Genomic DNA, 72,089 nt, shown 5'->3' with positions numbered 1-72,089 from the left:
CCCTTTAATGTAGAAGCTGCTATAGACTGCTTTTTGGGTCAAAAATTATATTAGTGAGTAACAAAGGAGCACGTCAATTATTTGTTCATTGAATAAGTTGAAGGGAGGAGTAGCAGAAGCCTCTGTTTTCTGCAGAGGACATAGGTAGTGCTAACTAAATATAGCTGAGAGATCTATTATCTTAGTCTTGCCTTTATGAATAAAGCGCCTTTTCTGAGTCTTCCTCCAGTGGCTAAACCCTTAGCAAACTATGTATTTTTGCTGTATTATTTGAATTATTCTGACTGAAACTGAAACAAACAAAAAATTCAGAACACCGTGTGATAGATAACATGATGAGAAAAGAATACAATCCTTTGTTGAATGAGCTCACATTCAAGTCTGCAGCTTTAATAGAGATTATAACTGTCTATGGCGAGAATAGATGACTGAGATACCCGAAATGAGCTACGTACATAAAATGACAGAAGGGATGTGTTTTAATTGCAAGGGCCCCTGTCCATTTCCTTATTTAATCCTCAGGATGCTGATGGCATTTTCGTTGCTCTTAATCTGGTTCAAATATTGTCTACCAAATGACATTTTGCTTGCACCTTCTTTTTCAGTTCAAATGTGCTGTGTATCCTTAGATAAATTTGCAACTGATGTGTACGAGATTTAACTCTGTATTCTGGAATCCTTTTGTTGACCTTTGTGACTCAGATTTAAGGGCTACAAATGTTTTTCCTTTAAACAATGGAAGTCTCTTAATACCTCCACTTGAATGGCAGAGGATAGTATGGGGACAATACTCTAGGGAACCAGACCTTTGGTAGAAGAGACATATCAAAGCTTTTATCTTTATATTATGAATAACTTTCCCTCTCACAGAAAAACTCATTTTTCAAACTAAGTGGGGTTTGGAGTCTATTTATTTTTCATGAAATTGGATGAATTCTAGAATAGCAGGATCTGCTCTACTATTATCGTTGGTGTTGCGGAATCATGGTGTCTCCCACTAACTCAGATTCATAGAATCATGGAAATATAGAAACATAGAATGTCTTTCTTGTACTGAGGGGCCCAAAACTGAACACAGTATTCAAGGTGCGGCCTCACGAGTGCCGAGTACAGGGGACACCATCACTTCCCTACTCCTGCTGGTCACACCATGCCTGTAACGTTGCATGCGGTTGTTGTGACCAAAGTGTAAGACTCGCACTTGGCCTTGTTAAGCCTCATATAGTTGATGTCGGCCCATCGATCCAGCCTGTTCAGATCCCTCTGCAGAGCCGTCCTACCCTCAAGCAGATAAACACTCCCACCCAATTTAGTGGTGTTTGCAAACTTATGGAGGATGCACTCGATCCCCTTGTCCAGATCAATCATAAAGATATTGAACAGGACCGGCCCCAACACTGAGCCCTGGGGAACACCACTTATGACCAGTTGCCAACTGGATTTAGCTCCATTCATCACAACTCTCTGGGCTCAGCCATCCAGCTGGCTTTTCATCCAGAGAAGAGTACACCTGTCTAAACCATGAGATTATTAGAATGCAAACTTTGTGGCTTTTTGTTGATACATTTTATCTGATTTTTATGTGTGGTTACCTTATCGCGCACAGTGTTAGCTGTCCCACAGAACACATAACCCCATGTCTATTCTCCCTGTCCTCTGCTACCTCTTGCACTGCATATTATAAGCTGGTTTTGATCACATGCTCAAACAATATTAATATGTCCGTAACACCACTTTTCACAAAGGGAGGTGTATTGGGTTCACATGGCAAGGTTTTGGTAGCAGGGGTCTACAGGGTTGGCTTCTGTGAGAAGCTGCTAGAAGGTTCCCCCTTGGCTGATTCCCCTGCAGCCCATGGTGAAGACCATGGTGAGGCAGGCTGTCCCCCTGCAGCCCGTGGAGCTCCATGGTGGAGCAGATATCCACCTGTAGCCATGAGTTTTCTACTTTTACTTTTCTCATTTTCTCCCTGCTCCCACAAGCAGGGAGTGAGCAAGCAGCTGTGTGGTGGTTAGTTGCTGGCTGGCGTTAAACCATGACACTAGCATTTGGATCTTATAAGCCCATAGTGTGTTGCACAGTCCAACATGTGTGGGCGAACAATGCGCAGTCATTAGTAAAGACGGCTGCTCTACAGCATTTGCTTTCGCATCGGGTCTCTGCATGGTGAATAGAGTCTGGTAATTGAAGGTGAATCTTCCATTTCTACTGCATAAAAATATTGCTGCAGAAGTTATGATAAAAGGGAAGCACGAGGCAAATACAGCCTTACTTGATACCACTGACAATGAAATGTTGTGGTAGTCCGCCATGATCAGGAACCCTCAACTCTAGGCCATGAAGCTAGTGAGCAGCATTCTTAAAACCATCTGGACATTAGGATTTTTGCAAAGACTTCCAAAGATATTCATAACTTACAGCCTCAAAGGCTTTCATCTGACACAGACCATATGGAAGTCTTTATTTCGCTGCAAACTTCACCTGACTTTACCGAGCTGTAAAAAGGGATTGCAACATTCATATCTCAATCACACTGAAAGCTCAGTTGCTCTTCAGAAACAGTTTTCCAGCAAGCTCCCTAACTGAGCAGCTGCCTATTGGTCTCGCAAGGATTTTTGCAGAGGTTGAGCGCAGTGAAGTACAGTGGGTTATCAAGGGATGGATGGTCACTTCTCTGGTTTGTGAAGTGGGGGATATTGTTTGCATCACTGAACTTCCTGAGACCTGACCCTTACCTGCCCCAGTAACGTGACCATCTGCTGACCACTGTCCATGTATAGGAGTACCCATGGTGTCTTTTGTCTCACCCGGTGACTTCTCTTTTGTAGGTTTGAGAGTGAAAATTTGCTAGGGTTGCTAGTTGCTGCTTTGGGGCTTCTTATAACACTTCATCAAAGATGACAGACCATTTAATAAACTGCTACAATGTTCACAGCGAGATTTTCTTTTCATTAGTCCACCGTATTTGACTCTTACCTCCGAGAAGTGGCTTAACACTCCTACCTTAAAAACTACAAACAGTTTTTAAGCCTTTGTGAAAGAACTGATTTTTTTCCTGATCCACAGCTTGCTTCTGCTCTGCTGCTTTTTTGCCTACCCTTCATCTTTGAAGAGAGAAAGCTTTGCTTGTGCTTACATTCGTCTGTTTGGCAAGAAAGTTGCCTTCCTGATAATTTCATGCTATTCATAATATATATCTATAGATGTTCATAAGCTAATAGAATATCCATTTTCATCAAAACAGCCTAGATGTTTCCACTCAGCGAGGCCATCCACCTTTGCTATGCCATTGCACATTATGTCCTGTGACCCTGGGTCTTTTCCATTAGATTTTCTTTTTTGTTTTTTAGAACAAAACCACACTGGATTTGGGTTGCCTTTTGGCATATGCAATATTGAATTGTTCAATATTTAATGTCTGAGTGGCTTTGAATCATTTGACATTTGAATGCTCACTACTGATGCCTAGACCAACCACCTATATCTTGCATGGTGATGTAATTTTGACATCATGGACATCACATTGTGGCGTAATGATGCATTTAACAACACTGTAGATCTTGGACTGTGCCTGCACCTGTCTTGTGCTTGCAAGCTTGCCTGCCAGCTGGCCCTCAGCACAATGTTAGAAACAAGATAGCAAGTTTCCATGCCAAAATGAGCATACTCTGGGACCTTTCACAAAGTTTCAGTTCTCTGCAGATGAAACCTTCATAATATGATGAGTTTATAGTTTTGTGCAATGCAGTTGATGTTATGCAATGATGTTGAAGTTGAAGCTATGCAATGATGCTGAGAGCCAATATTCTTTGACCTCAACATGCATTGTAACTCAGCATGCATAGGCACTAGCAATGGTCATGCAAGAGAGCTCTTCCTAATACCATCAGTTAGTTGGAAACAGTTTAAGGGTCCCTGACTCCTGCGGTGAAGGACACATTCACCTCTAGCTAGCAACAATCACGTTCTCAGCTGACTATGCATTAGACAATTCCTGCTTCTTCCAGTTGCATTTTTCCAGACAGGAAAACTTGCTTCTGAGTAAATTGATTGTGTTTTCCCTCTCCAACATGAAGGTACTTTAATCATTTGAGGAATGCAAAATGCCACTTTTGAGAGGTTTTCATGCTGAAGCACTGTTGTTAGCCTCTGGAGCTACATATGAGGTATATCAGATTCAGAGGCAAAAGTTCAAACAAATACTAGAAAGAGAAGGCAGAGAGGGAACTCTAGTTTCCCAGCAGGAAGACCTTGTAAATTGGGCTGTAATTGATTTTCTCCATGACCACTGAGACTAGGACAGTAAAATAAAGAATTTAATTTATGCATATGGCAATTTAAATTAAATAATTTCCTAATATCTACCTCCTCAGTGTTATTTTTGGGACAATTGTGGTGTACTTGATTGTGTTTGAGAGCAGCAGGAATTTCTTGTACCTTCTTGTACATTGAATCTTCAGCAATTCATGGGAAGATTAGGAACTGACCATCGCAAGTACCACTGAGACAGTTTATTCAGATTAGATCTTTCTTGAAGTTGCTGTGTAGCACAGGGATGGTGCCTTACTAATAGTAAAAGTCAATATGAGTGCACAAGGGCCAAATACAAGAGAACCATTCTGGTACTAACACATGGAGAAACTGCTGCAGAGTAGGCAGGCAGAAGGTGTCCTCGGGCACTGTGCCCAGCAGTCCTCCCTCAGCATGGCTTGGACCCCTGAAGTGCCTTGTGACTGAACAAAGGTACAGTGGTACAAAAGCACATGGATTCAGTGGAATGTATTTTTCATGCTGAAATTGCTCAGGCAGCCAGCTGTGAGTGCCTCTGGCAGCCTGGATCAATGCTGAAGTAGAGAGTGTAGGTGTTTATATTCTGCTTATGCGGCTGGGATGGAAATTGTTTACCCCAAATGGCTTGGGGCTTTTTCTGCAACACCCAATTTATTAATCTTTTTTCAAAGCATTAGTTGTATTCTCAGTATTGAACAAGCCAAAGATAGAAAGAGCTTCTATTTCAAAGAGCTTACAGGCTCAGAAAAGTCAAGATAAAACTGGCAAGACAGAACAGAAGACTGAATAACTGTTCTTTGTAATTTCTTAAGAATTTATTTTTATCAAATTCAATCCTGTTATCTACTGTTTGAATGGGCAGTTCACTCAATATATGTTAGGTGGTGAATGTTATGAAAGAGTCTCTGAAAGGCTACTGACAGTAAGGGCAATGCAGTATTTTATAGCATAATGTTACTGTATAAAACCACAGATATTATTTACTGGGGAAAGAAAGAGAGATGCTTCAGCTTTTTTGTTTTTCTCATTGAGACATGCTTTTAGCACCTGTAGCCTGGAATTATGTATTTTATTCAAATAAAGCTTTGGGAAATAAAAAACAAAAATATATTTTTGCTTTCAAATTGGCACCAAATATTATTAAGACCATAAAATAGATGTGAAAGGAAACATTGTTGCTGCTTCTTATCTAAATCTACAAGCACGTTAGCATTGTTTGCCTTTACTCTCAGAAGTACACCTGCTGATTTATTCTGCTTGGAAACCACCACTTAAGTTAGTCAGTGCTTTTAAACCAAATTATGTCCATTTAGTATAAGATCACTAATCTGTTAAGACTACAGTCTTTGTGCCCTCCTGCAGCAATGACAATTAATAAATCAACTTCTATCTCAGCCTAATTTTCAATAAGTACAACATGAGAGATATTAATGTCTAATTAGTCAAAGTTTATGCTAACTGAGGAAAAGATCAAGTCTTTATTGTAGTTATGAATCACATATTGAAGATGAAAATTAAGGTTATCTGGTCTTAGTTTGGAAGATCTAGGAAATGAGATCACTTTTTAGCTGGAACACACTTATTTAAGTGCTGCCAAATTTCCCAGTACAATCTGAAAGGAACAGGTTCCATCCCAGAGGAGACAAGATTATCTTGTTTTAGTAAAAAAAATGCTAAACAGCACAGACACAAATACAGAAATGTGGTCAATAATCTCCTTAATGTACAAAATATTCAAATGGTTTCTAATCGGGTCAAGTTTATCTTTGATAAGAAGTTAACATTCTTCCAAACTTGGATTGATTTTCTTTTAATTAGTCAGTTGTTATATCCTTCATAGAGATTATCAGAGATGGGTCCTGCTTGTCTTTATTCTTAATACCTTTCTAACACTGAAGAGGTTTTTTTTGAGGACTGCAGAGGAGAATCAAGACCTTACTCTTGTTTAACTGCAACCTAATCAAGGATAAATGATTGTTCTTGTTTTCCTTTGTTGGCCACTTTCTGTGATCTGTATCTTTCAAAAAGACTAAATCAAATATAGAGAAACCCACTTGCTTAATTTCAGCCTAAAATACCTGTTTGTCAGTGTACATTGCGCTAAGTCCATGAGCAGTGCCTCTTAAAGTACAAGTACAAAGTACAATAGAGCTCGCATTATATTAGGAAAGAAATTAACCAATGAATATAAAAATTTGCTTGGGATTCATGCATATTCACCAGTAAATGTATGCATTCTCATTAAATATGCATGTTTAGGTCATTCACTTGATTACTCATAGGTCCAGAATCAGAGAAACTGTCCTAACGTAAGACTACAGCCACATCATAAAAGTTCAGCTGCCTATGTCTCATTGCTTATGCTATTTTTTGCTGTTGCTGTCCAACTCTCACTTTTACCATGAGTCTGTTAAATACTCTGTGGCAAGGACAGAGAACTTCTCTGCTGCAGAAAGGCTTAAGTGCCCTGAGCCTGTAGTTTTTCCCAGTTAATCTCATCTCCCTTGAAGCTGTAGACTATCCCAGTTGCAGTGATGCTGCTACAAATCACTTGCACAAGAATCCAAAGACCAGCCATTCCCCTGACATCAGAGATGAGCTCCTTCCTACCAGGCACACCTAGAGTGTGCCTCTTGCGTAAGGAGAATGAGAGTGGATAACTTTACCCATGTAGTACCTCTTGGCCTTCCACAAAACAGCTTTGATGTCACCTCTTCCATGCAATAGCCTAGATTAGTTTCATTTATTTCTCAAGTTTTATCAATTCATGAGATCTGGAAGAGATGGAAGGACTTAAAAATAAATTAAGTGAATAACTACCAGTAGATTATACAGATCCTGATTGCTGAGAAATTTAAACCTTGATACTTGAGTAACCCTCACAGGAATAATATTGATTATGTCAGATGGGACCCCTGTGCAATTCCCAGGCTGCGTTACATCAAGTTTTATATCATGTTCCTCCCACCACAGCGTTTGTTTCTATATTTCTCTACTTGTAATTGTGCTTTCACATACAGCTTTCCAATATTTGGGACTCCTGATCCCAGCTATTAGAATAGTAATCCTTAGTGTTGGAGCCGCTAAGCATTAATATTTCCACAGAGAAATTAAAAGCTTATTTCTGCTAATGCCTGAATGCAAGCAGACAGGATTTCTGTGGATCCAAGCATCCTCTAGTCAAAGCCTTCAGTCTTCAGGATATATAGCATAAGCCTATAATTGCAATCTGTAGGATAATCAATAAGACAGACAACATTTCTTCCAGACTGTTGAATGCTTGGTTTTCCAGAGGCTCGTATCAATCCTGTTAGTTTAGCTATTAGCAATAGGATAGGATAACTTGTGCAGTGTAAATATTCAGGATGGCAATTGATTGGAGTGATTTATACTGTAAACCTTAACTGGAGTTGCATATAGATATGTAAGCCCCAAGTTTGAATTGTGCTACTGGGATTTACTAGGAAATATTATACATTTGGAGATTGCTAATGACCTACAGTCTTCTGTGGTGTCAGGCTGTTAAAATTAAGAAGTAAAAATAAAAAAAAATTAATTTAATATCTGCTTGGCGCTTCCTGGCTTAATATTCCCTTTGGAAGCCAAAGAGCAATAGGCAAGCTCAGCAAAAGACAAAACTCTATTTGCTGCAAAGACTGTGCTGCCTAAGGCTGTGCTGTCTTTTTAAGCCCTTTAGATAAAGACTTTCTCCCTGTTCCTCTTCAAGAATTACCAAAGGAAAGTAAATTATTACAAGTTGGTTGAGGAGCATAATGGGATCTGGCAAACATGCGTTGGGTGGAGGAGAATAAGGTTTTGCTCTTTAATGTATTAGTGCTATTATTTTGCTCTTCATTGTATTAGTGTTATTAGCGTATTAAATCAGCTCTTTAATGTATTAGTGACAGAGATCCCTGGTAGACATATAATTGACGAAAAGATGAGGAGTTCTATGGAAGGAAACATGGGACATTACAGATAATGCAGTCAGGACAGGGAAGTTAAATTAAGCTGTCAGGATTTGCAGCATTAACATTCATTTATGTCTTTTTAAAAATTAAATTCTGAATATATCTGAGCAAGCTGTCTGGGCCTAAACCTTTACTTGCAAAGCAATGGAATTTTAGTATTGACAGACATGAGAACTTTTTTTACGTCTATTTTTAAAACTTTACCTCCTGACTGCCCTGCTACCTTCTGTTAATATGTCTAGTATTTGACACTGTTACAAATAGTACCTAGCCATGGTTCTCTGAGAGCTTTGTACAAAACACTGAATGCTTGATGAGATGACACCACGGTACCTCTCTGAAGTATGATTTCTATCCTGCTTTTACAGATGAGGAGACTGAGAGCTGAAGGAACTTGCCCTGGCTTGTAAAAGATCCAGGATTTAAATCCCAGCTTTATTATGTAGTATAATGTACATGACAATCATGAGCCATTAAACATCAGACAAATGAGTTATTCCTGATATGTGAGATCTAGACATGAAAATTGTTCTATGGAGACTTATTACAGGATCTGCAGAAGGTAACTGTGCTGCACAAATTACAAGCAAAATAATTTCCTTTCATTAAAAATTTGTGAGGATTTTATGCATGAAGCCTGTTTATAGTGAAGTGGATTTATCTCCGCTGCATCTTTGTTCTCAGCACCAAACTATAAAGCAGATCTGTGGCAAAAATACTAGCAATGCAATTGTCAGTTCCTATTATATATCAGAGCAAAATTTTCAGCCTTTTGAAAAGGAGTCACTTAGGATATGTTCCAGACTGTGGAACATTATGTAAGAATATTGGAGCTTTGACTCTCACATTGCTGTCTCATACATCTCCTTAACAAAGGGATGCTCTCAATGCAATGTAGGTCAGCATTAAGAGTGCCAAATTACTCAGGTGCTTCCACCTGGTCCCTATGGCATGTTTGACTTTGGCAGGCATACCTTCAACCTCGTCGTCTTCACCATCGAGTGGTAACATCTGACAAAGATGCCAGAGATTAGCATCAGAGGATACAGCGGTAATTGTCAGTTTAACACAGGTTATGAAATAGGAAAGCAGTAGGCTTAGGTAAACGTCTGTCAGAAGTCCACAGACAATCTCCGTATGCCCCTAATTAGAGGCTATTGTTCTGAAAAGATGGATCGTTATCAAAAATAGATTTGACATTGGCTGTAAAAGGATTCCAAACCGTTGACCGATTTAGTCAGTCATTTAGATAAGTGCTATACATGATGGCTTTTATTCTTGTCTCATTATATAGCAGAATTGCCCCAAATTTCAGGAATACTTCTGATGACAATTTCAGTATCACATATCTGGAATAAGGTTAATTGTACTCAGTGTTAGTGCTGTAAGGTACAACAATGTAACTGAGATAAGGTCCATTTAACCAACAAATACATTTTGTTATATCCTTTTTCCCCTTAAAGGGAAAAATTATGCGAGTCAGAGACTACATGGTTTTGTCCACTTGGCAAAGCTCCATCTTATCTCTGCATTGGCTGATGTCTGGCTCAATACAAAGCAGAATAATTTACTAAGCACCATCAGAGTACTCACTTATCAGTGCTGCATTAGCATCAAAGAAAAATCTCTTGCCACTGGAGCCTGCAGTCAGAGGTTTCAAATAAAACTGCTGAAATTCTTGTCTGTCTTATACTCAAACAAGAAAAATAGTTTCCGTATTTCTCTTCCTCTGTAATCTGGGACTAGGCCCAGTACTATTTTATATCTGAATTAGGGAAGAAATATAGAAAACTGACAGTTGCTTCCTCTTCACACCCCTGTTATAAAATTTACTTCTTTCTCTGTTTACTTTTTGTATGAATGAGTAGCTCACAGCATTAAGCATAATCCTTCCACTAACAGAATCCTTTCATCAGCTTAGGTCAAGACTTCAAACCAACCATTCACAAGTTATAAACAACACAGTACAATCCATTAGAAGGTGGTAATCCACAATACTTTTGCAATTGTGATGAGTCTAAGACAGCTAGATAAAATATTGTACACTTCTCATTAGTAAAAATGTTTAGATGCCAAACCTCCACTTTGCTTCAAAATATTTTTTTTTCCAAACTTTTTATCATTCTTGTTGTTCTCTCTCTTTCAGTCTACCTCTTTGGATATGTTACTTAAAACTGGATACACTAATTATCACTGCTGATTCTCTTCCAGTTCTTATGTAGACACTTCCCAAAGACTAACACATTAACCTGTATTCACTTTGTGACCCCGTGTCGCCTCCCCTAGTTCTTTTTCTACCAGAAAGCTGCCTAAGAGTTTTTTTTCTCCATTTTGTATGCATCGTCTTGATTCCTTTTTCTCAAATGCTTGTCACAGTTGGCTTTTGTTTATTTCAGGCCATTTCTTCAAACTTATCAAGCTTACAATGAAACAGAACCTATTTCTCCCAAATGCTTTCTGCCAGCCCTGTTTGAGAAGATGTGCAAGAGTATAAACATGCTTTTTCTTCCTTAAGATCCTTAACAGAAATATTAAACTGAAGTGGATGCAATTATCCACCAAATGTGACAAAAAAGTGACTTGGCCTTGGTTTTTTCTGAACTTCAGGTTTGGGGAACAAGAGGCTGGAGAGCAGGTCCACAGAGAGGGACCTGGGGGTTCTGGTCGATGGCAAGCTGAACATGACCCAACAGCGTGCCCTGGCAGCCAAAAGGGCCAACCGAGTCCTGGGGTGCCTCAAGCCCTGCATTGCAGCCGGCCGAGGGAGGGGATTGTCCTGCTCTGCCCTGCCCTGGTGTGGCCTCACCTCGAGTGCTGGGGGCAGTTCTGGGCGCCACAGGACAGTAAGGATATAAAGCTGCTAGAGAGTGTCCAGAGGAGGGCCATGAAGTTGGTGAAGGGTTTAGAGGGGAAACTGTATGAGAGGCGGCTAAAGTCAATTGGTTTATTCAGCATGGAGGAGGCTGAGGGCAGTCGCAGCTTCCTCACAAGGGGAGGAGGGGCAGGTGCTGATCTCTCTTTTCTCTGGTCACCAAAGATAGGACCCGAGGGAATGGCAGGAAGATGTGCCAGGGGAGGGTTAGGTTGGATATTAGGAAAAGGTTCTTCCCCCAGAGGGTGGTGGAGCCCTGGAACAGGCTCCCCAGGGAGGCAGTTGTGGCACTAAGCCTGATGCTATTCATTCTTAGATCAATCTGTCTCCAACACCACTAGACAGACCCTGGGAGATTTTAACCACTTTTTGCAAGGTCCCCTAAAATATATCTGCTCAAAAACTGGATAGAAAACTTTATCACTGATAAATTTCATTTAGCAAAAATTGAAAAGGATGGTTTTAGCAACTGAAAATCTTCACAAGAGTGTATCCATTTTGATGAAACGCTGTATAAAAGATAGAAGAAAGAATTCTTTTCAGCTCATTTCATTCCATTGGCAAAATATATATTTTCTGTTTTGTTGTTTTTTTAACTTCCATTTTCTGTGGTTTTACTTTATTGAAACAAAATCTTTTGCTCATTATGAATCACTCTCAGTTTTAATTTTAATCTTTTTGCAATTTTTTTCTCAAATTCAGAATGAAAACCATTTCAAGTGTTAGAATTTCCCATGGGAGACAAATTTCTGTTTCAAACCCTTCTACTGCAACCACTGATTAGTTCCATACCCCATTTTTTATGCCCAGGGCACTCCAGGCACTGTGGTTTCATCTCCATAGATAAAACCTTACCAGTATGAACATTTTAGATTCTCGGCAGAGGAGATATAGTTCCAGTGACAAAAAGCCATTCCTCTTGTGTCACTTCTTTGACTGGAAATGGAGAAATAATGCAATTTGCAGATATAGTATTGCCTTACGCAGATGTTAGAGTAATACCATCATTGATATTTCCCTGGGCTAGACAACATGGTCCAAAGAAATTCCAAATGTTGTGGAGGCCATATACATATTTGTGTTTTGGCTCTGTGATGACAGGATAAATAGACATGACCTCTTAGAAGCAACTACTGCATCATCACTGTGGGTTCATGTTTAGGAACCAAAAAATTTTTTCCTCATTCTTTGTTAAAGACAATTCTCTGCTCAGCCCAAAGACATCTAATTAAAGAGGAATAAGGGTAGCCATTACAAAATAACTTCTTATTTTGTCTTACTTATTGTGCTATAACTACAGTGCTGATGGTTAAGGTGGGGATTCATCTCCCCCTTTGCCCACACATTTACATGTCTGCAGTGCAGATGGCCAAGTTAACTGTACAAACTGTATTTTTAAGCCGTGGAGAAAAAAAACAGGTATTTTAACTAATTTGCCGTAGGCACCCTGGAATTGCCCATCTCTTTCCTGGCTATATAGCAACTGCCAGAACTCCAGCCCAGTTGTAAAAACATCACTTTGGAGAGATGAATCCCACCCTGAATGTCAGAAAGTAAAAATGAGCCGTAAATGATGAAAGCACCAAGTCTGATGCATAATTGTGTAGCATTTCTCACCTTGCTTGACACATAAACCATAGCCAGATCCCATATCTCAGCACAACTTTTTCCTCAGGTCACTCCAGCTGAGATCCAGCAATGATACATGGCTGTCCCATTGCTGCATGTGTGGAGTGTGACCTCCTGCTGTGTATCGGGGGTGTATTACGGTGTGCAGAACTGTGCTACCAGCTTAGTGGGAGTCCTCACTTTCTGTATGGGCATGGAGAAGACTAAGATGCTGTATGGAAGGAAGTGATAGGCCCCAGGGAGATGAGTAACAGGCAGTTCAGGAAGGCATAGAGGTCAAAGTTGCAATTCTGGAATAAAAAGAAAGCTGCACGACAGTGGATGTATTTTACTGACAATTAGGATGTCTGTGCAGAGTGGAGAATGCACTGAGAGCAGAAAACTGTTTTGAAAACCCTGTGCCAAAGCACCTTTGATATCTGAAAGAAAAAAACACATTAAAACTAAAAAAGTATCTCAAATTTATCTTAACATGGGTTGTTTTTACTTTGAAATAAGAATTGCCATGAAGATTGCTATGAATACTTGACTGAGCCAATGCCTGAGGCCTCAGCCTCTGCTAGAGAGGCTTTCCTTGAATTTATGCTAGTATCGTTATTTAGTCTGTCATGCTTTTACAGTAGGGAACAATAAAATCATCTTTATTGTTTTAAAATTTGAGTTGTCTTTGAAATAGCTGGGGATTTTGTCATCCAAATGCAGGCACTTCTGTTTCTCCAAGGTTTTTATGGGAATAGTAATCAGAGATAAAGCTATTAAACTGCCAGCCTGGGATCATTTTATGGCGTATCTGTAAGTATGATTATGAATGTTACAAATAATTCCTTCTGAATTATTTGTCAGATTTGTGGTGCTGTGTAATGTATAGAGGGAAGGTTACTGCATGCAGCTGTCTCTTATCATAAGTTAATTTAGCACTGCACTTAAAAAAAACATTGGCCTGAAAACATTGGAAGCTGCGTCCTTAATTCACAGCCTTTCTCTGCATGATTGTTTATGCTGCAGTTTTGATGGAAAGTGTTCTATAATGATTGCTTCAAAGGTGAAGGTAAGATGTGAATTTACAGGCGGCTGCACTTCCTTTGGCTCGGCAAACTGAATACTGAAATGTGGTAGACTGGTGGGCAACAGCTGGATTCTCTGGAGAGAGATAGAAAGGGTTACAGGAGGATAACTATTATGTGGGTATTAGGTTAAATTAGAAAGTTTTTAGTCCTAGTCTTGGAAATCTTTTATGGGTCTATATTAGGGCAGCCAACAGACTGAGCCAGTAGTTGTGAATATATCACATTACTGACTTGAGAGTGAAAATCATGATGATTACTGATGACAGGAATTATAAGGTTTGGATGACAAAGTCTGTGTTCTTTCATTTATTTAAGTTGACGTCAGAGGCAAAACACCCAGTGGGTGGCACAATTGTTTATTTTTGCTCTCAGTTTCCCAAGACAATTCCACCTCTTCCAGACACCCTACCACAGCTCTTGTTTTTCCTGCCCATCCCTCCGTCATCTGGCTGCAGCACAACATTGCTGAAATACCCCTCTGGGAAGCATCTAGGACTTTGGTACTTCAAACAGAGCTGGAAAAGCTTTGGCGCAGAGTTTGGCCAACCTCAGGGACCAGCTGGAAAGCCTCAGTAGACACTAGAAACCAATGGAAGCAAAAGGAGGAGGGGAGAAGGAGGCCCTGCAACGGCAGGAGCTGGACAAGTGAGAAGTGACAGCGCCAAGTGGACAGATGAGTCCCTGTCAGAGCTCTCCTCGGCCAGAAGAGGAGGTGGGGATAGGTAATGTGCCAGGACCTTCCTCCTGGGCAGCCTGCTTCCCACTCCTGCACTCCCTGCTGTCTCCATCTGACTCCCCACCGCAGGGTTAGATGAGTGTCTGCTTTGGGTACCTATGAGCAAAAATGGTGGTAGATGAATTATCCTACTAGGTTGCCTTTGGTTTACTTATGCTAATGTATAGTTGCACCTGAAAGTTTCCTTCATAGTACCATATTTTCCCATATTTAGAGACACTGGGCCGCCCAGCTATTTGAAGCAATTGAACCGTCTCCTAATTCCTTGGGAACAGCCTCACCACTTGTTGAAAAGAGATTTTGCTGTAGGTTTCCTTCTAACAGCGTCCTGCTGGAATTGCTTCACATTTAAAAAAAAAGAATGGAGGCTCCTGAGGTCTCTTTCTTGGGAGGCAGGAGATAGAGGTTTGAGCCTTTTGAGTCTTAGAGGCAGGAAATAAATTTAAGCTGCACACATCCTGAGAGCTGCTGAAAATCATCTGGGCTGATGGCTCTGACTCTTCCTCCAACAGTTTAATGATTCTCTTTACTCTTTTTCTTATAAAGCCTAAAAAAAAAACACAACCAAAACCCACAAAAAAAGCAAAAAAAAAACAGAAAAAAAAATTAAAAAAAGATTTCTTTGGGGTTCATGGAACTGTTTTTCACTGTCAAAAGAAAATAGTCTCAGTCTCTGGCAGGACAAAATGAAATTGCGTTTGACCTCTACTGGAAAATAATAAAGGTATGCTTCATAATTTTGCATTCTCTTTACTGATGTTATTTCTGATGGCATTTCAGATGTATTTCAAATGTCTTTTAACTTTGTACTTTAAGGATATAAAATTCTACTTTCCCCTCTACAGACATTTCCTCCTACTCCTTGCTTAATCTTAAGCACTACTCTTATTTTTCTATCCACACCCACACCCAAGAATAAATTCCCTATCTGAAAGTGATTTTTAAAAATTTTCTTTTTTTCCACTCAGCTGAAACTTTCAATTAAGGAAGGCAGCATACCTTGTATCTTCAGTACTAAACAAGTTCCATTGTCTTGAATGACTTCTTTGGTGAAAAATGTGATGAAACTGGTTTACTTCTCTCCTTCACACATTTTCACAGTATTTTCACAGTTGCTTATTCCATAAATGTTAAGTAACATAAGTTCAGCTTACCTGCTCCATATGCTTAGACTTCTGCCTCTAAAATGCAGCAGAGAATATATCCATAGTCTCTAGTGTGCGTCTGTGATCCTGCAAATACTTGTTTGCACTTATTTTACTTCACGCTTCTCCAATGGTCCAATTAATTCTGGCAGAGCCTTTGCAGGATCGGGACCCGTGAAACTGATTCCTTGGAGTGTTATTTTGAGGGTGATCTTCTGACATCCAGTAATAACTTTGCCACTAAGAATAGGACTCATTTGAACTAGGTGCTGTACAAACTCAAGGTGACCCCTGCCTGATTCCCAGCATTTACATCTAATCAGAGATTAAATATAGCAAATGTGGAAAACAGAGAAAAGGAGGAGGGATGAAAGACTGAAAGTCTTGCAGAGACCTAGTATTACACAGTAGCCTGAATCATCAAGATATTTCTTAAAGACAGGTTTTTAAAGGGCCATTAATTATGAACCCATTTTATATTTAATCTCTTTTATTTTTCATGTGTTTATTTTATTTATCCTTCTCACTTCCATACCAATAATCTCTAACTCTCCAGCACTTTACAGTCTTTACAGAAAGAAGAGTGTCCAGAAGACTCACTTTATGTACCGAAGATTTGATGAGTTCCTCTTATACTCCAGTACATAAATGACAAACAGTCTCATTGAAAACTTTTCTGAATAGAACTAGATAGAAAATATTAGCAAAAGCCAGTCTACATTAATTCAAAGGCAGGCAGCAACCAGAAAAATACCACAGACCTGAAGTTCTTCCTTCTATAAATTCTGACAGCTTCCAAAAGGCAAGTGAAAAAATGACAAAAACCAAAATGTAAATGTTTAATAATGGACATGTTGTATGTGCAGTACAACACCCTACTGTCTTTTTTAAAAGACCTGCTGTCTTTTAAAAATTTTCACTTACACTAATACATATATTCCTATATTCCTATGTGACTACATCCTAATAAGTTTGCAAATTTTTTTCAGAGCTATGAAAATTTGTGCAGAACCTAAATAGAGACTATTTATAACTAATATATCTATTATATATCTAATAAATAACTATATATTATATATAATACATATAACTATATATAGATGCTCTGTATAATATATAGATACCTCTATAAATACTATCGAGTTCTAGTAGAACAGAGCTTAAACTGGTTTACTGCAAGTTTCAAAAGTGAAAGGAAGCCACATAGCTAAAACAGAAAAAAATTACTTGTTGGCTCTTGTTTTGAATAGAAAATTGACTAAAAAAGAAAAAATATACAGGACTTCTAACATGTAAGAAGCTCCCTGCAAGGAGTTTTGGCTCAGTGCTTGACACCTCCTTTGCTAAACTTTCACCATTATGACTGTTCAAGTGTGTCATTTATTTAAAGCGAATAGAATCAAACAAAATTCTATCCACCAGAAAAGAAATCTAAACGAGACAAAACAGAGTAGATCCCACTTATTTTTACAGTAATGAATTGGTTCAATTAACTCAGAAATTACCTTACAAATGTGTAGTAACAGCTGTTTTGTGTTGTAGCTATACTAGTCTGAGAACATAAGAGGAAAAAATGTGTAGGGAGATTTAACAGGTTTTATTAAGCAGGCTGATGCAGAAATAAAAAGCCTTCTGGCACATGGTACTTTCAAAATATCTAACAAAGAAGCAACAAACTCAAAGTTAACCACAAGTTAGAAACAAATGTTCATATTTTAACTTAATTATACTAATCAATCAGAAGACAAGAGGAAAAAAAGAGTAATTAGCACTTTTGAAGTTGGCAGGTATGGAGGTGACAGGCTCAGTCGTGGTGGAACAGCCAAAAGGAGAAGTTGTTTGCATAGGAGGAAGAGAGAGATCAAACAGGACAGACTGAGAGCAATACCATAGTGGTTTATAAAACTGGTGTGTCTTCTGATTTTTTTTTTTAATTTATTTTTCAGTAGTGAATTTAGTTCTCAACTCTCAAAGGCATTTTATGGATCTCTGAAGATGTCTGACTTAGGTCAGAGGCAGTTTTTTGTTAAACTTAGCAGATATGACCATCCTCTATCAAGGTGCAGTTGCAATTCAGTGCCACCAGTGTGGTTTCCCTGCATGCACTGGGTGAAATATAACACTCACTGAAATATTCGCATGTTGTATTCAGAGTTCCCGAGCACTTTCTTCTCGGGGACAATTATCATGATGGTTATAAAGGTAGGATGGCAGGTATTGCAACTTTTGTTCTGGAGCAGTTTGGCTGCAAACAACATTTGTCAGCTTGTGGACAGGCTTCTGCAGTGAGTTTGAGATGTGTTGAAAGCTCAGGTGAAAGGTGGGAGGGGAGAAGTGGGAAAATGTATTTCAAAATACAATCTTCTTCCATATATTATGATATTAATAAATTTTGTAGCCATAGTAGTTTCTCCATTTCATTAACACGGTAGTTTGTCATTGTTTTATGTTGATTGTGGAATTTGGTAAATTGATTTTGAAAACGTATTGCACAATGGTGTCGACATAGTTATTACATTTGTGACAGAAGCCAAGGCTTTCGGTTCAGATGCCGAGGATGTCACCTCTAAGTCTTAACTCCAGACTTATGGTGTGTCAGATATAGTCTAAAAATGCCTCAACAGGGGTTATAAAGGCTGGCATCCTGGAACTGAGGGAGAGTATTCATTGCCTCTGAAACAGTGTCCTTGTCTTACAGAAAGGATATATAGAGGAAATTGAATTACTGTATGGATGGGCTCGACAACAAGCTTCAGTGGAAATGTGACTGTTTGTTTTGTTCTTGCAGCTGCTGGAGGAAAGGTGTCTTGCCATGACATGGTGGGATGCTGGTATATGGGCACGTAACATGGTGGCAAAGCCGTAGTCTGCTGTGTTTGAAAACTCTTGCCCTTTGGGTGACAGCTAGGAAGGATGATGATTTTTACAAATCCTGGTAATCCTCTAGGAGGATTACCTTGGACTGGATAATTCCAGGTTTACTAAAATTCCTTTCTTTTTTTTTTTTTTCCTTCATAGATTTCTTGGGAATGGTACACTAATGTAAAACTTCTTAAAAGCCCTGATTATTTTTTTTTTGTTATACAGTTGAAACCATGAAGTGTAAATTATTTGACATTTAAAGAATTCTAGCATTCAAGTCAAATAGACCATGGTGTCCGCATTTATGTAGTTAAAGGATCATTTCCTTCAACATTAATTTGATCACAAGGTACATCCTATTTCCTGTGGTATGAAAATAATTACAGAAACATTATTAATACACTATAAGTATCTATCCTCTCTCTTAGCTCCAGCTTCTGCCTCCAATATTGTTTCAATACAAAGTGTTTCAGAGCTGTCCTTCAATCATACTCTTCATTTCTCTGTGGAAGTATCAACCCATAGTTACTAAGAAATTTCTCTCCTGCCCCAATACCCCTAGGCACGGTGATCCCCAGCCTTCTACCTGCCCTTCCAACATGTATTTGATTCCATGCAAGTTTTCAAAAATAACAGTTGACATGAAAGCTTAAGTTTCATTGAAAATATCTCTTCAATAATTTGTATTGTGTGTTTACAGTGGACAGCCTACCAGTTTCAGGAACATTAGAATAAACAGTATATATGCAGTGTGGGGCAATAGGAATTCTCCTTTCCTCTTAGAAAAATAACTTATTTTCTTTTGTTCATATAAGCAGATGAAAGCCAAATAATAAAGCAGTGTTTAAAGGTGTCTCCAAACCTCATCACAGGTGTTTTGAAGTGAGCTGCCAGCCAGATTTACATTAAATAAGTTACATTAGGGCTAGGAAAGAAGTATTTTATTTCATTGTAATAACTACCAATCCTGCAGCTGGTGCTTCAGCTTGTGAAGTTGCTCCCTTTACTCTGTGCTCAGTTAATTTCCAAGATAGGGGTTATACAGTCTCTTCTGTCTACATGGCAAAGTCGTCATAGACCGATTTTTGAGTTACCGTGAGCAGATTGCAAGGAACCAGCCAGCTACTCTCTGCTGGTGTCAAGGTGTCACATTCGCATCTGGAGCGTTACACTGGCTCATAGACTGCCCAAAAATGAAGGAGGATTTCAGTCTTCTGGTGTTGTAATCGCAAACACTCAATTTTTGCTAATGAGTTTCCACTCTGATCCCAACATAATAAAAGGTTTTTTACTAGTCTGTACTTAAGAAAACATAGATGATTTCCACTTTCATTGAGTGAACCTGGTCATGAGTAGTTCTTTATAAAACAATAGGATATAAGAGACCTTCTTATCAGATTCCACTTAGCTTTTGCAAAACTAGTTCTAGTGAAATGGACATAGATACAAAATATCTTGTTCTTTGTATGTCTAGAACTGCCATTAACACACAGGATTGAAATCAACCTGGAATAAATATATATATATAGGAAAGACTTAACAAAACCTTACTAAATCATTAAAATAAGTTTAAAGGTGACATCTATTTAACTTGTCCTTTTCTAACTAGTGACAACAGTCAGAGTAATATTTTATTCAGCTGAAAAAAATGATAGGCTAAAGTTGGAATGAGTAAGATTGGCTGATGGATCTTTTTTGCCCTCCAAGACCACATTACTTGTGTTAATTATTAAGGAATGAGATACCTCTGAACACTCTACTAGGAATATAAGTAACTGATCAAAAGAATGGACAGGTGCATAAAAAAGAGAGTATTGATCCTAATTCAGTGCCTTTTCCTTAGAATACCTAGTACTATGCCTTACACCAAGTGGAAAAACAAAGTCTCAGCTAGGTAAGTGCCAAAGCCCTCCATGTTTTGAGAAGTTTCTTTGCAATTTTCACAGTTACAAGCTGTGTTGTGCTTTGAAGCAAGAGGGTTGATATCCCTTCAGGACCCAATGTGAATGTCCGAGATGAAGTTTCTTGCTCTCTGGACTGGAACTGGAACCTATTACAAAATGCAAAAGTAAGTTATTCATAAACTGTTCAGTTCATATATTTTTAAACCATCTCTTGATCAAACTGTAATAGCAACTTTACTGCATATGTGAGAAATTTGCATTGCAAATGCACATAACTGTAACGCTAAGAGCCAGACCTCCTACCCTGCCCTATTCCTCCTCGTCGCACATTTGGCTTGCTGTTTAGATCTAATGAAATGTGCAAAATGAGCATGATGGTTCTGCCCTTTGTTGATCTCCAGATTTTCATAAGCTTGTAAGGTCTCCAGGGCAGGGACTGTTTCCTACCAGCCTCTGAGCTTTTTCTAAATATGTATAATTAGGTTTGCAGAATTGCTTGTGTTTTAAACTCAGATCAGAAATTGTGAGCTGATTTCCATTCAACTTTAACGGAATATTTCAGCTTTGGCATAGGTGAAGGCATAAAAAACCCTGAGAGTAAAAAAAATTAGTGTATTATAAACTGCTAAAAATGGCTTAAAATGAAATTTTACCTCTAGTGAGGCCAGTAGCTGCTGTCTGTAAATCAGTGAGTTGGCTCAGCCTGTGCATGCAGTTTGTATGTCTGCTCAAAAATATTTCATGGAAGCTTTTGGACAGCTTTAAGCAGTGATTTCCAGGCAGCTCCTGATATTCATTTCTCCACTCCTGGTTATTCCTAGTCCTCTGGAGCTTGGCCATGGTCTTGCCTTCCTCTGTCTTCCTTGTCATTTTTACCATCCCAACCACCACCTTGTTTCCAGCACAACATTAGTGATAACCAATAGAACTTGTTTAGCATGTGCTCTGCTTCTCCCAGGAGGCTGAGTGGACACAGGGTTTGTCTCCATTGGTAGGTTCAGAAGAGCTTCAGAACCTCTGCTTGTTGCCCAACCAGGATGACTACATGGCAGCCCTGGGAGCCGTATCATTGTGTTAGTGCCTCTCCTGAGCTAATCAGCAAGGTAGGGTGACTGAATTAGGTGTTTCTTTATACATGCTGCTTTTGGATCAGACCTGGTTATGCCCGCACAGCTTATAGTGCCAAACAGGAACCCTAGGGCCTGATTTTACCCATGCATGTAACATTTACTGTTTAGGGGAGCTATTCTGCAAACACTTCCTCAGATCCTAAGTTTTACTTTTTAGAGTTCTTGTATTAGTTCCCTTTGTGAAGGTTAGAATTTGGCAAAGGAAACATACTGCTTTCTGATGAAGCATCAGGCAGCTTCCCTCAAATCATAACTTTAGCTTAATTGCTTTTGAAAAATGACACAATGTGTTGTTGTATCTTGCAAGACCTTAAATGATGTGGAAAATCCATTAGAGATCCCACTGAGATGTGGATAACACCCGAGGACCAAACGGGCAGCTCTGTATTTGCCAGTTTCCAAACCTTAAGGCACAAGCTTTAAAAGCATTCATATGTATGGTATATCAGATAAAATTAAATTTTTATAAATAAATAAAGCAACCTGATAGCTGTTGGCTAAAGAGTAATTCAAAACAAAACAAGAATGCTCTGTCGTTCCTTGATCTGCTGTCTGCACTGGGGTTGTTTAAAGTTGGAGGTAATGAGGTTAGTGTCTGCAGTCAGGCAGTGTAAAATAACGCTGCAGGCGTGAAGGAGAAAAGCTTCAATATGTGAGTTTCCACCTGGTTTCTTCCCTTCTGGTAGAAGTTGGTTTCTGGCAAGCACTAAGCTCCAGAGCTGAGGGAAATGTCAGCTGTTAAACTAGAAAGCTTTTAAGTTGCAGAAATGGGTATGGATGAAAGACTTAAAAGGACAGTAAAGCATGAGGAAATAACTTTTCAGTGACATGCCAGACTTCATCAGAAGGTTCCCAGAGGACTTGGAGAAAAAGGGTGCCTCTCAGAACCAAGGCAAAACCAAGCGGCACCTCAATAAACTGCTGTGACCATTTCTTTTTTTGGTCTGGCTCTTGTGATCTCACAAACCTTGCACAGCACCAGCTGAAAAAGGAGGTCTCTACCTGCAGAAGCAAAGCTTTTGTAGATGTGTAAGAACACTTGTAAATGCTGGCTGGTTGGGAACCAAGCTGCAAATAATGACAGGAATTCCTTCTGCATTTCTCTTTTCTCCATGTTTGTTTGGAGGGAGGATGAACAAGTGCCTTTGCCAGGTTGAAGACTAGTTAGCTTAAATTTCCTCTGTTTAAGGTGTTCTATACTTTTTTTAAAATTTTCTATTTTTTTCTTCCACCCCCAACTTTACCTCCTCCTTTCCATGGTACTTATTTCACAAAGCATCCACTGAGCCATCCCTCAAATTGTGCCTTGGGAATCCATGCTAGCTAGGAGTGCAAGCAAAAAAGATCTGAAAGGATAGGGAAGGGAAATAATGCTATGAAGGAAAATTTCAAAGATATAATGTACAGACTTAAATTTTTGACAAATAAACTAAGAAAGGAGTAAATTGGAATTAAGATACTGAAAAAGTGTCAAATTAATTTTCACAAGGAAAAGGGTAGGATGATGCAAACCAACCAAAATGTTTAATTTAGCAACAATCCTACCCTGTCTGTTTCCTCAGTAGTTGTTAATTGTGTGCCTGATTTGGCAAGTGCAGGCATAATGCGAAGATGTTAGGAGAAAAGGCACTATTAAGATATCAAACACCAGTTTGGAGCTGTCTCCGGCTTTTTTTCACATCGTTAGTCTTCTCAGTAAGGTTGAGCATAGCCACTACAGGTTATAGACTCAAAAAAAGTGAATTAGCCTCTCAATTCTGGGGGTCACCCAGGAAGCGGTTTCATTAGAGTAGGGAAGCACTGATAAGGAGTGTCACATTGTACAGGGACAATGAACTTCTGAGTAAGTTTCAGCTTGCATTGAAGCAGTAGAGATTTGTCTGATTATCTCAGCCTTGAACACTGCATATTAATTTCCTCATTTAGCTTTTCTTCCTGCAGTAGTGCTGAAGACAAAGGAGGCTGCAGTCCTGCATCAAACGCACCCAGTACTTAGGCAGCTATTTAAAAAGCACCTGTTCCAGCTATAATTCTTAATGGTGAATACATTTGCAGGATCTGATTTAGCAAGGAAGTAAAGTTGTTTTATTTACAGATCACTGTCTCTCCCATATGCATATGTTAGTTTGTCTGTAATACTTCTTACTCAAGCAGTTAATAACTCAAGGAGTTATTAACTCCCTTAGGCAGCAAAATATTGTGTTGTATCTTCCCTCTTATCTTTGTCATTGGTGATAAAGAAAAACTCAGGATATGTTCAAAATTTTTAATTTTGCATAATCTCAAATTTTGGGCAGCACTTCTAGACATACAGAGTTTGGTTTGCTTCTGGCAGGACAGCACACTCAGGAAATTTATGGGAAATACACTTCAGATATACCAGGATATATTATTCCAGACTCAGGGCCCCAGAAATATAAACATATTTAGGATGTTCAATTATGTGACTTCTGAGGTGAATGGTGAGTTGGTGTAACAGCTCACGCTTCCTGCCTCCAAAACCAAAGGTGACTTTCTTCAAATTAACCTGCTGTGTCTGTGTTTGCTTTCTGTTCTGACCTTATGATTTTTGTTCTTGTGCAGTCACTTTAAAGAAAAAAAAGTTCAGAAAATAGTTTCTACTCAGTATAAAATAGTTCAAGAATAAAGATTAAAAACCAAATACTGATTTAGCATGCCAGAGAATGCAGTTATTGCTGCTGATAAGAAAGAAAAAGCAAAGATATAATCATAGTGTTTTCAGTTTGTATTCTTTCTCTTAGGCATGAGATCAGTGCTGGGTCATGAGCTCAGTGTATGACCTTCCTTCCCATTAAAATATAATTAAAAACAGGATGCTTAGTTATTTCTAAAAATCCTAGAATTTTGTTGTTGTTGTTCTGTGGATCTTGTGAAGTTGTTACCTCCTGGCAACCTCATGCTTGGCTGCTGTGATCAGCTGTGATCAGCACCGCAATATTGCAATATTATTCTAATCACAGTGGCAAGCAGACCCCAAAGGAAGATGTGGGGCACAGGGGTGAGGAACAGGATAACACCTTGGGAGAGAAAGTACCAAAGCAATTTAAAAGATCTTGTTGTTCCCAGTATCCTTTTGAATAATGGAAAAAAGCAAAGCCTGCCAGCTTTGACAGGCTGACTGCTGGGGAGACAGGATCCAAGCGAGGCAGATACAGAGGGAGACCACATAAAACCATCAGATACAAGCAGGAACGTGCCTTGGAAAGTAGTGATGAGTAACGGCTTATCAGGCTGAGAGGTGCTTTTTCACTAGTGAATTTGTAATGGGGCTGCTAATTGGTAAATGAAGATGCTACCTCATTTTCCAAGAGCCAGCTTGAAAGCTGTGGAGCAGCAAATGTGGAATCTTGGGTGCTTCACATGGTTTCCCACCAGAAGCCACGTGAGTAACTGTCCCTCCTTGGTGTCATGAGGGTGGCATAACCCAAATTCTCCAGTGAGTGGATACTGCTCTTCTCAAATTTGATTAGGGAAGTTTGTCTTCTTCATCCCTGGGTTTTATGGCAGTGTGGATGATGCCTCACATCAGCTTTCTGGGTTGTCAGGGTAGTCTGGGTTTGAGCTGTGTTTTAATCCTCATTCTACCCTACTTTGAACTCTGTCAAAACCACTGGCTAGATAAGAATAGCCAACCTTTAAGAAAAAGACACAGACTTTAAGAAAGGCAAATAATCCCTTAGTGATATTTCCTGCTTGGAGAGGAGGAGCTGTCACATGGATCATGATCAATTAGCCATGAAGAGAAACATTTCCAGCCCTTAAATAACAGCAATGTTCTGAATTGGGGAGTGGAATAGATCAACACTGCTCTGTATTTAATGACAGTGCATTTATTCTGCACAGCTTTCTCCAGAGATTATAAAACAGATGTTCAGCCATAAGTATCAGAAACAAGCATTCTCTGAAATGAACAAAACAAGTACAAATCTTGCAGGGACAGTTAAAACCAGTGTAGACTCTGTCCAATATGCACATTATTTCTGCAGCTCCTTTCTTTCTGGAATTTTAATGGTTTCAGTGACTGGCAAGGAGACTGGCAGAAGGCAGCAACCACATCATGATTCTGTCTTTGTGTCATGGCTAATAAAGCAGTGTTTGACTCCAAGAAATCCAGTCTGAGTGAAAAACCTATGGCTGCATCAACCTTCTCTTCCTTACATTTCAATTTCTAAAGATTTAGAACATATCTTAATAGTATTTACACTTCAAGTTTCTTTAAAGTTCTTTTTTTCTCAAGGCAGAATATGTTTTTGCTTGTTTGCATATAGGGGCTTTCTGCTATTGCTGCTTAGCAGTCACCTGTTTCTAATCCTTCTTGATTTACACAGTGCTTCTGGCAATTTCCCAGGTTTACTCTACCGTACTGTAAAGAATACACTTAGCACAGGCTCTGGCTGTTACTTTCTGAGAGGGAGGTTGGTGATTACCTCTGCCTCCCAGCCACAACAAAAACAAAACGCTCTATGAAATGCTAAATGATGTTGTGTTCTCCAAGTAAAGCCTTAGTTTCTTGTATACTGTGGAAAAGTGTCAACTTAGAGCACTGGAAAACAAACCTATTTTTGAATGCCTACTCTTTTTATGGATCCTAACAATGTCATTCATATCATTGTATTTCCCTGTCTTCTGTTAAAGCTTTTCTTCTCCATCAACAGATGTGTTGTATTATCAAACATATACAAGTAGGCTCAGAATAAAGGGTCAAGAGACACTACAAGGAGACAGTACCATGTTCCTCTTGAAGAACTACTGCCTTTATTATCAAATACACTCAAGACCTATCTATTTTCAGTAAGATTAGACTGATTTTCAAGCAAAAGATGTGAGGCAATATAGAGGATTATGTTTCCCTGGAAGTGTAGGCATTTCTTCCAAAAGACGCTTCATGCAGGCAGGTCAGTGGAAAGAACCTAGCTGAACTTATGCTATAGAAATCCACCCAAAATGGAGTTAATCAGAAAGTCAACATATCACAGATACTCCACAGCAAGTCAGAAAGCATGTATGGTACTGAACAGATCAAATTAATGCAGGGTTTGATGCCAGGGAAGTCACTGCATTCAATTTTTGAAGAGTATTTTCAGTACCATTCCTTCCATACCTGCATCCTCTTGGGATTTTCTAACTCTGAATGAACTCAAAACTATGTGGAGACTGTCTAGTCAGCCCTATCACCTTATCCTAGCACAATAAAGAACTGCAACTTTAATTTCTTGGACCTTGCAAATCTAAGAGATGCTTCCAGAAAGCACATGAAGTGTGAATATTTTCCAAAAACATTCTGCTCTCTCTGTGAAAATTATATCATTCTTAAAAACTATGTGACCTTCAGATGTTTCACAGCTAAAATCTGTGCAGGTGACACATCCAGGGCTCAAAGTGGGCCAGTATATGCTGGCACATGAGGACAGCCCTTGAGAGATGCTTTCCAGCATTTTCCAGAGGGGAAATGGAGAAAGAAAGGGGGCAGGAGGATGCCAAATTTTCCATATTGTTCCTTCTGAAAGCTCGTACCCCTGCTCCTGAGTTCCCATTTCAACACTACGAGTACACATTTAAAGAGACTTCATAGGTCTTGTAATTCAGTATCACAGCCAAAATCACTCAGTACCATGTTCAGCCAAAGATACATTTCAACATACAAAGCCCACTTGTGTGCAAGCCAACATTAGCAGGTTTTGCACTCTGAAGCAAAATCAGCTTATACGTACAGAAAGAGGCTCAAGCGATGTGTGCTCCTTTGTACCCATGTAAGCAGATGAGCGCTAGATGTTTCTCACAGGCTGAATTTTCAGCTCTTAGCAGCCCTTGAATCTTCTTTCTAGGACACCGCTGCTAAGTACAAATCCCAGTATGAACCAGAGCACAAAGCCTCAAAACAGTGTCCCACACCAGGTTCTGCTTTTGTTTCTGTCATGACCTCAAGTAAGCTTTGCCTCCTAGTATTACACAAGCATCTAGCTTGTTACGGGATCTGCAAGGGCAAGGCGTGAGGATGTGTGATCCTAGCACCATGTGAGTGTTAGAGGAGGTAGTACCTTATCAAGAATTCCCAATTAGAGCAATAATGACATTAAAGAAGCCATTTGCTGTGAGCCATGCAGAACAGCATCACTATCAGAAGAGACAGGGGAAAAAACAAGGAATAGACCCTGCCAAGTGATGTAAAAAAGGGGGCTGTGCATTGGCATTAGATTACCCAAGGCATATATCCATGGTTGTCATGTGCCCTTGAGTCTTTCTTCTAGGATATATACATGTATATGAGGTTATAAGATGCAAAAAAAAAAAAAATTAACAATATTTGTAATTTAGATGTGGTGCTGCCATGACATGTTTGTATCTCTGTAAGGCTGAACTTTCCTATTTTCCTGCATAAGTACACACACAAAGTCTCTATTATTTTAAAATATCTGTTTCCTATGTTAACCAGTCCTGGCTGTGGTCAGAGAAGATGGATGCACACTCTGATGGGCACTGACAGCGCCTTGGCAAGACAGCAGAGGAGCACAGGCCAGTAACGACTCACAGAGGAGCCTCTGATTTTTTAATTTTTAAATGCAAGATCCTTTCTGATGGTCAAAATAGACGATTTTGCCTTCATATTGAATTCTTTCACAGTGTGTTATTGGGAATTCAGTAACAGTAATAGTCTAAGGACATAAATGAAGCAAAGTTTACAGAGAGAAATAATCTTATATCCAGTGACATGCTTTGAAGAAGCAAGTACCCTTTTAGGCCCAGACCTGTGCTTACCCCAGGAAAATTCAAAATCTAAAGATGTTTGAGGAGATTTGCTAAGAGTTTAAATTGTGTTCTTGAATTAATGAGATGGTTTGAGAGAAACAGTGGTCAGTTCCTGTGGAGCAAATAGGGATGTTGGGGAGGGAAGGAATGATGTAACCATCGGCCTCTAAGGGACAGAAAGGGGTAGAAAGCCGCTTACTGCCTGGGAAGCAGCGAGATATTTTCTCAGTATGGTTATTATGTCCACATAAAAAAGGTCTTTACTGAATTGAATCTCCTGTTCAGGAGAGTTATTATTTTAATTCTCATCTTTCTGAGACCCTACCTGTTCAATTGAAAAGCAACTATTTTGCCTCCCATCCTACCCTGTGTGTTTGTGTTTTACCTTCACCATTATTGCCTGATGCTTGCTGTATGCCCTTAGCACTATTAAAGTTTGCTTTCCGTCATTCCTGTTCCTCAAGAGAAACACAGGGCTAGCATCACAAACTGCAAACCGTTTTAGATTCCTGTCTGACCCCCCTGACTGCAGAAACCTGCTGGGTTACCTCTCTGTAGTAAATACCTACAGACCCCAGTACCTCTGGATATCTGCTTGTGCAGGCAGTCCGGGCCGCTCTCCGTGCCTGTGATATCCTCTCTACTGTTGCTGCCTAAATTGGCTGGATTAAAGCTAGAGCAAGAGTGCTTGCCTGCGCTGTGGTTTCACCTGAACTGTAATATGAACAGGCTGCGGGCAACAGATCTCAACCTCCCATTCACTGTTCCCTCACTTTCAATAAGTCCTTCAAATGGAAGATACCACTTCTTTGAGTCTCCAGAACTCACCTTGGCTCCTCTGATGAAGACTTCTCTATAGCTAACATGGAGATTTCTGACTCTACTTCAGATTCAATGCATTATTGACTTTCGTATGGTTTTTCATGATGTTGCAGGAAGATTAATATTTCAGTTTTTAAGTCTCTGAAAAGCATTCTTGTAGACCCTAACATAATAAAAGGAAACAGTGAAAATGGACTCCATTGTCTTATCCCCCAAAGACCTGCATCCACTTTTCAGACACAGTTTTGCTGTCTCCTCTGGAGATCTTCTTGGGGTTGGCAATCAGTGACCTCAATTCCTCTCCTTGACAAAAATCTGCTCTTTCTAGAGGTCACTGAGCTATGTCTCAGTTCCTTTTATTTTCAAAGGTTTGAAGAGGCCCTTTAGAAAGTATTTTCTTACTCTAAATGCATTCATGATTTTCGCCTTTCCTGAGAAACAGCCTTCAGGATTTCAGCCTGTTATCTGACCACTGCCCTGTCCCCAGTTGTGTATGCGATTTTCCCAGTTTCTGAGCTGAAGAATTTTAAATGCTAATATTTTTTTGATGGACAGAATGGCAGTGTTTGAGTGACAATTAATCATGAAAATGAATTTAAAATGTGCTGATTCATCTGAAGCAATAGGAAGTTAGAGATAAGTGAAGGATGAATCAAACTAATAAAATAAATACTTCGCTCCTATTCCTCAAATTCAAAGAAAATTTTGTATTCTTCAGAACTTCAGCTCCAAGATCCCATACTGCTGAACAGGGGTGAATGTCACAAAGACGACCATGGAAATTACTCCAACAACACTTCACATCAAATAGCAATAGGGGGTCCTGAAGTTAGCTGTTAGGAAAAGAAGGATAATAAAGGTTAATGGTTCCTAGACCCCAGCAGATTGGCAGTCATGATACTGCTGCTGATGTACACTCCTTTTGCGTTGCTGTAAGGGTTATATTTTAAAAGTAATGTTCTAGAATGCTGTGGAGAGTAGATATGATTAAAACACTTGACCATTTATGAAATAAACTCAATGCAGGTTTTGAAGGAGCTTGGAGCAGGAGTATGAAATAATAAAAAACCTTAGTGATTTATTCTTTGATGTTTTGCCCTTGTGAAGGAATTGTCTGTATTGGAAGTGTATCATAAAAAAACCAAAAGCAGACAGGACTGTATGAGGGAACATGTAGAAAAGAGACAATAGCTTGTAAAGAAAACAAATCTTGGTGTTGATTAAAGATTGTTTAAGGATTTATTAAAAATTTCCAAATCTTCTGATAATGAACATACCCAGAAGCTCCTTAGTAGAGAAACTCCAAACATATACCGATTAATGCTATGATACTAAAACTGATTTAAGGCTGTAATGAACCCAGACCTGAGATGAAGTGACCATACAAATAAATGTTGTACAGGTTGCCTAAGAAAAGGGTAGCACTAAAAGGTAGAACACAGTTTATTTCCCATGGTGAAATGAATTAAAACAATATATACTTCTATTTTTTTTCAAGATACCTTTTTCTTTTTTTTTTTTTTTTCCGAATAAAAAGTGCAGAATCCTGAAAAACTGGATACATGAAATGGATAACAAAATGGGAAGATATGTAATAGACAAAGGTGACAAAGATTTCATCCTCTTTGTATTAAGACCTTGAAAGTGAGAAGACGGGGCAGAAAAGCCTGATAGAAGAGACATCCATGCTATGAGACTAGTGTGGAATAATCGCTGGAGGTGACTTAGAAATTAAACTTAGGTTTTTTAGAAAAGGTACATCTTTGAAGAAGCTTTCGGGGTGAAGTGCAACTGATATGTGAGGAATCCATTCCACGGAAGTTCTCTAGTAATCTTAGATGTTGGCAATGCCAGGAGAACTTGGCTACCGACTCTAAGAGGAGTTGTCTGGAGGGTGGAGCGGTGTGGAGGCATCGCGGCCAGGCTCTGTGATAAATGGGAACTCGAGGTACCATGGAGCTGGTGCGCTGCATATGTGCTACCATGGGCCAACAGTCCATCATACTTTTGACAAAATGCTGTCCTCTTGGTGAACTTTGCTCATCATAATATCACGATAATACCAAAACACACCTCCATACCGAAAGTTACCTGCCTCTAAGGTGTGACCACCCCTCACTGGGCAAGCGCTTTGAATTTTTCTAGTCTACACCTTTAAAAGTAAAGCAAGGAAATTTGACACCAATCATAGTAAAGGTATGTATGACTAGAGTCACTCAAGCTCCACCTGAAAGATAAAAGATAGTATAAAATGTGTGAAGAGAAAGAGTGTGTTAGGGAAGCTACCACTCTGACTTCTGGGACCAGTCGATGGGCTGAGCCTCTCTTCCCCCTTTGGGTAAGACTGGAAATCTGTGTAGTCACTTTAAATCTCTAACGTATTAGAGTTGCTTTGCTTCATATTAGAGTCGCTTCATATTTGTTTTGTGTAAATCTCTAAGGCACTGGAGTCACCACATAAATCTCCATTGTATAGAGTTGCATAAATCTCTAAGGCATTGGCGTCGCCATGTAAATCTCCATTGCATAGAGTCGCCTCATATTCGTTTAGCATACTTGTAACCTGGCGGTAAACTCATATCTTTGGTATTTATGCGTGTCTTGTAACCAGCAATCTTATCACCGGTAATCCAAAGAACCTGTGTATCTGTTGCTTTAATAAATTGCACTATTCATTAATCTAGCCGTGATAGTTCTCATTAAACACGAGCAGCCTGGGCATCTGCCAAATTACTTAATAACAACAAATAATCTGCTGAGTGGTTACTTCTACAGCCCTTAGAAAATAAAACATTGACCAAGTCTGGACTTAGCCACATCTAGACTCCTCTCAGAGAAGGAGTTTAGAAAGCAAGGGGGTCCTGTCTGAACCTCATGACTCAACAGCAGGACCTCCCTTTAGCCACTCCTCAGACTCCTACTATTAACGCAACAACTAGGCAACAAAGTGAGACCCGCGAGAAGCCGTACAATACAGCTGGTGGCTCTCCTCTGCCGTGCTAAGGATTGCGCCACTATTGTATCTAGGGCCTGTGTATAGATGACTGGTATGAATCTAAAACTGGCTGAAATGCTTATATTTGAAAAACTGATGAAATACAGCCTTCATAAACTAGAGGCGAGTGTTCTCTTAAGACTGTTTATTATTATTGTTTCCATGCTTAGGACCTTCTTCATGCCTGATTTTTATTGTAGTGGCAGTGCTGCTGTCACTGTTGTGATCAACGGATATAAACAAGGCAAGAAGAAGCCATGCCTTTTATTAGACCAACAGATATAGTTGAAAACATACACCAGCATTCAATCACATGAATTCTTCAGGCCTGAAATAAAGCAAGGCATTCTCAAAGGTAAATACCAATAGCTTGCATCACCTGAAAGAAGGGATAGTTGTTATCTGTGTGTGGGAGAGATGCTGGCCTGTATCATTTATATGTCACCTCATGCTCTGGCTCTGGTCGAAAGTGACCCAACAGACTCTCAACCAAGAAAAGTCAGATATAAACCAACCTTGTGCCACAAGCTAAATGGATGCAACTAGCCCTAATCACTGTCTTTTAAACCTGGCTTGAGTGCAGCCGGTAGCAGCAATATAGACATAGCCAGCAAGACTTGCAGTAGGGCAGGAAATTAATTTAGGCAACCTTAACGCCAAAGCACTGCAGTGATGTTTTTCTTGTTATTATTATTACTACAAACACTTTGAAGAGCCAAATGAATGAAAAAGCAGTCAGATGTAGGCATAATCTAAGCATCTAAAGCAAGGCCATAACAGGCACGTCTTTCTATCTATCTTTATCAGAGCTCTTTAATATATAGCATGTACATAACTGATTTTCCCTGTATATTATCCATGCTTATTAACATGTTACAGATTAAGACACCAATATATCTAGATTAGCTATAACTGAGCGAGTATGGTGTCATGACACATTTTAAGTTACTTCAAAGTAGTTAATTAAGAGGAAAATAAGTAATTCTAGTAGAAAAGTAAATTACTACCAAATACCTTTACAGCTGAGAAAAATGGAAACCTGACTCATTAGGGAAACACCATATTCATTATTTTTATGTGAATTCTCTTGCAGTTTTTTATCTAGAAGAAATATTTTTCCTAAAGAAAATTCTTTTTCTTTCTCACTATTATTTCAATCTTATTCTTACCAGTCAAGGTGAGGATATTTTCCCTTTAGTAAAGATGGCTCTGGGTTTTAAGTGAGGCAAAATATCATTAAAGAAGCCTGAATTTCACAGAATTCATAAGCATGGTGTGTCTACTTTATACTATACTAAGTATCACGGGAGGAATAGCATCAAATTTTCTCTTTCCTAAGAACATTTTGTGAAACACCTCTCCAGTCTTGTCCCAGCTTCACACCACCTGTAGTCATAGCTTCAACCACGTATGTCAATGACTTATCAAGCTCAGTTTTAACAGGAAAAGGTGAGGAAGGAGCAAGATGATCTTCAGCTGACAGAATGTGACGAGAATGCAAAGGCAAGTAGATTTCTGATTGCCATTTCAATCTACTCCAAATGCTACTTAAAAAGTATGTTGCCCCAGTCATTTTTTCTGCAGTGGAATTAGAAGATAATAGATGCAGAGGAACTGAGCATGGTTGCTTGGCAAAGGATTTTGGAGGATAGATTTGCTGATGTATGGTTACTGGTAATTAACTTTTGGTTTAAATTATATATAACCAGAGCTACACCACTGATGTCACTGGATTTACTCCAACTTTACGGTGTAATGCTATAATCTGAAATAGAAATATGGCTGTATAAACTTGTATTCTGCTGCAACTACATGTTACATGATCAGTCCCATGAGGAATGGTTTTTTCTATGGTTTAAAAAATTTAAATAAAAGAATTTTATTCTTTTATTTAAAGAAGTAAAAATGCTGCTCATAGGAATCAATAAGAAAAAAAGTTAATTGCCATGGTACATAGTTCACACTGACACTGAGGATTTCATTAGTTTTGTGCGTGTGCATGGGAGCAGGGGATAGGGTCCTGCAAATGTGCCTACATTAGCAATTCAGAGCTTTAGAGTTCTTTTTTGTTCAAATTTGTTGTACATCTGTACCTGGAGTCTGGCAGTACACATCTGACTACTGATGCACTGGATGTTATTTCCCTCCCAATGGAGCCAGGGCTGAATCTGGGTGCCGGAAAGCCACCTCCAGGCTAACTTGCTACAAGGCGCACAGTGGTCCAGCAGTCAGCTCTCTCCACATGAGAGCTCTGCACCCAGGATAAGCAACTGGTACCAACTTCACTGCTGCTTCAGATGCAATGTGAACGTATTGTCTTCGAACCACAACAGGCAGCACCATACCAAAGCCTGCTCCTTCCACCTTTGAGCCGTACAAGTAGATAATGTAATAGCTCCTGTGCATAAATTCAGGTAACAGTAGAGATTAGCAAATGTGGGTAAAATTTGCTTGTTTTTTTTCTCTCCTGCCAGACTGAAGTTAATATATTCAGAGTTTTTAGTGCCCTGATTTATTCCACTATCAACAGGAGGTGTATCTTGCCTGAATTTATATTTATAATATCTCCAAAAATGGGACTCTCCTTTTTCTTTTCAGTATTATTTTCCTTCTGTTACTTAAGGAAAGATTGTAAAAAGCATCTTGTACCCCTTAATTCATAAGAAATCTCAACTACTAGTCCTGAGGTAGCACTGGTCTTAATAGATTTTCTACAGAGGCATTGAAGAGATTCCACCAAATCCTACAGTTTAACCTACATATTTGACATCTCTCTTTTGGACTGCATTAATCTCCACTTAGTTTTTGCCTTTTTATACTATTAATACCTCATTTCATTTTTACAATATAAACTTGAATTAAATCATGTGATTATCACTTTAAATCAAATATAGTTTGTTTTCAGTATCAGCCAGGGCCACCTCCAAGAACACATTTAAACTGCAGAGAGAATTCAGCTATTCATGTCACGTTTGCATCCACAATCAAATCTTGCCAAGCTGAAGAACTTTGAGTTAAGCCATATGGTTTTGATAAAACATGGTGACTTGAAATTTATTTTTGCTTTGCAAAACAAAAGTCGGTGCCAAAATACTGTATGTGCAAAATTCAGCATCAGGAAAAAAGTAAAGTATAGGACTGCTGGTGTCACACTGCTCGGGTTCAGCATTTCCGTGGCTCAGGATGATTCTTTGCAAAGTGCCAGCAGCCAGAAAAGAGAAGCCCGCAGCATAAAAGTTCCAAAAGAAAATTACTCTATTTTCTAATGTGGCTAATAGGTTATTATTAGTACCTAACCATGTAGGTAACAGTTTTTGAGAATCTAATCATGAGCCGTGCTGAAGGGTTCCCAAAAAGCAGGTTTAAAACTTTTTGAAATTAACTGCTGATTTTTGAAAGCCCCAAATTATGGGTTACATTTAACGTACCTTAACTCAAAGAACTGGACCAGTAAATGATCCTTCAATGAGCTACAAAGGAACCCAGCAAAAGATGTGAAATGCTGCTTTTAGCAGGCATTTGTAATGAGTATGAAAGGGAGCTTTTTCTGTGTGTGGCACACTTCAAGGCATGTATTATAATGGACAGTTTGGGGTCCTACATGGTCCTCTATATTCTGGTGCTGAAATTGGATTTAGAGCTTTCAATTTCAATTTTGTGAACTATGAACCTCTCTCAGACTTCATATTTGAAATTTACTGCCGTTCAATGTTCTGGCTGATTTGAATATAGAGTTTAAAGTACCTAAGTCTAGCAAGGGAAATAAAAATACTTGGATTTGGCTGTTCAGATTTAAGGTTGTTTTTTTCCAGACTTCTTTCTGCTGTATAATCAGAAATTGAAATGACTCTTGAAAAGACCCAGCAGGACTCTAAAACATTGGTAACCTGTTCTTATTTTATGAGGCAAGATTAAATCCTGCAATCCATCATTATTGCATCTGCCTCTTCCAAGGGTTGGCAATTTTTGCTTTGTTTGTAGTCATCCTACTTGCACAGCACTTAAAAAGCATATTCCCTTTCTATGGAGCTAACAAGAAAAGCATTAAGTTTTTGTTTTCTGAAATAAAATAAATAAATATCCTGCTCATGCTGAAGCTGATAGTAAAAATCTTGCTTCTGGAAGCAGTACTGGATATAATGTCTTGAGTTTTATAGTGCATTACCTCCTGTGAGGAGTTGAGCCTATGCCTAAGCTTGTCTCTGTTGGGGATGAGAAAAGTGGGTCAGAAGAAGCATATACTGATCCAGATCAGACCTTCTTGTGATTTTGGTCTGTAAAACAGATAGTCTAATCTATATATACCAACGTACATTAAATTTTAAAAGCAACTTACGCAGTCTTAAGGAGAGAATACAATCAGTACATATCCTCTAGGGTTACAGGTCCTCTAAACTGAACTCCCAATATTGAAGGAAATTTTTTAATTCAATACCTTTCTATCAGTTCCCTATCTGTGAAATTAATATACTTATTAATACTTAACTAGTGCTCATAAGGCAGTCAGACGCTATAAAGATGAATGCTATAGAAAATCCCACAGGAACTTTAATAATTCTCAATGCAAACAGTATTTTAATCGTGTAATAGACCAAGCACAAGGCCACCCTCTGGGCAATGAGGACAAACTGTAATGCCAAAAAGCTGCCTGCCCACTGGGTACCATCCCTCCTCTCACCTTCCAAGGGAACAAGTCCTACGGCCACAGGAGGGAAGATAACGAAATGAAGCAGATGCATACAGAGCAAATTAAGGGTGCTCAGGCAATTTCTAATTATCCAGTGCACTTTTAATCCAGGTGTCTCTGTGTCTGTGTGTGTGGTGGGGAGCTGCATGGATGGTTCAGTGCATCAGTAGCTTTCATCCCTGTGGTAGAGTAATAATGTTTTTGTTGCTGAGACATTGGTCATGTTCAGACACTCTCAGTGCATGAGTGCATCTTTCTGAAAGATTTTTTTTTTTTGTGGGGTATTTTAAGTCTGTTTTGAAGGTTTAAGTTGATAGGTGTTGAAATCAACCCTAAAATGATTAATGGCAACAAATGGCAGCAAGGAAACTGCTGGAAATAGAGGTAAAATGGTCTGTGCTCTCTTCCAACACCCTCCTTGCCAAGCTTATAATTATTAAGAGGTGAATTTAACCCCAGGTCTAGTACTAGGTTGGCACACAAACAAGCTGGTTAACACTAAGAACTAGAGGTGCAAAATAAGGTAGGTATTGCACTTTTGGGGATGTACCTGTCCATGAAGAGGTGAACTTTTAGAAGGTATTCAATGGTAATATGCCCTAGGCCACTACACTGCTGCTCCTGGGCCTGCCTGAGATAAGCTGGAGTCTGCAAGGACCAAGGTAGCTCCCTTGGTTCATGCCTTGGCCGCCGGAGGTCATGTTCATCCCACCTTGCCCAAATGTCTGGTAGCTAAGGCAGGAGCTGAGCATGCAGGGTGTCCAGGTTTGCATCTTCTGCATGGGGGTCCCGGTGGCTCCCCTCCTTCTTGAGTTCACTTTACCTGTGCATTACTCCTTCTGCCACTTTAACCCACCCCATGAAAGGGGACTCATTGGGGTGGGGAAATAAAATACATATTTCCCTTAAATCATTACTTTTGGCAAGTGAAAGCAAAGTCTTATGATGGGAAAGAGCCAGGCAACTGAGTACAGACAGGCCGTCAGCCTAACCTACTGCATTAGACCTGTGCTCCTGAGCTCTGGGGCGCATTACTTTTCATTTTGCTTCCAGATAATTTTATATATCTACTTTCTTGTAACAGTAAGAACGACCCTAATATTGGTATTTTTTCCATAACAAAACTAATCTTTGTGTGAGCAAAACTGTACTGACACAAGTGGGATTTCTCCTGACAAACCAGCATACCTGTGAGGAGGATCAGAACACAATGTATATTGGGATTTGGGATTGGGATTAGGTAAAGTTTACACCAGTGTCTGGCCATCTAAAATTTTCTTCACTTTCAGTGTTGAAAAGTGCACCTATGAACTATTTTTCTGTTTCACAGCAATGTAAACCTACTTGACACATATTTGATAGCGTCAACTTTTAGGCTTTAAAACAGACTATATTTTGAACCAGTGTTTCTGACTTTGCCATGAAAAAGGACGTTAAATTTGTTTTCAATACCTATGAAGAAGGTTTTCTGTTAGCACTGTTTAGGAGGTAAAAGTCAGTTATAGTATAGCTGCTATTTTTATTATTTTCACTCTTACCCCTAAATTTTGGTTTAGCTTTTTGCAGTTTAATGGTTTTCATGTTTCTTTAAAATACCTACTTTTGATACACAATTTCTTACTTTTGAACTAACTATACTGACTTCTAAGAGTTCATTTCAAACACAGGACATTACCAGTGTATATCATCACCCACTGTTGGTCAAAATGACATAGTGCTGTGAAACAGTGCACACAAATCGCATGCAGGCATAGCATCCCACCTGACTGTAACTGGTGAACTTCTTTGGTTCTGCACAATGCAAAACTACAGCTACAAAGCTAGTATTTCCATTTATATAGCAGCCTGAACTGCAACTGGAGGGCTCATCTCCATGTAATTTTGTATCCTTCCTTTCCTGAATAGTTGAGAGGTTATTTTTCCTTCACTGCCTCAGCAATTTGTTACCAAAAAAGAAGCTGAACTGCAATTTGATGTCACCTTGTTAGGAAGTTTCTGCTCCTAAAAACTATTGGCTTCCTTCCAGTGTGTTTGTTTAACAATGTTAGCCATGTATAGATCACCCTCTGGAGAGCATAGGGTAAGGGGAAGTGCTTTATGTGACAAGCCTTAGGGGAGACTGGAATGGTCAGAAAGGAAGTAAACTTTGAACTACAGTTTTCTACTGCTTCATAGAGAGGAGCTGTCTCTCTATAAGTTATTTTACTAGCTGCAGAACAAATTCCTTGGATCATTAAAAACAACTGGAGACTTTAAAGTGGCCTGCAATTCAAAACAAGCAACAGCAAAAATGCTGATATGTCACCCAAAGCTATGCTGGGGAGATCAAACACTGCTAAGGCATTTCTGGAGATAGACTTCTTCCTCTTTTCCCAGCTGGTGAGCTCAGACGAGACAGTTGCTCCTCCAAGGACCTGTCTGACACTTGTATTAGAAGGGTCAGAGAGAAGCCAATACAACAGAGGTCTTTTGCCCATCCTTGGTGTCCCTGCTAGCTGAGCAGAAGGGGTGATCTTTGCACAAGCCATTAGGTGAATGCCAGTGCTCAGGATTTTGGTCCAAGTGCCTTGAAATAGGGTTTCTGCAGAAGAGGCTGCCGACTGTCACTTTTCAGCATGAATCAGACATGGTTCTGTTTCTACTGACCTTGGGCACATTGTTCTGAAACGCTCGCTGCTCCTGCCAGCACATTAATAAAGTGACTACCACACTGCATGCTGTTTAGCATGATTTCTGCATGGTGACAAGCACTGTGTGGTGCCTTAGCTTTGGGATCTAATTTTGTCAAAGCCATAAGGAAATAAAGCTCCAGTGACATTGCACTGGTGAATGAGTCTGTGCATCCATCTGCCTCTGGGACCTGTCAATAGCTTTTTAATTTGCTAGTCAATATTAACTGTTGAAGACAAGAGGTATGGAGTTTCTACAAGTTTTGTTAAAATTAGACTCTGGGTGGAGGAAAGCATAGCAATGCTTATGCTGAGGTGAAGGCTGCTGAATGTTTTCATCCCTTATTAAGCGGGGAGCCACCTAACTTTATCTTCCATGCCCAAATCCATGTAAAATTAGCCTTCACTGAGATTGCTGTTTACGGAGTTCCTAAGCAACATTAATATTTCTAAATCAGTCCTAATAAATTGTTGGCTTTGCAGATGGTACTGAAAGATTAGGAATGCTGGGCTTGTCCTATATTTTTTCACATCTTTCAAGTATATGTGTATTTACTTAATGCCAGAGCAATGGCATGGAGCTGTGTCTGTGGTGTGCAGCACCTTTTGGTGTTGTGCGGAGCATGCTCCTTGGTGCAAATTGGTGGGCATCCACATGCCAATGGAAGCAGACTGTTCTCGCACTGCCTGATGATTCATCTGCACAGTTTGTTTCATCCTTTATGCTTCTCCTGTCAATGCAAAACCTTCGCATAACTGAGGACTTCTAATCCCTTTATTTGAGATTCAGCCTCAGTATGAAGATAAACACTCCAAGGTACTAACTGTGATAAAAACCTGAATACTGTGAAACAAGAAGACATTATCAAAAGGATTGATTTTATTTTCTTAAAGGAATCATTCTCTGCGTAATCCTCACATGCGGTATTCTTCATGTTGCATGGCAATAAAAGAAATGAGTATTCATTCAGGTCACTCCCAACGCAGTTCTCCTCTCTATGTAATGATTATAATTTCATTCTACCCTGTACAGTTTTGCATCTGCTCCTGGTACAGGGCCACCAGTCTAGCCAAGCCAAATTAATCTGGCAGAGGATAAGCTTGAAGGAATAACTTCTTTTCCTCAAATAAAGATAATTAAAACAACTTCAAGAAATATTTGTTTCCTGCCACTCCTCCATCGCTAAAAAGATATTAGAAATGTTTGCCTATTGTAAAGCAAGTTCCTCCCTCTATGAGGAGGAGAATTAATGAAGCCTGGTGTCCTAAACGTGTAGGAGGTAAATCCTCTTCACCACTGTAAGACCAGCCTTTCCTTACTATAAAAATGCCCAACCCTCAATAACCTGATGGCCCAATGCTTTCCACACTTCCTCATCCCATCTCTGTGTCCTAAACCTGCCCTCACTACTCCCAGCTCCAAGCTCTCTTCAGCCTTACTCTCAGTTCCCTATTGCAGTGTTGTGAACTTGCCAGTTTGCAGTTCTCCGATGCCTGGCTAGTATTCACCTGCCTGGTACCCAGCCCTTTGCATCCCTTCTGCTGTGGGCTCGTCACACAGGGCAGGCAAGGGATGAGGTCCTCCTGTCTTCCCTCACACAAGACTTACAGGTGTTCAATAGTCTGGAGGATCCTACCACCACACAGACAGAAAATGAGAATCCTTTCCACAATTCTAGAAGGGTGCTATCATTGGGGTGTGCACGTTAAAGGAGTGGGTGCCCCAAGACGCCAGGAGCCAAGAAGAGAGGCAGAAGTCACTGTGTTTCCATATTTGCTGACTTAACACCAGAGCTGGCTGCAGGGCTGTGATTTGGATGGGGAGCCACGTGCCTTCATGTGCTAACACGCAGGGATGGGAACGGAGGTGAGAGTGGAGTGTCTCCTACCCTTCTCCCTCTTCCCACAGGAAATTTGCATCTGAATAGGAGTTTGCTGAATTTGTGTGCATAATCTGAACTTCCCGGATGTTTAGGTCTAGAGACATCTTCTTATGTAAGTAGGCTTATCTTCATTATTTCGTGTGGCTACATCAATTTATTCCAGCCAAAGACCTAAAATGCTCTTTTCAGGTGTGATTATTTAGAATTAAGAGCTTTTAACTTTTCCTGTTGCCTAGATGAAAGAATTATACTGCAGCAATCTCACAGTCAAAACATTTTTATTCAATTCATTCTGGCAGAGAAAACCTCATTTGGAAAATGGAGGTATAGTCCGTACCAAACATTTGGAGAAATAGTTATTCCAGTGTTGCTTGCAGGAAAGCCTCTTGGAGATCCAGGGCAATTCTGATTACAGAACCACAACATTTAATGATACTCATCACAGGGTTATTTTGTTTGTCCTCGCCAGGAACTACAGGAGACTTTTTATACTTCTATGTGAAATTCATTCTCTCTCTACTACAAATTTAATTGCAGTTCACACTACAAGCCCTTTTTTTCCTGCTGTTTTTGTTCTGCTCTGGTGCCTGACAATCTCTTTTATATTTAGGGACCTCTAGGACACCTACCTCTATAGAGAATATCTGTCCATATAAGGATCTGGATCTAAGGCACTGCTTGCCATCCTCTCTAGTCTATTAAACAGTTTTAAAGCACTCCAAAAGGTGCCCAAGAAAAGAAAGTTTGGATAATCTACATTTATGCAACTTCTGATGTGATTTATACTTCCAGTGACCATTCTTTAGGAATTCAGAATTTTAACATTCCTAAACCATTAACAAAAAGTCATTCCAAACTTTGGTTTTAATTCTATGAATGTGGTTTATAATCAGTCCTGATCAGCTAGCCTGCTCTCTTCATTATTTAGTACTTCCCCCATTCTGGTGTCCTCTGCAGATGTTAGCAGTGATTAGTTAACGTTTTCTTCCAAATTGTTCATTAACTTAAAAAATTAAGACAAGAAACAGTTCATTAAAGAGGTTACAAGTACTGCCTGCTTGATGTTCTCTTTGTAGCTGTGTTTCAAGCACCTGTGTTAGCAGGTGCGTAACTTGTTTAATAAATATCTCTACTTTCCTGTAGAAACCAAACCTTTTGCAGAAATACCACTGATATTTTGTTGAATTATTTTATTAATACACATCAAGTAATGGTGTTCTAGAAATGTGCATAACACCTCTACAAAAGCTGACTTAAATTATTGAAGAAAACATTGGAGCAAATCATATTAAACTGGCTGATAAGTATACTGTAGCTGCAAAGAATTTAATTAGAATTTCAGTATTTGATAGTTAGCTACCAGGATGTGAGTAGCTGATGATATAATTTGACTTTGTATTACCCTGAAAATTCTTTATCCTCAGACAACACCTCCTAAAAAAATCAAGTTACTGTTTAGCAAGCCACTTTTGTATTTAAGGCGGAGAGGTGCACTGAATTCTGCTCAAATACATGGACATCAGTAATACTGCTAGTTATTACGCAAATCAGATTTTCCACAGGTAGACAACCATATACATATTATATATATACATGCACATGGAAAAGACATGATTATTGAATTAAATGTTCGTCTGGAACTTCCTGAATTTAGCAGCTGCACAAGAGATGCCACAGAAGATCAGCTTTTCTCTGTGTTATTCATTCTTTATCGGTGACTTGAACAAGCATAGTAGAAAGTGATTTCACAGTGAAAAAAGAAAAACAACAGAAATGTGCAAAAGGGCAAAGTGGTTTATGCTGATACAGCTATATCCACCCAGTGGTTCATTCTGCTGCACAAGTATTCAGGTGTACTTGTTTCAAATAGATAAGCTGAAAAAGCAAAAAAACTCTTCTAATTTCCTTATACGCAAAAGTTTCAGTATTGTTATTAACATTACAGAATCGAAACCTGACCATAAGAAACCACATGGTGATTTGGACAACTTTACCTGGGGATTTTTATGGGTCAGGTTTAATTATGGATTGCCTTCTGTCTCTGCCTCTAACCTGTTACATCCTGAAATGGAGTGAAGAAATATAGCTGATTTTAAACTCTGTTTCTATAAGAACTATCTACATTATGCTATGCACTGTGAGTAGTCTCAAAATGATAATTAATGGACACACTGCTGGTAGTCAGAAGTACATGCAGGACTGAAATGGTGTATAGGCAAAAGCTCAGGGATGTTGAAGCTCGTCATGATTGGAAATAAGTTATTTAGATCTCACTGTACATTTTACATGCCATCATTTTAATGTACAACTTTATGTTTTCAGCAGAAACATTAAAGGAAAATTAGTGTTTCTTAAAAAATATATTTTGTACAGTACTTAATTGCTTTCACCACCTTCTTGTCCCTGTGCTTCCCACCATCTTGCCCCACAACTCATGTCTGGCACTCTTCCCTGAATCTTGAGCCACTGCCTGCGAACTTCCAAAGAAGCCTTGCCTCTTGACAAAATCGCCTAAACACAAAGTTTTTCTGTGAACTTCAGCTTTCTCTGCTTTTTGATATTAGTCCTACAGGATAATGACAATGCCTCCCAAACAATTCTCTTTCTACTTCTCCAATGTTGAAAGCCCACTCAATTTGTTTAATATTAATAATTTTATAATACCCTATTTACAGAGTGCTGGAAGTAAATGCAGTTCTTTACTACCAAAAGGCTAAAAGCTACCATGTCATGTCAAACAGCCTCCCTCATGGGCAGGGTCTAGCTGAAATTGATGGGAATATGAAAGGGAGGAAGATGCTGCTTTAACAAGACAAAGAATACTTGGATGCTGGCTTTGATGATGAGACAGTGCCCACCTTACTCATGGAAACTGGGTCTGTCTCTATAAATAGTTTTTGTAAAAGGAATGGGACCTCTGGGGTTCCTTCAGGAGTGTACAACTGTGCAGTGTAGTAAAAAATATTTTGGCAGATTTCAATCAGAGCAAAAGATGTTTCCAGCTCCCAGCTCCTTACAGTATGTGAAGTACCAACTAGAAAAACTTCATCTTGGTATGTGACCCTTGCTAAAGCTGGACTTGAGTGAGGATAGTACTGAACAATTTTAGTGGACAACTTTAAGAAGCATTTGGTGAAAGGTGAATGTGAACATAAGGAATTATATAGTATTGTGCATGTTACAGTATAGAAAAATAATTCTCTGCAACAATGGTTTAATTCATGAGGGATTTATTGGTCACAAACAGGGAAAAGAGAAAAAAAAAGACAAAACATGAATCTGGGCCATGGTGTTTTGTCCTTCCAGGGCATTTGTCATTTTACTTTATTTGTTCCCCTTTTTATAAATAATCTTATCTCAGGTCAAACTCAGGTCTCTGAGTTCATGCTATGTACAAGGAAGCTTCTGTCTGTTGGAGGGCTACATATTATTAAAACAACAAACTAAATAGCCACACACAGCCTGTTATTGTAGACATTCTCTACTGACATTATTAGCCAGAAAATACTGGGGGAAAGCAATTTAAAAAAATTACGCCATATCATGGACCCAAGAGCACAGACTCTGGGGGTCTGTGTGGATATCTACAATGGCCCCAGATGGACTGCAGGCAGAGATATATTTAGTTCTAAGGAAAGGTTATGCTGTCTCCATGCAGGATGATCTAGGATCCTGGGATGTGTTCTAAATGCTTGAGTTCCTGATTAACACAGCGCAAAAGACTCTTCTCACAAGGAAATACTGCTGTTTAGTAGAGCTGACACTTGAAGTGCTCCCTATAGGTGCATAGCTTTTATTTTCTCACAGTGTTCCAAGTATAAATCCAATATCATTGTCTTGTCACTTGTTTGTCTTGGCAATTCCTACAGTTACACAAAGGATTGCATTTTATTCCAGTATGTTCTATTCTTGCAAGTGTAATAAAACAAGTAATGTAACAAGTTACAGAAATATATGTAATTTAAGGGAATCTGGTATTTTTTCCAACTTGCTTATTCAACACAATCTAAGGCAAATTACAGAAGGCAAAATATATCAGAAAGGAAAAGGCGGGAGGATAGTAAACCCACAGAGTTCACTTTTAGATTGGTTGTACCAAACTGTACCAGGACTGCTTGTTAGCTTTTTAATTAAGGCAGACTCTAATGTCTCACTCTCTGTCTTGGAGGGGGCAATTTGCAGAAAGGACTGGTAACGTTCCTAGGCTTTGCCTTCTCTGTCATTTACCTAGCACACAGGTGCTTAACAAACTGAAATTGTAGTCAGCCTGGCTTAAAGAGGGGAGAGGGGTTGTTTAGCTTGTGTTTTCAACACACATTTGTGAATATCTGTACAACCTAACTGCAATCATTTTTGTAAATGTCCTTGACTCTGGACTGTTCAAGGCTGTAAATAAAAACCTCAGTTTGTCATGGCAAAATGCCTTAGCAACATCTTTTAAATGACAAAAATCAGCTTAACACACGTTTAAAAATGCACGTTTCCACCCAGTGAGAGTGACTGCTCCATCTCTTTACACTGAGTGTTGCTTACCCACAACACACTGGTATCACATCTTTGAGGTGAGGATCTAAGCTAATGTGCTTTGAGGTGAGCTAGGACCTCAGATGGATGGAGATTTGGGACGGCACAAAAGAGTGACAGCTGCTCGGGCCTGTCTTCAATCAGTTTTAGGAGCATAATAGATGTGTTGATAGATGCTCCGGTTACCGCTGTGCTCTACCTCTGAAAATGGCATTAGGCGATATGGTATAAAAAGAGTACCTGAGCCTGCCCACTACTGGCAGACCAAACCCTTCATGCTCCTTCCAGCGTACACAGTCATTGGATTAGGAAAGTTAAAAGGGTACATATTTATTTATTCCCTTAAGCATTATACCATATGTCTAATCCCTTTTGAGGCTGTTAATGCCATCGGCCACCCAGCCTCCTGTTGCAACAAGTTACTAATTAAGTTTGCTGATGACACAAAATTGAGAAGAGCTGTTGACACTCTCGAGGGCAGAGAGGCCCTGCAGAGAGATCTGGACAGACTGGAGAGCTGGGCAATCACCAACCGTATGAAGTTTAACAAGGGCAAGTGCTGGATTTTGCACATGGGGCACGGCACCCCTGGATGTACATACAGACTGGGGAACGAGGGGCTGGAGAGCAGCCCTGCAGAGAGGGACCTGGGGGTTCTGGTCGATGGCAAGCTGAACATGACCCAACAGCGTGCCCTGGCAGCCAAGGGCCAACCGAGTCCTGGGGTGCCTCAAGCCCTGCATTGCAGCCGGCCGAGGGAGGGGATTGTCCCGCTCTGCCCTGCCCTGGTGCGGCCTCACCTCGAGTGCTGGGGGCAGTTCTGGGCACCACAGGACAGTAAGGATATAAAGCTGCTAGAGAGTGTCCAGAGGAGGGCCACGAAGTTGGTGAAGGGTTTAGAAGGGAAACCGTACAAGGAGCAGCTAAAGTCACTTGGTTTGTTCAGCCTGGAGAAGAGGAAGCTGAGGGCAGACCTCACTGTGGTCTGCAGCTTCCTCGCAAGGGGAGGAGGAGGGGCAGGCACTGATCTCTCTCTACCCACCAAAGATAGGACCCGAGGGAATGGGAGGAAGATGTGCCAGGGGAGGGTTAGGCTGGATATTAGGAAAAGGTTTTTCCCCCAGAGGGTGGTGGAGCCCTGGAACAGGCTCCCCAGGGGGGCAGTCACAGCACCAAGCCTGACGCTGTTCAAGAAGCACTTGGACAGTGCCCTCAGAGACATGGTGTGAATTTGGGGTTGTCCTGTGCAGGGACAGGAGTTGGACTCAATGATCCTTGTGGGTCCCTTCCAGCTCAGAACATTCTGTGATCCTATGAAGTTCCAGAAGTTCCTGGTCTACTGTGTAGACAATTTTTTGACATCCAACTAGCTTGAATTGGTGCTCCCTCATTCTACCTCTGTGAGAGCTGGTATATCAATCGCCTTATCAATTGCTTTCATGGTTTTGTAAATCTCAGCAGTATCTTCTTCAGCCTTTTCCTCCAAAACTGAAGATCGCAGCCTTCCTTGTACAACTGATTCTCCATTGCTTTCATAATTTTGCTTGCTATGCTATGAACCTGTTCTGTCAACACTAGTCCAACATGTGGTAGGGAGACCAAAAATACACATAATACTCATGACATCATTACACCAAGGCTTCTTCTCAATACCATTGCTGGTGATGCCCAACACTTTTTGGGCATTTGTCTACCACTTCACAATGACTCCATGATTTCAGAGAGTTGCTAGTGATGATCCCATAGTATTTTTCTTAAACTGCCATTGCCATTTCAAAGTTCAGCATGATGGTGGCATCATTTCTGTTACTTTTCCCTACATAGCTCACCTTAGAGTAATCTATACTGAAGCTCATCTGCCACCTTTGTACTCCCTCACTCACTTTTGTGAGTTCCTTCTGGACTTACTTTCTATGAGCACAAAACACTCAGAAGAGCTTTCTACCACCTGCAAGGACATCTCTCTGTGCATGTCTTTCTGCTAGTCGGCAGAGAATATGCTTGTGGTGACACACATCCCTTCTTTTCCCTAACATCAGGGTACATAAACATGGTTCTTTCCCAGCTCCATTTCTGGGCTATGTGTTAGTGTGGCCAACATCTAAGGAGAGATACACACTGTGTAGCTGCTGTGGTTGCTTTCCTCCTTCATCGGCCCACAGAACAGATGTAACTGCATCTGGTACGTGGGGTTAAGGAGCCAGAAAGATGCAACACTACTGACTCAGAAGTTACTTATACAAAAGCAGAAACAAGCTGATTATGTTCCCAAAGGAGTATGAGGGAATAATGGGGACCCCAGCCTCCCCTTATCTCTTAGTGGATCTCCATTCCTGGGTCATTTTCTTTTTCAATAATAGACAATTATCAGGTTTTTTCTCACTCCAAGAAACAGAAAAAGTCAGACCATGTGTGTACTGTAGACCAAAACATAAACTCTTTTACTCTTTGTCTTCAAGGTGGCTTGACTGCATTCACTGGCTGTAGAGCTTTCTTTTCCTATTGTGTTAATTTAGGAGGTTGTGTTGGCCAACGATTTGGGACGAGATATGTTATCAGGAAAGGAGAATGTGCCTTAGAACATGGCCTGATTTATAAGGTTTTATTGGGAGCAAAAAAAAATTAAATTCCCTTTCATTTTGCTTATCCTTTCATGAAACTCTGGATTTCTGCTTCCTTTTAATCCTGAGTACAGGACATGAAAATTTATTTCTCAGTAAATCAGCAATGAGCTGCCAGGTTTGTTGGCAGCCTGAAAGAGGACTGATGGTGTGGGACAAGAAGACTGGAAGAAAAAAGGGGGCTTTCCTGAGTGCAAACAAAACCTATTTTAAATCAATTATGTGAGACGTGGAAAGGTTCAAAGGAAATGGTAAACAAAAAGTAAGAAGATATTTACTGTAACCATACAACTAGAAGAGAGTTGTCCTGTTGCTGGTCTGCAGGTAAGTTTCATCTCTCCTGCTCCCCCAGTTCATCTTCTTGAAACACCAGTTGTGCTCTGCAACGACTGGAGCCTGAGTCACCTTACTGCAGATTTCAGAATAAGCGTGTTTTGTCATTCGGATTCCTTACCGAACAGAAAATTCAGATGCAACGCAGGTAATTTTTAACATCAAACAACAAAGATCAGAGCAGCAGGAAGAAAGAGTAGTACTAGGACTGAGTTTGTCATGCACTAGTGAGGGTCAGGTTTAGAATCAAAGTCAAAGCATTTACCACTGGTCAAGAGTACGCTCATTACAATTCCTACAGAGCTCCTAAAAACCAGTAAGTTGTTACCTTATTTTTAGTCATTTATCTGTCAAAACACAATGAGATACCGTTAAAAAAGAACTCTTACAAACAGTAAAAACTGGGCATTTTATCTATGAAAGCCAGAGATCATTATATAACACCCCAGCTTTGCAAACTTGTTCTGTACATACTTATTTACATGTTAGATAGTTTCCCCTTTTTACTAATTCTGTGCTACTGAAAAATAATGAAATTAAACATATTATAAGCTTTTGCCTTATAGGATCTGATATTGCAAACCATAATTTCAGATTGAACAGCTGATACTAGATTTCCAAAACTGCATGTCGATCAGCATGCTATTTGGGGTATATTTAAAAAAAAAAGAAGGCAAATGGAATTAACTGTCATTGAAGGCAAAGTAAATTAAAATTGACTGTCATTATGAACAAGAGCAAAGAGTTAAGGTCTTGCCACAGGAAGCAAAAGACTATGGTCCTTCCCACTTAGCTCTACACACATAGCTGATATACCTACATCACAAGGCTGATAGCTTTAGGTTCCCTCCATAGATCAAGGTACTTTGAAGGGTCAGTCTAGGTGTGAGGTGGGTTGAATCACTCTCTAGAAGTGACTAAGCACCTAATTTAGGACTAATGAATCTGGGCTTTTGCAAAGAGGAGTACTTATAAGAGGAGAAAAAAAGATTAACTGCTTTGAGTTCCTAAGTAGAAAGAAAATCATAATGATAACACACATTGTGCTGTCAAAGAAAAATGAGACATTAATCGAGTTAAGTGATACACTGAAAAATACCTCTTTTTTGAAACAAATGGTGAAAAATAGGAGTTTCAGTGCTAACAAGCTGAAAAGACATTTAGGGACATGATGATACTAACAGCAGCACAGAAAGTTATAAGTTATTAAGAAGTACATCTTAGATGAAAATAAGGTGGTCCATCCTGAACAGAAAAATATTCATATTAGGGACAGAAATCTTCAAAGAGAGAAATGCAACTCACTCCCTCCACAGTCTCAGGTGGAAATCAGATGCTTATGGAGGGCAAGCCAGAGCCCTCAATCTCGAGTCAGAGATCTGCTTCATTCATGGAGTGTCTAGTTGAATAAGGCCCTGGACATAACTGCAGGGTGTGGATTTCTATAGTCTAGCACAAAAGGGACAGCAAGAAAGCATGTCAGTCTATCCCAGAGCTACAGGCACTGTGTACCACTGTAATTATTAACTTGTATCTTCAATAAATTTTTCTGGTTGCTGTGGGTTACTACTTGTCAGTTGGCAATTTTATCAGCCAGGAAATAGAAACAGAGCCCCAGGCTTCAATCCTTTTAACGTTCTTTTCTTTCAGGCCTTGTTTTTATTATCCACTAGATGACCATAAACCAACTGACAACATTTGAACAATCATGCTGGCGGTTTTTTGGCTTTTTAGGATAAAGAGGAAAACACCCAGTTCTCTGCTTCTCCTATTCTCTGTGTGTGACTAGGCAAGTCCTGTCAATTCTGTTCATGTTGTAGCTCCCACCTTTGCCCAGTTGCCTGACTGAATCTGAAAGCTCCCCACTTTATCCAAGGAAGCACAGTCAATTCTCCTATTTCCGATAGCCTTTGATGAATGTTTGATAATAACATCTCTAACCCAAATCCTCTTGGAGGTTGATCATGCTGTCAGCTCACAGTGCAAAAGCCAATGAGGCAAACTCCACAGAAAGTACTGCCCTTGCATATAAATTTCTGTATGCTTCCTGTCACATCTTTTTGCCTGATTTTTTCTCTTTTGGGCTGATTTTCTCTTTTAATTGTACTTTACTGAGTTTCAGCTCACCCTCTGACCCTGTGATTTGCTTTACTGATTCACTTGACACTTGAGAGATACACAGCAAGTTGTTATTGCCCTGTTCATTTCCATACACTATGAGCAATCATAGCATCTTTTTGAAAACACTGAGCAGCTGCTTAGAGGTTCATTTCAGATCTTTCCAAATTTTTCCTTTTTCTGAGTGTTTAGTGCTATCTTTCCAAGTTCTTTTAACACACAGAAGAATCTGAATTGGCAAATTTTGCTCAGATGTTTGGGAAGGTGAACTGAAAGTAAATGGAGATAAGGGGCTGCCCCATCACTGTTGGCAGTGAGACCTGGACTTCTGGATCTTTCTGAAGAGACACAAAATGCTAGCAAAAAACTAGTAGCAGAACCTCAATCCAGTGTGTGGTCCTGCCATTGAAACAATCGGAAATCCTCACTGTAAGATCATTCTCTGTTCCCTTCTCCCCTGTTCCCGCACTGATTCTACTTCAAAAATGAAGGAGGATCTGGAAGATATCATGTCTATTCCTTAGGACTTCAGCTTGCTCTGTAATTACCCAGCTTATGCAAATGATATGCTAATTGATAAAGCAAAATTTCCATCTTTGGGTGCAACTATCTCTATGCAACCTTCCATTACCCTGAAGCATTTGTATTCACCAGGAGATTTATAATTACCTGCAATTTTAGGAAGCATCTTAAGTCTTTCAAAGTGAGAGTGACAACCAGCTGTAATTCCTGGTTGCAGTTACAAATACTCAGCCTCTTTACCTCGGCAGCAGCTTCCAATAGCAATAACTGCTGACAGTTCTCTGATTTAAGCATTTCTCAACATCCTTTGAGTTCCATTACAATTTTTTCAAGAATCACAATTCACAGTATGAGAAAAAAATGGAGGAAATTAATTTCTTAAATGCCTGGTATAAATCAAACTCAGCTCCTTAAGCACAGACCAGACACTGTAAAAACTCACAGTGTAAAAACACTCAATATAAAAGAACATGAAAGGACAGAGGTAAATCTGTAGTCTGTAACAGACATAGGTTGATTTTGTAAACTCATCTTTTCCTAAACTATAGCTTCAATTTTATCTCTCATTGGAACTCAGTTATCACTTTCTATTCCATATCTCAGGCTGCTGTCTGATAGCAGAAGTATTGCATTATAAGCCAAGGGAAAACAACCATTTATTTGGATGTCTGTCCAATCGAACTACAGTCACCTGAACCACTCTTTGCATCTCAGTCTTTGAAGGCTCCTCTTTCATCCTGCAGATAGGCAGAGCAAGAAACTGCTCTGTTACAGTAGAGAACCAGAAAAGTCAGCGTGCGTGAGTGGGACGTGCAAATGCTGACTCCTCTTGTCTCCATAGTAACAGCCCCATCTTACTTCCAAGGGTTGTCCCTCGAGGAGTACAGCTGAAGGAGCTCAGTCTTGGCAGTAACTTTTGAATTCTGCCGGGCTATCTGAGATGAGCTAATTAAGCACCTATGAAGGACAATACAAAGAGAGCTGATGGGTGATGCTTGAGAAGGAGATATCTTTATGTGTGAAGTGGCTTCTGACCACCAGTAGAATATGAGTGTGAAGAGGACTTCTCCTTTAGCCTCAATCACTCTGTTTGAATAAAGTAAATTGATTAAGCATTTAAGGGCAGAGATAGCTGGAGAATAACGGATGCATGTGATCTTGCCATTTATCTGGTTACTGACACCAAGGCTGTGTATTGATGGAAGGGCCTTTTAGAAGTGTGTGGAACTTTGTCTAGTTCCACTCTAAATAGCTCAGCTGAGATGAGAAGGGAAGAATGTCATTCCTGATACATGATTTCATTTTATTGTTTTGAACAAAAGTAAATACTCAATGAGCTTTTGGGGGGGGGTGTTTTCTGAGGGTCAGGCCTCAATTAGAAGCATGAGATGAGATAGTAACACTCTTCAGCACTGTTCATGCATTGAATTCACCTCTCTGTCATTGAAGGCAGATGTCTCCATTCTAGGTGAACAAGTAATTTTCAATGGCACCAGCAGAACCTCAGTCAAGCTTTGCTATCAACAAATGGTTTTAAAACAGAATTCTTGTTAAGACACCACTAGTGTGGATCCTAGTGAAAAGAATATTAAACGGTGTGGCTTTGCAATACCTTTATTTATTTTGATGATGTTTGTTAGCAAAATTTTTTTCCCATATTATCATTTCCAGTGACAGATTTGTGTTGACACTGGTGCTGGCTACATGCAATGCCAGCTTCCTCAGTTTCTAATATACTTTATCAGAAGCCGACAAGTTCATTTGCATTCACTTAAGTAATAGGTAGAATTTATAGCAATAGAAGATCTAAGACTTGCTATTCATATTCTCTCACAGAAGGTTTATTCTTCAAACAAATCTTTGTGCATGAATCAGAGGGAAATCTTTAAGTATGCTTTAGAATGGCTATATTTTGGTTTTTCAGAATAATTCCTTGAGAAGATTATAGTGGAACTGGTTGGGGTTTTAGAAATGTATTTGTTTATGTTAGTGAGTGATGCAGTCTGATCTGATGAATTTGCTTTCTTTACAGAGGATGTTCTTTTCCTAGGACATCTCATGCCTGGCACAAAAAGCATTAAATGTGCTTACTCCAACTTAATGGGGCTTTTCAAATGCAGATCCACAATGAGTGAGAAGGCACACCTTTTTTTCCTCACTGCAGACTCATTCTCTCAAACTCTGAAAGGCTTGCCCCGATGGTACATTTAACCATCCTTATCCTTATGGTACACTCCTTATCTTGTTGAGTCGTCTTTCTTTCAATACCCATTCTGTGGGTGTTGGCTTAGGGGATGTGCCATGAATTACAAAACTCTAGAAAATTATGTTTCTCTTACACAGGGAGCACAGCTACCATGAGATTATGTATTCTGATATTGTTACAACAGTCTCAGCACTGTACTGTGGTGGTGGTGTTAAGCAACCTTACGGGAGCTCCACTGGCAGATGAGGGCAACAAAACATGGGGTCCTGAAGAGAAAAAGCAGTATCAGGAGCAGATGTGGACAATGGGAGAGGGTCACTGATGTCTGGGAGGTCCCAACCAGAAGGTGCAGAAAAAAATGGTGAGAGATCCCAGCTGGCGAGATCAGGAATCAGATATTAGGGGGTTTCAGGTGTTCCCTAGCACTGATGGGCTGCTATCTGCCTTGCTTTCATGGGTGTTGGCTTTCACCCTCTGTTATCCAAGTTCTGGTCTGTCTTTGCCCCTTTAACTTGTTCTCCCTGGAAACGCCCTCCACACCAGCCATCCCTTCCTTCTCCCTAAGTGAATTCCTTCCTTAGACTCCTTAGCGTTCCCTCTCTTTGCTGCCTCCTCCAGAAAGTCCCAGACAGTTGAATTATTGCAGTATTCCTTGACTGTGTTTGTGGATGGCTCTTCTCCCATTTCCCATCTGAATGATTTTAAATGAAAATTCTCTGGGGTAGTGACCGCCTTCAATTTGTGTTCATAAAGCACTCTGGGGACCTATTCTTGGATAGCATTAAACACAATGATGATAAATTTGACTGCTAATGATATAAGCAAAGGAGCAGGTTTTCTTTACTGCTGAAAGGCAAATTACAGGCAGTTCATTCTTCTGCTGCTGGTATTGCTGCCACTATCACATTTTCTTTTGCAAAACACAGAAATAAAACAAAGATCAAAATTACATCTTGAGTCTGGACTCCTTTTTATGTCAGGAAAGCTAAACCCTTTAGGAGAAGGTTGTGTCAGGGAACACTGGCCCAGCAGAGAGTAATGGAATAACGATGTTAACGTACTAAGCAGATTTGTGAAGGAATTAAACAGTAAGTGCTGATTTTTGTTCAGATATGTGTTTCTCTCTTGCTCCTGCAAATTAGACAGAGCATCTGAGGGCAGATTTGGAAAACTCAATTATACAGAAATTAAACTATTATGCAGCTTTTTTCACTAGTTCATACTGTGTTTCTTGTTATTAAGAAGGGATAACTTGACAATGCAGCAGAGAAATTAGTACTGTTTTAGAGTATTATTGAGTATAATGTTCTGGAAATGTAGAGGAGTTATAATTCCCTAATAATACCAAATAGATCTGCTAACGTTCAAACCCATCTCTTCTGAACTAAAAGGCTAAGAATAAAAGCCTTCCGATCATGATCTTCATGTGATGTATTTGGAAAGGAGGAGAAACTCTTCAGTAGCCCATCATGTTCCCTATGGATTAGCATATATAGACATTTTGCTAGAAATTCTAACTTCAGTGTAAGCTATTTACTGTCACATTGCCATTACTGATCATAAAGGACAAGGTCAAGAAAGAAAAGTCATAAGCAAAAGAAAGTAAGCTAAGAGGCTGTTTTAAACATGTTTTTTCTTCAGCATTAGTAAAAAAACCCAAAACTCAGCTTACTTATTTTAAAGAAAATGGATGAGATCTTATTTGTCATTCCACAGAACTGTAACTCTTAGAACTAATTCCCAGCTCCTCAAATAGCCTTGTTGTCATGTCACTTATGGAAGAATAAGACCAATTCTTCTGTACTGTACAGACATTCAGCATACTGTGGGTCTTAATATTTTAATTCTGGGTGCTTTGAAGTACGCACTTTCATTGAATATCAGTTTTCTTATTTTTCTCTTATTTTTCCTCTTTGCATATTTGATCAGTACATTTTCTGATATTTTAATAGTCTATCCAGACAATGATAATTGTCATTGAAAACAAGTCAGAAGAAAACATTCTGTGCTACAAACCAGGGACTTTTTTACAAGCAGCTGTTGAACAATAGCACTTCTACTTTGTGTGGTGAGTTGAGAGTTAGATTACATTGATTTCAGTTAAAAAAAAAAAAAAGGTAGTTTTATTGCTTTCACTGTGGTGAAATATTGTAGGAGGGAAATTAACCTCCCACCACACCTCCATTTCTTATTTTCTTAAACTTTCTAGGCCTGATTCACCAGTGTATGACTTCAGTTTTAAGCGATGTTACAATAGGTATGCACAGGAAGGAGTGCAGCTGGAGTAGCACCATGTGGAATCAGACCTATTATCTTGGCAAATGACTAATCTTGCGCTCCATAGCACAGCCTTTAAAACAACATCACACTTTTTATTCAGGAAGTAACTTTCTGCTTCAACAGAAATGCTATTTACCTGCACCTATACACTGTCTGCATCTTCTGAGATAGCTATACTGAGGTTCATTTTAAAAAAAAGAGGTCTCAGAACTGGATAAATACCAGAGGTAACTAGTTTACCCCGGCCATTTTACAGAGTAAATGGGAGTGGAATGGATATTTGGAATCACAACGATCTGTGACCAGGACCAAAAATGGACTGCCAAAAATATTGTGAAGAAAGGCTATTTCAGTGTTTCCAGATGGATTGAGACAATAGGACCCTTGTGAAATTCAATAGAAAGAGATACAAAGTCCTGCCCCTGGGAAGGAGGATGTGACTGGTGAGGAGCACCTCTGCTGTAAAGGCCTTGGGGGTCCTGGTGGGCAGCAAGATGGGCATGAGGCAGCAAAAGCCTCAACAGCACCTGGGCTGTATGAATATGAACAGAGCCAGTAGATTGAGGGAAGATATCATCCCCCTCTACTCAGCACTTGTTAGACAACACTGCATCCAGCTTTGGCACCCCAGAACAAGGCAGTGTTGCAGTGAGTTCAGAGGAGGGCCACCATGATGGCAATGGGGCTGAAACACTTGCTCTATGAGAAGAGGCTGGAGGACCCAGGCTCGTTCAGACCCCAGAAGAGACAGCTTCAGGGGACCTAACAGCAGCCTTTCTGTACCTACAAGGAATAGAAGGCAGAGGCAAGTTCTTCACAGCGGTGTATCACAGGAGGATGAGAGACAATGGGATTAAGGTAAAACAAGAGAGGTTCAGACTGGATATAAGCAAAAACCTTTTTCCCCCTGAGGACAGTGAAGCAGTGGGACAGTCTGCCAGAGAGGTTGTGTAGTTTCCAACCTTGGAGATTTTCAAGCTCCAACTGGACAAAGCCCTGAGCAGCCTGGGTTGACCACAGAGCTGATCCAGCTTTGAGCAGGAGTTTGGACTAGGAACCTCCTGATGCCCTCCTAACCTGAAGGACATATCCTTTAACTCTACTGGAAAGACAGTGGCCAAGAGCGAAGAGGTGCCATGCTTCTAGAGGTGTTATCAGTTCTGGTGTGAGAGCAAAATAACCTCCTGTTTGAAGACAAAATCCTTTTTTCAAAGCTTTCCCCCTCCGCCCCCCCCCTCCCCGCCCCCGCCAATATTAAGCCGTTCAGCTATTGCTTGTGATTATAACAATATTTAGGGTACATGGCAATTCATAATACTGAAATCTGAAATATTTGAGTAGCATCAGCACTTGACAGGATCAAATATGGGTCAGTTTCCTATTTATGATTCATCACCCTATTGAGTTATTGCCATTTTATAGAGTTTTAGGCAAGAATGTGAAAGCTGCCAAATTCTGTCACTTATGAAAATCTGTTTCTGATTTATAATTATATGCAGTAGTTTATGAATTTTCTCTATCTATCTGGATGGTTTTTTCACTTGCTTGCACACTTACAAAGGGTGGGAACAAAAAACAATGTTCCAAATGTACTGATGAAGGTAGTCCAAATTATATTGGTACGAGACATCTTCTTTCTTCACTGCAGAACAAGTAACCTAACTTGTAGGACAATCAGTGTCATAGCTGGCTTTCATTTTATCTTTATGATCAAATACTTGTAGTTTCTAACAGTGCAAACAGCTGTAAAACCAGCTAGATTCCTTCTTACATTTATATGAAAAAATAGTTACAGTTTCTTATAAACTGGTGTGAAAATACTGATAGGACTTAATACCAAATTTATTTATTTTTCCTATCTTTTGCAAATTAGAGTCCTTCTCTCTTCTTGTTGTAGGTTAAACAGAGGCTCAGAAGAAGGGGAGAGCACATTACTGCATTCGCTGTGGTGGTTTCTGTACAGCCCTGGGACTTGCTGAAGCCCTTCCCGTGCTGCCTAGTTTAGTGTCCAGCTTTGTGCAAACTGTGTGGTCATGGAGATTAGGGGATGAATGATGTTGCTGCTACCACCTTTTAGAAAGAGCTAGCTTTGCTCCTCAGGAATTTATTGCTCAGGAGAGGAATAGGAAATACTAGGTTGAAATTATTTATAATATTATTTAATTTTATTATTTATATTATTTAATTTATAATCCTACTGATTCCTACCAGTTCCCTGGACAGTCAGTAGAGGAGAGCAATTGTTGTTTTAGGGAAATTGTTACTACTGCTCCTGGGCTTCAGAGATATCCTACCTACTCTTTCAACTGACTTTACAGGGAAGTTAAGCTTGTATTTTAGAAGAAATATATTAACTCCTTCCTCTTACTTCTTCTCTACCTCCCCCTCCAAGGTTAATTTGGTGCTTTAGGAAACTGGATCTGAACAACACTGCTTTTATCCCAAAAACTATTGGTTTATGGCATTCTGGAGTCTTGTTTAGATCATTTTACTGACAGGATTTTCTAATTGTTATGTCAAAATGTTATTGAAACACACTCAGGGGTTGTCAGCTTTGGCATTGCATCCTTAAGCCTTTGCTGAACAGCCACTGAAGGGAGTGTCAGAAAGTGGTGGCTTAGCAGAAACATGCTTTAACAAAAGGTCAAAGAAAATCATAGTGCAATCTTGAATATATTTTCAAGTGGACACTTAAGACAGGAGCCTTCCTGAACAACGGGTCATTAAAGGACATTGAGGAACAAAAAGTCCGTGATGAAGATTTATTCTATTTGAATAGACAAACATTTAGCTTGACCTGAAGGAAATGTTAGGGACCATTTAGCATCCCACGTCAAACAGCATTTTCTGTGCTTTTTAATATGTGAAGTATAAATGCATAACGAAAAGAAAAAACCGGCTCCTAAAATTACTAGAGTAGATTTACTTATAGAGCATCGTGCTTTTAAAGAGGTCACAAATATCAAAACTGAGAAGGGTGAGTTCAGACTGCAAGATCATGTTCTAGAAGCAGCAATTCTGAAAAGACCTTAAGGTTAATGATAGGTAACCTCAATGGAAGTTAAAAAAAATGTTAGGAAGGAACAAGAAAATGAGATTTCCTTTATTTCTACAGAATTGTTCTTCCAGATCTTGAGCTCAGACATGAAAATAATGTAAAATTGCTCAGAGAGAATGACCAGACTGAGATAAAGTCTGGAGGATACTCTATTCTGAGATTGCTGGAGAGGGGAATCTTCAAAAGGAAAAGAAGCTAAAGCAAGTTAAGATATCAGTCTCAACTCAGATGTTACACAACGGTAATCTAGCAGGATTCAGCATCCTGCTCATACATGTGAGGATTGCAGTTTGCAGGTTGTAAAGTAAATATTTAAAAGCCTTCCTGAAAATCTGATTTCAATCCAGTAGTCAAATATTAAAGCTATAAAAATGCAAAGTGCAGTATTTTTCTCTTTATGCTTAATTAACCAATGAAATACAAGTTAACAGGGGCAGTAAACTCACCCTTAGCTAAATCTTTTGCTCAAGACTGAATTCCTTTCCAAAAGTATGTTCTAGGTATGTTAGGTATTTTAAAGCTGTGTTTGCTGTAGAAGCTATCAGTGGAGTTCAATGACCTGTTTTTCATAGGTCAGTTGAACAATCATTTTTGACTCCCTGATTTTAAATTACAAAAAAAAAAATCTATAAAATTTAGGATTTAGGCTCTACACTTGAAAATGAGGTATCTTATTTAGGACAGAAAAGATTTCAAATTCTTCTTTTACTTACGCACTTAAATGAATTCAGTTCTCAGAATTAACTGTAACTGAAAAAAATCCTTTGTTACATGTTTATTTTTCTGTGCAAATGCACAACTGATTTCCTAACATTTCGGCAGCAGCAGTAGGACCGAGGTGCTACGGTTACTCTTTGCTCAGCAATCCATACTTTCAAGACCACACTGCAAACTGGGATTGCAGACAGGATTGGCTCCATGCTGCCTAGTGTGTGGAGCAACATATATTGTATTATTCACCTTTAATTTAAAATTAGTATTTATAATCTATCAATTGAAGTGGGAAGGAAACTGCAGATTCCTGTTTATTTCTAGCAATAAAAAGACAATTGGGCTATTTTTTTAAAACAAGAGCTACCTATAACAATTAAAATTACAAAGTCAAATGAGGCTAATTTTGCTTTCTGTGGAGTTTATCAAAACCTTATAGCTGTAATCAGTGGCTGGAACAGAAAGGCTGGTAAAAGCTGATTTGCCATCTGAGCACTTCCAATAAGTACCTTGGCACTTTCTGTGGAGGAGCAGAACAGAGATTTACCGTAACTTCCAAATTTTCACTCAGATATTTCTTCAACCCCTTCTGACCATGAACGCGGGAGTATACTTTAAAGGCCAATATTCTACAGCATTTTCCTGTGAAAAGGATTATTTAGCGTTAACAAGAATGGCAAAAGCTGGCCTGTAATGTGTTAAAAAAAGATGTTAGGTAACCCGGTGAGCTAATTTTCTTGAATGCAATTGTCACTGATTTCAGTGAAATTAATCCCACCTTGCAGTTATGGTCAAAATCTTTGTTTTTACTCCCAACGAGAGACACATTTTAGCCTTAAGTTTGCAAGATAACTCTAATTAAATATCTGCCTCAGCTGATAAACCTTGGATTTCATCAGAGACAGCAAAAACAGTTTCTCAGCCGAATCCCATTGTGTGCAATGGATTTTGTGCAATGGATTTCACATCTGATGGATGTAAAAGGATGTTCACTCTAATTGCATTACTATTTAAGGGTTTTAACCTTTTCCTTTAAATGTACTTTAATATAACATTGGTCAATGCAGAGACAGGGGAGGAAATCTCAGGAAATGTCATTAATTGATCCAACAGTAACTAGAAAACCAGCAATCATCAATTTGGTATAAGAAGAGTGAGAAAAACTTGTAAAAATTTCTGAATATATATCATAAGATATTGATCAGTTGCATTAAAGGAAAATTCAGTAATACGCCACTAGAAATTTGAAACATTTTTAGTAGTGAGAGTGAATAGTCATTGGGACAATTTACTGGGTACACACTGGATTCTTTATCCCTCACAACCTTTAATCAAGGCTGGATACCTCTCCTTAAGAGTTTGTGGCTTGATAAAGACAATTGTGACTGTGATTCTGTCTCCTGTATGACAAAGGGAATGAGACTGGATTATTGTACTGACCTCAGCTATTCCAAAAATATCTTTGGCTCCTCCACATCTAAGTTATCTTCAGTGTAATAAAATTAAAAGCCAATATTTTTCATGGAACTATAGCAACATGAAGATATTTTCAAACTTATCAAGAGAAATAGTTTCTTTTCCAAAGTAAATGTGAATATTTGCTACAACTATTTAATTGCATTGCAGGAAAGAGCATAGGGAAGCCTTTGTGCAGAAGGATGCATTCAGATGTGGCTGTGGTAGGCATGGAAGATCAGACTGATTTAGTTGCATCTAGACTGCAGGAAAGGAGTGCTCTAGGACACTCCTAACTCCTAACAATCTCTCTTTCTCCCATCATCTCAGTTGGGTTCCCTTCCAGTCCTTTTCTCTGGGGCTCTCCCAGTGTCTGTCCCAGGTGCTGGCTGGGACAGTGCTGTGTGCAAGTCTTATCCTTGTGCTGGGATCTCTCAGAACACAGAGGTAAGAAACATAGGTACCAAAGTTTAATAAACGAGCTAGTAAGTTCAAGGGGAGATACGCACCCTAAGCAGCTTTGAAGATTTCGATTCTTTTAATTTGTAAACAAAACTGATGCTGAGGGTAAGGGGAGCATGAGTGGCAGAATAATTTACCCCCACAGTTTGTATCACTGGCCAGGCCATCATCCTGTACCTTCGTGAGGAGCCTGCATTCATTTCAGAAGCCAGAAACGAAGACCGTTTCAAATTCTGTTTCTTCCAGGTTCTGCTAATAATTCCTCTGGCACTTACTCTGCTGACACAGCACAGCTCACATAACCACAGCACGGCTATTCTTTCCAGGGAAATGCCGATACTGACCTATGCCACAGACCAACGTTCTTCTGCACTCCAACAGCTTTGATTTTTCTTGCAGTATCATGTTTCAAGTAACTGAGCATCACCATAAATGGAGTGCATACAGACAACAAGGAAAGGATAGAAATATCCATTACTGGCACGGGAGTATTTCCTTTGACTTTTTAGTTCTGGGAATTATAATTCCTAATTCTACTGAGTAGTGAAGTCATGGAACCTCAGAGACATACTGTTTTCTTGGACCATTATTATCCCCCTTTCTCATTAATTCTTCAATGCTCTGCAGGTAATAAATGGCCTGCCTCTTTTATTCTCAAGAGAAAGCCAGCTTATCACCTCTCCTTTTACTGTACAGATACCAATAACCTTTTCTTTCATGTGGTCAGACTGATTAACACTGCTAATTAGATTCAGAGCAGTTCTTCTCAGTCTGCATTTAGCTTTGAACTTTCCAACCCATTTTAGAGGCAAAAAAAGAATTTATACTCAAAACCCTGTGATTTTCTTCTAACTACACTAGTTGATCTAATGAAAGATATGACCTCTTTATATAAAACTTGGATTTTAAATTGGATGTGCTGTAAATTCACATTATTAAAGTTATCCTGCAACTGGAGTCCCAGTTTTTGCAAGGGAAATCGCATCATCAGACCTCAAACTTGAGACGTCACATGTGCTTTACGAGTAGGCAAATAATCATTTTTCTGCACTGAAGTTACATCAGTTGCTACAATGTGGGCTAGTACATGAGAACATAACCACAGCTGATGACTAGGTAGCTCCTAGGTTTCTGACATACAAATGGATGCCCTCAAAAAGACCTGAAGTTGCCAATATATTTTATACTGCTGTTGCTGTCAATCCTACTACAATTACTACTACTGCTAAAAAATGCTTTCGTGAACTGCAGAAAACTGACACAAGGATGTATGTGTTTATTTTCTTATGCAGAATAATTTTGTGGTCTAAAGTGTCTTTGTGGAAAAGATAAGATTAGATCTTAGGCTTATAAATCACATACTTGAAAAAATTTCTGCATATTTTCTCTGAGTACGTAATATCTTACAGCTGCAATAGAAAGTCACTGAAATCACTAGGAACGTTTATGTCATAAGGACTGCTTGTGGGAGTAGACATATAGCAATTTAGATACAGCAGCTATGCAACAATTTGCCTATATCTCCCTGATTTTTATTTTCCATTTGAAAAGACATGTTCAAAATTCAAACACAGACCTTCTGTTTTTCTTGTGGCATTTTGTTCTATACTGACAAACCATCACACTCCATCATTCCCCCTTATTGATATGGTACAGAACAGCAACTAAGGCAAAGTAATTCTTAAAACAACCAGGAATATTTCTGGCATTTCAAAATGAAAGAGCTTTTGTTTTTAGTGAGACTACAAATGCAACAAATAAAGTTTCTTGGTCTTAGTCTTTAGGCAAGGCTTGTGAGAGCTGCCACAGCCATATACAGGAGTATATGGCTGGAGTACCAATGAGACATTAAGGGCAAGGAAGACAATTTCAGCTTCAATCTCTATGCACAATTATACATTTTGAATTGAAAAAAAAAAAAATTCTCTTTTTACATAAGCAAGAGCTGCAGGATTAAATGGTGTTCTGAATGAGTTGACTGCCACTGAGTGCAAATATTCATCCAGTCTGCATAATACAGGGGAGAGGTACCAACTCTGTGCAACAAATGATTACTTCTGTCTGATTTCCTCCGAACTTCATGCAGATTTATCTGAACTGTACATTTTTCACAGTCTCAATTTTTACACCAACCTGCCTTTTAAGAACAATTTTCTCATTAAGGTCACCTTCCTTCCAGCTGCTCTTACACCTGAGAGCTCTTCTGGCCTTCGGAGCTTGCAGACCGCTGCTTTCTGACTACATTTTGCTGTAAGCTGGGGGCTTTTGGGTGTTCTCTGTGGGTTATGATGCACAAACTAATGTTCTGGGGACCTCTTGCCAAGAAGGATGATTCTTAACAGCTATTACCTGCTTGGGTAGTGTAGGCTGCAAAGAAAACCCAAAGCTCCCTATATTGTCAGTATAACCTCATTATGAGCACATAGACCATAATAACAGTGAATTAATAATTTTTCCCTAATACTAATTAAAAAAATTATTTTCAATATTTAAAATGTCCTCCTTGGAGTAATTTCCGCAGTTCATTTGGTGTATCATATGGATGAATCATTTTATTGCATGATTAATTGCTGTTCCTTTGAATACTACCATGTGCTTCCCATTAGAGAGTTTTCTAATATGCACAGTAGTTTTTCTCGTGCAAGCGTTTAAGACTGACATTAGCTGGGTTCCTGCCATCATGACCCTTGCTAAATCAATAGTGTGTAGCAGCTAGAAACACAGAAAATTAGCAATCTCAGTTTTATATCTTCTGTGAATAAGATTTGCCGTATTATGGGGAGCACAACCTTACTCTGCTACCCTGACGCACCGTGTTCCTTTGTTTCTCCGGTTTGTTTCATGGTGGGTTGGATCAGTGCCATTCTCTGGATTGTATTATAATGTTTATTAGCAAGGAAACAAATTATTTGGGTTCAACCACTTCCCAGTTTAAGCTTACTTCTCCACTTAAACTACACTGACTTTTGACAATGAGATTCAAAGTAAAACAATAATGTCTTCCATCATGGAGCATATGTTTTTAGTCTAAATGATTCACTGAAACACAGATTCTATTTCACAGTTTCTGCCATCAGCCTTTTTAAATAATAAATGGTATTTTTGAGAAACAGTTTACATAATGGAAAGTCACTCCCATTCTTCACCAAAGCAGTCTGAATTATGGTGCTGGTTTTGGCTGTAATAGAGTTAATTTCCTTCACAGTAGCTAGTATGGGGCTATGTTCTGGATTTGTGCAGGGAACAGTGTTGATAATACAGGGATGTTTTCACTACTGCTGAGCAGGGCTTACACAGAGTCAAGGACTTTTCTGCTCCTCTCCCCACCCCACCAGCGAGTGGGCTGGGGGTGCACAAGGAGCTGGGAGGGGGCACAGCCGGGACAGCTAAGCCCAGCTGACCAAAGGGGTATTCCATGCCATATGAGGTCAAGATCAGCACATAAAGCTGGAAGAAGAAGAAGAAGGAATGGGATATTCAGAGTGATGGCATTTGTGTTCCCAAGTAACTGTTACGCGTGATGGAGCCCTGCTTTTCTGGGGAGGGCTGAACACCTGCCTGCCCATGGGAAGGAGTGAATGAATTCCTTGTTTTGCTTTGCTTGTGTGCATGGCTTTTGCTTTACCTGTTAAACTGTCTTTATCTCAGCCCATGGGTTTTCCCACTTTTACTCTTCTGATTTTCTCCCCATCCCACCAGGGGAGAGTGAGCGAGTGGTTGTGTGGTGCTTAGTTGACAGCTGGGTTTAAACCTCGACCATTATGTATAAATAAATGGAGAATGCATACATTTTAAAAAGATCCAGGACTTTCCACAGTAGCACTCCTCCTCAACAGGAGGTGAGCATCTCCATCTCCCCACCTGCACCTGTGAGGGAGCCAACCTTCATCCCTTTGCTTTTTTCTTCTCTCCTGGCATAGGACGCATCAAACTTGCCATGTCCCTGAGGAAGACAAAGCAACTGCTGCTCTCACCTGGATAAAAGCAGAGGGTGATGGTGGGGAGGAAGGAGAGATGCTGAGAGGCCTTGCTAACGCCTTAGTAGGTTTGTGTAATAAGTGCAAGCATTCTGCATAGCAGAAATGCACATGTCAGAGAAGGCATAAGATTTGCTAATGGTGTAGTGAGCATAATTAACCTTGTAACACATTAATATATAATTTGAAATGTTTGCCAACTAGATAACAACAATGTTTTGGCACTGAGTGTCCTTGAAGGCAGATTATATTTTTTTAGATACTTAGGAAAATTGATGTTTGACAACTCTGTGACAGCTGATACTGTAACAGTGGAGTGATGTAAATGCAGTGTTAACAAGCACTCAGTAGTTTGAAAAAGATCAAATTTGCAATTATCACTTACAGGAGCACAAGTACGTTGTGTAGGTTAAGGCTAGCCACATAGTTTGAGATGTAATTGCAGGAGCTGCTTCCACAGGATATTTCTGCTGTCTGTCACTTGGTTTATTCTGGGCAAGCCAGAGAGACTGAGTGTATCTAGTTAAAAAGCTTACTTGATTTTAGTAACAAAAAGCATTTAATATGCATCAGGTTGTTTCTACTGTTTCTACAGAATTTCCTTTCATGATCTCCATGTTGGCTGGTCAGTAGGATGAGTGCCCAGGTAAAGGGTGGCTCTTTATCCAGACTGTCTTTAACTACCCGTCGTGGGCAGCTAATAGTTATGTTGCCTGGTTGTGCTGGTTTTGGCTGAGAAGGGGTTAATTCTCCTCACTGTGGGGGTCGGCTACCTTTCCAGCTTCCCGCGCTCTGCCGCGCGCCGGGGGGGCTGGGAGGGGCGGGGCCATGGCGGGGGCGGCTGACCCCGACTGGCCAATGGCAGGTTCATTCCGTACCACGTGACACTATGACCGGTACATGACGGGGGGGCAGGCCGCGGCTCGGGAGCGGCGCGGCGCCGGGCCGGCGGGCGGGGAGCGGGTGCGGCGCGGGCGGTTCGTTTCGGCGGTCCGTTCCCCTCCCCCGGGGCTTTGCGCCTCTCGTTGTTCTCCTTTACATTGCATTCCTGTCGTTGTTTCTTTTTAATTTTAATTATTTAACTGTTCTTATCTCAAGCCACGAGGGTTACCCTTCTGATTCTCTCCCCCGTGGGAGAGTGAGTGAGCGACTGTGTGGGGCTGAGCTGTCGGCTAAACCACGGCACTGGTGGGCAGGACTTTCAGAATACACTGACTTAATTTATTATCTCATATGGGACAATCAAAACTTGAGACTGTCAAAATCGACTGTTCCCAGTCACTGGAAAGTCTGAACCCTGTATACACATGTATGGGTCCATCTGACCAAACTGAAGCTGGTAAATCAATTTCCATGTAGGCTGAAGGAAACCCATATTTCATCTTGATGAATTACATGCCCACAAGCCAACTTCTGCAAAATAGTATTAGTACAGATGAACACCACAGTTAACCAGAAACAGTAGTAAATTAAAGAAAAACTTATGCAAATAAATTTGAATGGGCTTGACTGTACCTACATGTTTTTCCTGAAGTTATAACACTGAAATATTGAACTTCCAGTTTCCATAGCAATGTGTCAGTGATGCTGATAGAAAGTAAAAAGACCATCATCTTCTCTCAGTCAAACAAATTCCCAAGGAAACAAGAACAGATGGAGGAAAACAGAAACATCTTGAAGCTACTCATTATGTAGGGGTAGAAGAACCTCACAAGTTTTAGAGGCCTGGTTTGAATAAACACCTAAACATCTGAAGGTGCATTTCTGTCTTATTCAAAGCACCACAGCTCTCAGATGTTAGTACCAACACTGGTTTCCGTCTCCCATTTATTCTTCTTAACAGTATCCCAGTCAGTGCTGGTTCAATCCCAGCTCAGGCTGCCCCTCTGCCGCAGGTTAAGGGAAATGACTGATCCCCTCTGCTTAGAGCTTTGGAGGCCACGTCTGTGATCCTTTTGGGCTCTCCCATACAAAAGAGGAATTGAGAAGGCAGAGCAAGTCTAGCAGAAGGTCCCTGAGAGGTCTGGGGAGCTGGGGCACCTGATGTGTGAGGAAAGACTGAGGAGTCTGGGATTGTCCATCCTGGAGAAGGGAAGGCTGAGCGGGGCAGTGGGTGAATGTGGCACCTTGCCAATGAGGGGCTATAAGGAGAAAGACCTAGGCTCTTCTTAGATGTGCACAATGGTCCTATGATTCAACAAGGAAATTCTGACAGATATATAGGGGAAAAAAACAAATCACCCTTGAAGATGTTCCCAGAGAGGCTGTGGAAGTGCTGTCCTTGAGGGTTTTCAAGGCGCAGGGTGGCCAGACCCTCAGTCTAACTTTGAAGTGAGGTCTGCTCTGTGCAGGATGTTGGACTGGATGAACTGTAGAGGTCTTTTCCAACCTAAACTACTTTGTAATTCTATTATTTTATTCCTGATATGCTTCAACAGGTACCTTCCCCTTCTGTCACAAGGCCCAGTGGAAAGACCCAGCAACAGGAAAGCTGACTGAGACATCCCTGCACACCAAGGGCAGGACAACGGCCTCCCTTAGAAGAGCTGTATGGCATTTTTTAATTCCCACCTGGCTCCATGCAGTCCTTGAAACAGGGCAGGTTCTCCAGGTTCTTTTTCATCTCCTTGTTTATAATCCTATCACCTTTTTCTGATGACAGGCAGTGGCAGCCAGGTGACATCTGCAGAAGACAAGGTACATAACATTATTTGACCATGTTGCTGACCCAGCAAAGACCCCAGCTGATCTTAGTTAGCTCTGAAGATCTCATTGCAAAGCCTGGGACTGCTTTCTACCCCTCAACCCCTCCTTCAGATCATAACTCAGATGGGACTCTAATCTCCTCAGGTAAGCGGTTTTCCCTTGTATTGCCAGTGCCTGGGTACATGCAGGGGCTGTGCAAATGGGTAACACTAATATGAGGAGTGAATGCATTACTGAACTGAAATGATTAATCTCACTGCAGGTGTTGGATCTGTGGCTGCTGCAGACATCACGGCACTGAGTGTTAATGTGCCCATACACATGGCTTTTGCCTAAAGGTAGAAAAGAAGTAATTTTGCATTTCAAAGTGCAGGAAGCGAAGTGCTAGCTGTGTTCTGAACACAACTGAAAGATCGTCTTACAGGACATGGGAGAAAAAAGGAACAGAGGGCTTTATATAGGGCCTTTTTTTACTTCCTAATAGTATAGTTACAGTACAGCTAGTTTAGTTGATAGACACTGTAAGGACTGTAATATTTTTTTCTGTGACCTATTACAAGTATGCTTATTGAAGAGTTGAAATCTGCTGAGTATTTCAGCTCTATTACACATAATTGGCTTAAATAAAAAGAAGGCTTAAAAAACAGAAGAAAATCCATAAAATGTCCCCATTGTCCTGAATGAGCCAAAATTATGTATGATCCTTGGAAAATTGCAGGTGCAATATAACTGGAGCTTTATAGTTACTGAAGTACATACTCTGGTTTGGGAATGGTACAGGAATTGACTGAGAGCCCTTCCTTACTCTGAGGGTAGTGGGAACAATCCTTACTCCAGCTACACATATGTGAATCACTTGACACTGTGCTACAGTTTGGAATAAAAGGTGTCAAGTGTCTTTATAACTCTGTGACTATTCTTCAGAAGTGTATGTTTGCTACAGGTGCAGGTGACCTGAAGAAATGTCTCTGTACCTAAATACTCTATGATTCTATGACTCTATTTGCAGGTATATTCCTGCAATGCCAGTTGCTGCAGAAAAAGTTTCTGCCTCTGTCTGCTTTGCTAATAAACTCATAAAGATCCTGGACCAGGGAATGCAGGAGTCATTATAATAAGAATGTTATCAAATTATCTTCTGCATGGGAATCATGAAACTTTGGCTTTCGAGTGTGAAATAAGGAAAAACGCAATGATGATCTAGGCTTGCTTTTCAGCGTGGGATTTCTTCATAAGTGGAAGTGAAAGAAAACTATGCAGAACTGGGTATAAACCTCAGAACGTCTTTACACTTGAAACTCGTTCCACACTTGGAAAGAGAAGCTGGTTCCTGAGGCTCAAAAGCAAGGAAGATAACACTTAAGGAGATGTTTTGCAAAAGGAGAGCTGGTTGCTGTACTGAAGGAAGCTAAACCGGTCATGTCCATTTTGTGATGAAGTGCAGCCTTTTGATACAGACAGGATGTCTGCAAAATACTTATAACAAATTGAATGGAGGAAATTAAACACACTTTCCAGCACAAACCTGCTAAATCTAAACAAGCTAATGCATGACGGTCAAATTAAATTTTCAAGGGCAGAAGAACAGATAGAATTGCCTTGATAAAAGGAGGTTTCTGAAACTGGGTAATCTTTTACTTCTTAAGTGGACCTGTTGGTTTCAGTGGGATGGTTCCTGAAGTGACTGCCCACTATTAAGATATCAGAATATGGCCCTTTCCAAGAGGAATTTGGGAACTGTTCATACTGATAGGGAAAAAAAACGTGTTTACAGAACACTGAGAAAATTTAAAATAGGTGAGAGATGAGCAGGATCACCCCTTGAGGAGCTGCAGCAGCAGTTCTGTGGATAAGTATCACAGACAATGCAAATAGCAGCAGGCACTGATAAGTGTCTGAGCGTTAGCACCAGTATCTCAGGCTAGGTGTGTGATTACCAGAGGACTCACTGTTACTTCTTGTGACTGGAAAATGATGTAAGGGTAAAAGAAACGATGTGCATTACTAACTCCTGAGAAAAGCCCCAGGATGTTTCTGTTGTGTCGGGATGAAGCCCTCATGAGAAGCTGGGGAGACTAGGAGGGATGGTGAGGAAGCCATCCCTCTGCTGCTGGCTGAGGGTGAGGGCACTGTGCTCACACGCAGTGTTTCCACTGCTGGGAGCAAAGCATCCCCTCTTCCAGGTTGTGAAACGAACCAACTGCTGTACACCTCCGGCTGAGCTCTCTGCAGGTGAGGGGCAGGGATTAGTTATAGAAAAGTTATAGGGAGAAAAGAAAAAGATGAAAGTAAAATAAAAGGAGAAAAACGCAAGAGGAGGAAGAATGACACAGAGAGAAGCAAGAGAGAAAAAATTGTTGATAGGAAGGGAACGACTGAACCAATGGCAAAATTCTCCTTCCCAGCCTACTTCATATCTGAAAATGTGCTTTTTGAGCTGCCTTATTAACTCTTCTCCTGGAAGCCACCGTGGTTGCCATCCATGCCCACCAGCAAGGTTTCAGACCAAAACCTTTAATGGCAAAGAACAGACAACTTGGGGTGGGGGGGAGATGTAATTTGTTTGTTTTTTTCCACACAAGCTGAATGAGAGCCAATATTAACTGCCAAGGCTTTTTAACACAGGTTGGTGCAGAGGCAGGAGTCAGGGTCCAGGGTCAAGATGCTCCTTGTTGGGCACAGGGCAGCCGCAGCTGCATCCCGGCTGTATGCAGTACAGTAAGCAGCATGCCCCCAGTCCGCTTCCCCAGCCCTTTGTCCACTTCCTTCCCCCACACTGAAATAATGATGCCTTATTTCAAAATAAAAAAGCCTAACAAGATAGCAATAAGGTATTTAATCTGATAATAAAATTGCAATCCAGATAATAATTGTATTTTGTCTAATTTATAATGTCATATTAAACAGTGACAGTGAGCATTAGGGGAAAAAAATTTCCTCTTATTGTTGAATCCAAAATGAGAATTTAGTTACTAATCTCCGCACCTGTGTCTCAAATCTCATGCACACTTAGTGCGCAAACATTCAGTTTAGTCATTATGATGTTTATAAAGGATGAACTGTTCTTGAACAATTTCTCTAATGTATTAGCTTAAAAAAGGCTTTATACAATGTCAACATAAACTCCACACTGCCTGAAAGATGGAAAATGCCACTCCTCTGGACTGCAGGCACTGAAGCGTGCGCTTTCCTCAAAGTTTGTGGCCTGGTAACATCAAACAGATTTGTCCTGGAAATTGATGCTTTGCTGAATTTGCACCTGATTCAGGTTTCAGCTCTTGCCCTACTTATTCAGTGGATAGTAACATTTTTATTTCTAACACTGTTCATCTTGGAAGACTAACAGGAAGAAGCAATATTGAAAGGGTAGCATGTATGAAGCCTGGGCTCTGGAGGACTGTCTGCACCTTGTCAGGGAGGGTCACAGAGGCTTGTTGAGGTACATCGGGTTGGGGGTAGCAGGAGCCAGAGCATGTGCATGTGGAGGAAACAGAGGTCAAGGGATCAGCTCTGCAGGAATAATGTAAGTCACCTGGCTGTGACACTCATGCATAATAGATAAATAATGAGCTGAATGTCCTGCTTGTCATGACAGTTGGAAACACGTATTGCAAACCAAATCCAGCGCAACTCTTTACTCCTCTGACTATCAACTGGAAGTGCTTTATTGATCATATAAGTGTAAA

The sequence above is a fragment of the Phalacrocorax aristotelis genome, chromosome 4, assembly GCF_949628215.1.
Source record: "Phalacrocorax aristotelis chromosome 4, bGulAri2.1, whole genome shotgun sequence".
NCBI classification, from domain to species: domain Eukaryota; kingdom Metazoa; phylum Chordata; class Aves; order Suliformes; family Phalacrocoracidae; genus Phalacrocorax; species Phalacrocorax aristotelis.
This window is presented reverse-complemented; position numbering follows the sequence as displayed.